This window comes from Zootoca vivipara, chromosome 10, assembly GCF_963506605.1.
Source record: "Zootoca vivipara chromosome 10, rZooViv1.1, whole genome shotgun sequence".
Taxonomy (NCBI): Eukaryota; Metazoa; Chordata; class Lepidosauria; order Squamata; family Lacertidae; genus Zootoca; species Zootoca vivipara.
In genome coordinates, this window is record NC_083285.1 from 24821133 (window position 1) to 24893221 (window position 72089).

The window sequence follows — 72089 nt, forward strand, 5'->3', positions numbered from 1 at the left end:
TTGTTTGTTTTTGCAATTGCCTGGCCCAAATGAGGACATCTCAGAAGTTCGCTGGCAGTGTAACTGACAGGTAAAGTTCAGAGAGGTGTGCATTTCTGATGTAGGGGGAAACATCTAATGCATGCATCTTGGTGGAATCGACTGAATGCCCATAATGGGGGTAAATTCGTTGTTGGAAGTCTTAGGTCCCATCCACACTGTACATTTGAAGCTGCATCATACCACTTGGCTTTCCCCAAAACATCTTGAGAACCGAGAATGCTGAGAGTTGTTATGAAACACCTATTCCCCTCATGGAGCTACAGTTTTGACAGGGTTTAACAATCAATCCTCCTTTCCCAGAGAACTCTTGGAATTGTAGCTGACAAATCTCTCCACCTTTAACTAACAACAGTTCATGGGATTCTTTTGTGGAACCCATTACTGTTTAAAGTGGTCTGTTACTGCTTTAAATGTCTGCATCAGCAACATGACATCAGCCAACATGACATTCCTGAGCTAAGTTCAATGTTTTAGTTACAGGTAGATAGCCATGTTGGTCTGATGTAGTCAAAACAAAATAAAAAAATTCCTTCCAGCAGCACCTTAGAGATCAACTAAGTTTGACATTGGTATGAGCTTTCGTGTGTATCTGAAGAAGTGTGCATGCACACGAAAGCTCATACCAATGACAAACTTAGTTGGTCTCTAAGGTGCTGCTGGAGGGAACTTTTTAAGTTCAATGTATTAGTGCTAGTGACCAGCCAGGTCATTGTCATCATGTGGAGAAGCTCTCTTGACTGTCTCACAGGTGTTTGTTTAGCAGTCAGTGGTGTAGCGTGTGTTGCCCTTGTCCGGAGCGTGCAGAGGGATGGATGGGAGAGAGGAAAATGGATGGAGTACGCTTGCACATTCAACTGCCTAGCAGAGATTGCAGCCAGAGAGATAAGAAGAGTCATTCTGTTGTCTGAAGAGGTCACTTCCTGATTTGCAAGGAGAAGCCGTTTTCAATGGAGCCCAATGACGGAAGTGCACAACTGTATTGAGGCAGCACCTGGTGTTGAATTTTTGCACCCCCTAACAATTTTGTGCCTGAGGCAATTGCCCCTGCCCCCCCCCCATGCCACTATTAGCAGCTTCTGCTGGAACTACAGCTTTTAGAACAGTAGCACTAACCTTTGGGATACACTTCCTGTTGAAATTAAACAGGCACTTGCAAATCCTGATCTGTTCCATTGTTTGCTGAATTTTTTTTGTTTTGTTATGTCAGGAGTGTTTAGAGAACGCACTTAACTGAATTCCTTGTTGGATCACTTGATCCTGTCCATTTGCAAAATGAAAGGTGATTGTAGATGTTGCTTTAATTTGAGGAAACACTTCCACAATATTTCATTATAATGAGCTGCTGGTTTAGAAATGCCTTTATAAGTACAGTCATACCTCGGTTTAAGTACACCTCGGTTTGAGTGTTTTCAGTTTAAGTACTCCGTGGACCTATCTGGAACAGATTAATCCACTTTCCATTACTTTCAATGGGAAAGTTCGCTTCAGGTTAAGTACGCTTCAGTTTAAGTACTCTGTGGACCATCTGGAACAGATGAATCCACTTTCCATTACTTTCAATGGGAAAGTTCGCTTCAGGTTGAGTACGCTTCAGGTTAAGTACGGACTTCCAGAACCAATTGTGTTTGTAAACCGAGGTACCACTGTAATGGTGAACAAATACATTCACAGGTAATGCCGTCAAGCAAGCAGTCACCTTTCCTGTATTTGTGCATCCGGTTCTTCCTATCAAATTTCAAGCCATGCTGACACCAATTTGGATTCAGAACCAGTTTAATATAAGCTTCACCAGTTTCCCACTACATAAACCAGCCCCCCGCCCATTCAAAGAGCAACCATGTTGTGACTGGTGCCCACATAGTATTATTATTATTATTATTATTATTATTATTATTATTATTATTATTATTCTGAAAGTCTCAGGGTGGTTCACAGAATAAAATCTAAATATAAAACCACAAAATGCATAATCAAAATAAAAACAACAACCCAACAGCACTTGAAATGTGCTCACAGGTCTCAAAGCTTGAAAAACCTCTGATATGACAGCATGGGCACTGCCAAAACACAGTCTTGTTTTAGTTATTCCATACCAGGACCGGATGTAGGTTTGATGAGGCCCTAAGCTACTGAAGGTAATGGGGCCCTTTATATGTCCAGCCGTCCTTTGTCAGCAATAAATTGCCGCTGTTTTTGTGTTGAATATATGCTTTATGGTAATTTATGGACCTACCATAATAGGTATCGAAAGCCATTTGCACATAAGAAAATATGTATTTTATCAAAGTAATTGTTGAACTGAAATACAATGAAGAAGTATATTAATAGTGAAATGCAATGAAGAAGTATATTAATAGTAAACTAATTATTAAGCTCTAACTTAAAATTATTTTTTATTCAGAACAAACTTAATGCAAACACATTGGCATTACATCATAGGAGCCTACACAGCACAAAATACTGTTGCTGTATGTACGTTTTATTTTGTTTTTTATCTTATATTTTTGAAATCTACATCCTGTTATTTTTTTTTATTTTTTTTTGAGGCTTACAAGAGAGTGGGACCCTAAGCCAGTCTTCCTCAACCTCGGCCCTCCAGAAGTTTGAGACTACAGTTCCCATCATCCCTGACCACTGGTCCTGCTAGCTAGGGATCATGTGAGTTGTAGGCCATAAACATCTGGAGGGCTAGGGTTGAGGAAGCCTGCCCTAAGCTATAGCTTGTCTAGCTTATACGTAAATCCGGCACTGTTCCTTACTACATAAACCAAATTCAAAACTTTACCCATTTCCTTCGTCCTGCTGTATATAATTCCCATAAAATGCTTGGCAGGTTAAACCAAGCTATTATTATCCTAGAATTATCAATGACACTTAGCACATTAAAGCCAGACAATTGCAGAGTTTCCCCCCTTCCTTATCTGTTGGATTCTCACAACCTCCCTGTCCCTCCTATCAAAATATACAAAGCTCTTGTTTATATGTTATCATTAAGATTTCTTGCTGGGACACCAGTCTTCCCCGGTCTCTTTTCCATGCATGTATGTTTCTAAGCAGCGCAGTATTTATGCTCATCAGATGCCCAATATACATTGTAGACCATTTCTAACACAAAAATGTAATTAAGATAATGCTAATGACTTTATCAGATTTTTTTTTTAAAGTAGTTGAATGAAGTCATGGAATTTGGCTCATAGGAAGAGATCTCTCTACACACTTTTTATTTATGACTTGCTTTCCACCTACGCTGACACAGCTGGGAATTTACAACGGCACCAAAAGCATTACAAGTAGTAACCTCAGAAATTCCACATTTTTATCGGGCTGCATTATTATGGAACGTTTGTCATGCAGCCCAAACGCTGTCAGTTCTGTAAGTGATTTACGGCAACATCTGTTTAAAAAAAAAAAATCATGGGGGGAAGGGATAGGAACTCATCCCTGTATTGGACCCTACTGTTTCAGAAAATATTCCTGCCACATCGCATTGAGGAACACACAGAACTAGAAAAAGCAGCATGCTTACAAGTGCATATCAGGAAAATGTGGCTGAAGAGGTCTAAAAGCAAAGCCCATCCTTTTCTAAACTGTAGTCCTATGCTTGCCTATCCAACAAATTCATTGAGACTTACTCCAGAATCACAAGTGTAGGATTGTGGCTTTAGAAATGTCACACACTAGTTGTATAAAACATCTGTTGGGGAAAATAAATTGAATTTAGGTCCTCCCTGAAAAATACACACACAAAATATGCAGCCTAGGGTGAACGTAATTATTTTAACAGGTGGGGCTCAATGAGCACACTGGTTTAATTTTTGATAATATACAGATGCACACAAATCAAAGCAGCAACAAACAACAAAAAATGAAGGCTTTTCTTTCTAAGAAGTGTCCAGTAAAGCTAATGAAATTCTAGGCTGCATCCACAGAAGTATAATATCCAGATCAAGGGAAGTGATAGTTCCACTCTTTGCTGCCATAGTTAGACCCCCACCTGTGTACTGTGTCCTGTTCTGGGTGCCACAATGTAAGAAGGATATTGAGAAGCTGGAATGTATGCAGAGGAGGGTGAAGAAGATAATAAAAGGTCTGGAGACCAAGCCTTATGAGGAATGGCTGAGGGATGTTTAGCTGGCAGAAGACTGAGAGGTGATATTAAAGCAGATGATGGGAGCAACCTTGTTTTCTGTTCTGCTCCAGAGGGTAGAGCCTGAAGCAACGGATTTAAATTGAAAGAAAAGAGCTTCTGATGAAACATTATGTCATTTCAAACTCGTGTCCTATCACCTGTGCTACACCTGTATGAATATCAAGCTACAAACTTTATTCGATATCTGTGTCAGACGGAAAAATAGCACAGCACAGCTCTGCGTTCCATGAGCGCAGAGTGTCAAGGTCAACCATTTAGACTCTTTCTAACTAATAAAACTCAGGTGCTAGAAATTGTGCGTGGAAGCAAACTAAAAATATATTTTTTGTAATGTTTCTACCTTCAAAAATCAATGTGTGGCAACATGTACTCTGGAACTGGTTCCTACATACAGGCACAAATCAGAATGAAGGGTGCCTTGTGAGGAAATAATAGTTCTTCCTTTCAAAATGTGCACAAACAGTGTATTTGTCCAGAGGCAACCTTCACAGCCAACATAAGCAGCAAATGTTTTTTTTTTTAACTCAGGAATTCCATCTGTAAGACATCTTAAGAGGTCCTCAGTGTCCAGCAATTGGGAGTTGACAATTGAAACTGGAGCTCCTCTATTAGCTGAAAGCGTTGCAATATGCTTAACAGCATGATACACTTAAGCATCATTAAGGCCCATTGAGGTTAATAGGAGATTTTAAGTACAGTATATGCCTATTTACTCTACTTAAAATCAATGGAAATCAGAGGTGCCCAACTTTGGGTAGACTGGGCCTTCTGACAAGATGTAAAGCCCTAATATGAAAAGCAGAATTTCACACTTGTTAGGGTCCCACCCTCCTCTATTTTGGTTTGGTGTCAATTCTTTCTATCCTTTTCTGGAATTTCCCAGGATTGGAAAGCCAACTTGTTGAAAGCCCTCTTCTAGGAAGAAGAGGGAAAGAATCCAAAAGTCTGCCTATCCATACACATCTCACTCTGCGGATCTTTAGCTCTTTAGCCTGTCTGTAAAATTAAACTCTCGTTAGTGTAAATCTTTAGTCTGTCTGTAAAATTAAACTCTCATTAGTGTAAATCTAGATAGAAGTATTGAAAATTGTTGAGTATGAGCATCCAATGAATAATAGGCTTACTCTCAGGAAAGTGAGTATAGGATCGCACCACTAGCAAGCAAATCTAATTTAGGGTTTCTTACATTACTGTCTCGGAGCTGTGTGTCTAACCCTGGAAAAATTAATTTCTCTCAAAACACCGTTAATTATCCCCAAATGCTGATATCAGTGTCTGCCACCACATAACCACATCTGGCAACAATGAAGACAAATTAACAATAACAGTCAGAAAACCTGGCAATTTGATAAACAAAAGCATGAAAAATCCATTCTGTACAGTTAAGACCACCGGTGACTGAAGATGGATTAGCTTCCTGTCTCCAATGCTAGGGCTGAAATTAAAGAGGGAAATTACACTGCAATCTGGATGCCAGGTTCCTGGATGGGGAGAAAAAGACAGAGCTTTGACTTCACTGGGAGGGGCAATGGGGAGGGGAAAGGACCTTTTGCTCCAGACTTACTCTCTGAAAGATGCAGCCTACAGAGTTCTGTTCCAACAGCTGCTTTCAATTAAGCTTTAAAAAGTCTGACAACAATATAAATTTGCACCTTCAAAGTGAAGGTTTTTTTTGTGTTTTTTTAAAAGAGACTCATGATATTAGCCTACAGGGAGCCACATGGGTTTAAGCACATTGTTGAGATGAGGATTCACAACTTTCAGGAGCCCTCGAGTTATGAACACAGATGGGGGAGGGTAAATTAGGCTTTCGATACCTTGACATACATTTCTTACCACTCCCTTTTTTGCTTAAAAATGGCGTGGTTGCGGGGTTCCCCCACTTTAAACCTGGTCTAGATGAATTGTACCATTTAACTGAATACTTAAATATGTGTCTTTAAGAGAAAAGGGAATCATGTGATTCCTCCATAAGTTGGCCTCCAATTCCTATCAACTGCAGCTACCATGGTCAATGGTTAGAAATTGTAGTTCAGCAGTATCTGGAGCAGGCATCCCCAAACTTTGGCCCTCCAGATGTTTTGGACTACAATTCCCATCATCCCTGACCACTGGTCCTGTTAGCTAGGGATCATGGGAGTTGTAGGCCAAAACATCTGGAGGGCCAAAGTTTGGGGATGCCTGATTCTGGAGACCACAGGTCAGCCATCCCCGCTTTACTTTAGAGTAATACATGGATAACATCCACTTAATATAGGGCTGCAAATACAATGGCTTCTCTGTAATACATGAACTTTGCACATGCAGGGAGAGTAGAGAACATTTTCAAGTAAGCCCTCTACTGTGTGTATATTTGGAGGTGATGAAAATCATCTCACACAGCTTGAAAAATATTTTGAGTCCCCCTTAACGCACTATACACAGGGACACGGGTGGTGCTGTGGTATAAACCACTGAGCCTAGAGCTTGCTGATCGGAAGGTCGGCGGTTCGAATCCCCGTGACGGGGTGAGCTCCCATTGCTCGGTCCCAGCTCCTGCCAACCTAGCAGTTTGAAAGCACGTCAAAGTGCAAGTAGATAAATAGGTACTGCTCCGGCGGGAAAGTAAACGGCGTTTCCGTGCGCTGCTCTGGTTTTGCCAGAAGTGGCTTAGTCATGCTGGCCACATGACCAGGAAAAACTGCGGACAAATGTCAGCTCCCTCGGCCAGTAAAGCGAGATGAGCACCACAACCCCAGAGTTGTTCGCGACTGAACTTAACTGTCAGGTAGTAGGAAGTAGCTTAGTCTCTTGAGTAGCACCAAAGAATCTCTGGCCTACAGGCCAAATGAAGGCATCGTTTGGTCCATGAGGTTGCTTAAGCCAAGCTATGCCCACCTGTCCTGTATGATCTCAATGTTGGGCAAGTAAAGATGCAGCTCCCTACCAAAAGGGACCAGCTGATCATCATCACCTTCAAAACCCTGTGCTTTTGCCCTTTCGGTTTGTGGAAAGGTAGTTTCCCCACAGGTATTGGGACCTGTGGTTTTTAACTTGTAACCTGGAATGCACTGTGGACATCAAAACTGTTCTGGGTCTTCCCAAACTGGGTGGACAAGGATTGAAATGGCAAATGTGATTCAACATAAGCAAGTGTTAAGGGAAGTACATCAGGGCAAAACAGTCTAACTTCCCATATACAGTGGTACCTTGTGTTGCATAACCTCCAGGTTTGGGTATACTTCCAGGTTTCGCCGCCCACACATGCACAGAAGTGCTCTATCATGCCTGGCGTGTGTGCAGAAGTGGTGCCTTTAGTTATGGATTTTTAATTAATTAAATCCGTAACCAGAGGTACCACTGTACAGCTTTGGAGTCTGAACTGACAGCGACTGACGACGAAAGTGTTTGGATATGTGCAGTGTAGCCCCACCACAAATACTTTGCCCATCAGAGTGTTTTGGCTCAAACAGAGCAGGGTGCCTTTTGTTGTTTTCGAGTGAGGATACATAAGAAGTAATGTTCCCAGTTACTTCTTTACAATTAGAAGACTTCACCAGTTGTAAGCTTTGTTCCGTTCCTAGGCAGGTAACCTTCTGAAAGTGTTATGAAAATACTTTATTGGGGTATGCTTTCATAAAGCAGGCTTAACAGACTGTTGAATGACATGATAAACAGGGTTTTAAATTATTTTTCGATCTTCGGCAAAAAAAGAAAAGAAAAAAGGATATTGGTAGATTTTTAGACATGATTTTGTTTGGGAAACTGAAATGGTAAAATAAGAAGCATAAAATGATTAACTCATATTTGTTTGGGAACGTTTTCCAGTGACTCAAGTGGCACCAAGATTCTTACAAATCAAACATGTTTGCCTTAAGGAATGCATCACATGTGGATGAGCTGTTCCTTTGCATGTGCAAAGCTCTACAGACAACTGGGAATGAGGCCAAGGTATGGTGGGTTTGAATATGCTGTTGCTCATTTTGCTCTGCAGAACTGTGATGCACATTAGCGAAACTGCCTAAATCAAAAGTAGCAGCTCAAGTAAAATAATGAACACTATCTGGAAAAGGAGACTTGCAAGTGCCTTTGTTCAGATGCCAAATATTTTGCTATGGGCGCTTATGCACTGTACAAATTGGTGAAAAGATGGCTGGAGGAGGGAAACGGCTTTTTCATTTCTCTGAACATAAAAAGCTGGTTGTATTTTTCTTTTTATTACAGTGCTTCAAGTGCACAAGGCAGCCCAATGTATTAAAAAGTGATATGGAAATATGACCATTTTACCTGCTTATAACTTTGGAATGACCATTAAATGCACGCATGCGTGCGCGCACACACACCTTGGAAGCAAAACTTGTACATATGTTGGTATTCCTTTAGAACACTTTAGCACCCATTTCAACAAAATGAAATCTGTCTTAGTAACAAATGCATAGTTATTATTCACACCGTTAATTTACAAAAAGGTACCATTCAGTTAAAACAAAGCTATAAAATTATTAGAAATATATTCTATAAGGAATGTATAATCTGCATAAAAATGTATAATGTTTTGGCAATAAAACTGCATCTGTATAAAAAAATGTATTTCTTTCTTCCTTTCTTTGAATCATAGCTCTAATAAAAAACAAGTATGGAGTGTCTTCTTTCCTCTCCTTTTTTAAATAATGTCCACTTTGAGGTAGTATATTCCTTTGGTTCATAAATCAGCTTGCAGGGCAGAGGGGGAGCTATGTATCCAACTCAGAGAACCGAAAAGCAGGAGTCCTAAAATTTTCAGCAGCGTGTCCGTATATACAATTGCCACTGTCCCCTTCATGAAACGTCCGGTCCTTTCTGTTATCATCCTCAGACTCTGAGTCAAAATTCAATGATTCATGAGGATGATTTTGAGAAGCGTTTGGCTGCCAAATTGAAGGCTGCCTACAACTTGAGAAGGAATCAAGCTGATGTCTCCATATAGGTTTTCCAAATGTTCCTGAAAAACACACAGAGAAAATATGTTTGTCAACTGCTCTCCGTTAAGAAGGGACAAGAGGCCACCCCACAGACCAATGAAATGTAATTAAATCAGATTCACCTTTCTACCTCTGCCTTTTGACACAGTTAAATGTTGAAGCAAGTACTGTAACAAGGTGCATTTTTAAAATAGTCAGCTCCCTGAGTTTAGCCAGAGGCTGTACACATGTGGCTGCAGATTTTCATTCAACACTATCGCCAGCTGGTTGGGGAATTCTGTGTGCAAATGGGTGCTGAATGTTGGATTTCCCGACCCAACGTTGAAATGGGGACTGCATGCCCATGGTTCACATTTATTTGCTTTTTAAAAGCTATTTTAACCATTGAAAGCATACCCATGAAAGCGCCGCTTGTAGTAAGGGGAGGCAGCTCTTGGTTTCTGCTAAATTCACACGCATCCAAATTCAGGTGCAAGCTTTTTGTTCCACTGTCTTCACGCTGAGTGTAAGCAGAGGGGAGCAATTTGCTACTTGGAGGGTATATTCCAGAAATGCTGATATACTGGTCAAAAGGATCTTCAGGCGGGTGGGGATAAGGGTAGCATTCCTTTTTCTTCAAGCAGCTTGAGTCATACAGGTCCGCACACACTGTCCTTTCCTCTGGATTGCAGCCTTAAACAAACAGCATAAACCAAAAACAAGGTTTCGTTAGCTTCACGAAGCAAAGAGAGCCTTCAAAAAGAGACAATGAAATGCAGCAAACTATTTTATATATACATATGTAATGAAGATCACCTGTGTGGTATACGTCAAACATATCTGGGCCACATATATTGCTTTTCAAATATATACTTCCTGAAGTTCCCAGATAATGACATAAGAATGGATCCGTTACAGCGTCCAAGTCATTTTCGCTGCAGTTATCTGCATGACAAATTCCTTCAAAACAGAAATGGTGTATAGGTCAGGATCCCTTAACATTCATATATGAATACATAATATAAAAAAGCTATGCAGTGAATAATTTTTTTATTGATTTCAAACCAGTATTTATTTTGAGGCACTCGTTTATTTCTTTATTAAGTATATTTCGAGTCCACGCTTCACCCAAAAGTCCCAGATATCATACAAATTTGAGAACTTTTTGAGATTTTCCAGTGTTAGTGGTTTCCAGTGTTGAGAGCTGTGCACCCAAAACATCCAGATCCACAGTGTCCATTTAGACGGTGTAGCACTGACCACACAGTGGGTCATCTCAGCTTTCTGTAAAAAACATCCCTAAATTCTGTAAGTAGCTTGTCAAAAGGTTTTGGAAAAGCTGCTGCTTGGGCAGGGTGGTGGTGGAGAGGATCTCCTAACAACATTCCTTACAAAGAACTGGCTGTGTAGCCCTCTAGATCACAGTCATTGCCAGGGTCACTGTCGTAATGTTCCTTGTCAAGTTAGGTGCACTTGTCAACAACGAGAGCTAGAGCAAGGGCGGGAAATCTGTGGTCCACAATCTGTTGTCCCATCATCTCCGATCATTAGTTGAGGCTGATGGGAGTTGCAAGACCAGACTAATAAATAATAATAATAATAATAATAATAATAATATACAGTAATACCCCCATGAACGTCCACCTTGTCTAGCGTCCATTCCAGTGAATGTCCGCAGCAAACCCGGATGTACCGGAACGGGTTTTACTTCTGGGTTTGCCACTCGCGCATGTGCAGAAGCACAAACCGCTCCCTGTGGGTGGGCAGATGCAGCACTTTGCCCTGCATTCTTTTCAGCTAGCGGCTGGGGCTCCGGAACAGATCCCGGCCGCAAAACGAGATACGGCTGTATTGTTTATACCCTGCCCGTCTGGCTGGGTTTCCCTGGCCACTCTGGGCAGCTCCCAACAGAATATTAAAAACATGATAAAACATCAAACATTAAAAACTTCCCTAAACAGGGTTGCCTTCAGGTGCCCCTGGGGGGGGGGCACAGTCTCCCCACCTCTGATCTAGAGCGTTAAGTGTGGCACAAAATATGGTTGCCATGGTGTGGCCATAGAGTGTCACACACCATGTCCTTCTGTTGCATCTCACAGAAAGAGCCAGTGGATACAGACTTTGCCTTCTGGATATGGAAGACTAGGGAAAGTACTAACTTGGACAAAAGCGCCTCTGCTGGGGAATGGGGAAAAACAGAACTTATCCTGTCAAGACAGAAAGGTCTCAGCTGACTCTATTGCTGAAGACACTTGGTAGCATTCAGATCACAATTGATGTCCTTGGCCAGTGGTTGAAAAGCTTGGCTCCAGGTGGAAAATAAAAATGAAATAAAATGCACAGGAAAAACCTCCAAGCCATTTCCTGGAAGCACTCCTCAGCAGGATAAAAACATCTGAATTTGCATCTGTATACACCGATGATCTACTACAAAATGCTAAAAGATGGCAAGTGTTTTGATATTCCAATACCCTTTAAGGGATCATAGCCATGAGTTGACCATTTTCTCATCAACAGAGTCTATCTGTCGAAGAAGCTACCCTCCATGAATTAAGGACAATAGTGATTGGATCGCTAGCTTTTGGATGGTACATTTCAACATTCTGAATGCTTACCGCTGCTGTCTCTTTGTTGTAAGAAATATCCTCCCATGGATGAGGATGAAGATACAAAATGATGTTGACTTCCATTCTCCAATGACCCATATCCATCTTGCCTTTCAGCTAGAGTTCCCTGGGATGACAGATAGCTTGGAATATCAGCAGGCAGATTTGTCTCATCTGCGATTTAAGCAAACACACGGAGCTATCAGCATCGAGATTCTTTGCCACAGTTTAAGGCTAATGAGCAACAGAGGGATGTTATTTGAAAAGCTATTCGCTCTTCTGAATCGGAGTCAAGAGACACAAATAAGCCTGGAAGAAAAACCTCGGTAGGTTAACCACAAACATATTTCAGTCTGCTCTTCCGGTGCCAAGTTTCAGTTTACACACCTGTGTTTGTGATGCTGCAATCTTCATTTCTCCTTCTTGTGTGGTATATGATGACCACCCACACGAGGGAAGTGCCCACCACACAGCATACCACAGCTATGATCACAACGCCCACAGTGGCCCATCCATCATCGTCCAAAGACGGGGCAGCGTTCTGAGGAGAGTCACAGGTTGGCGTGGGAATGACGCTGAGGCGGATGTTGCCTCTCTCTGTCCCAAGAGTATTAGACATTTCGCACGTGTACTTCCCAGCGTCTTCAAAGTCTGTGTCCACAATGATCAGCAACTGGTTTCCTGCAGCAAAGAAATGCCTCTCGGTCACCATCAGAGTGCTGTCATCTTTGGTCCAGTTGAGCCGAGGCGGGGGGCTACCACCGGCAATGCACTGCAAGACGGCCGTTTCACCTTTCGTCACCGTCCGGTCCAGCAAAGGCCTCAAAAACGAGGGCGTTTCTGAAGGAAAGTGGGAAGGGGGGGGGAGCAAATATATGAATGTTACCAAGAATGAATCTTTATTTGCGTCAGCCATCAGCAATAAAAACAACAACAATATGATATAGAAGTAAAAAGTCAATTATATAAAATATATTTTAGGGTTTTGAATCAATAGTCAAATAGTGGATCTTATTGTGATTGCCCCATCTAAAAACCTTGCAACCTTTGCTGTCACCTGCTGATCTTTATCTGCCAAGAGAAAGGACACTGTGGCAGTGGCTGGGCAACCTGGAATGGACAATAAAAGAGGGGTGATGATCTCATTCCTCAAGTCTTTATAAAGAGTGCAAGCCAGGAGGGCATGCACCACCAATGTGATACTGCCATATCCACAGGGGCATAAGCGTTTTTCGTGTAGAATCTGTTGGAATCGTCCCTCAAGTACAGCCAAGGGCAATATATTCAATCTTGCAAGAGTAAAAGCGCGTCTATATTTTAGAATTGCTAGGTTATGCAGATAGGGTGCCAGAGAGTCAAAATGGGAAGGTGGAAAATAGTCATACCATGGGCAATATTTCCATATTGTGGCCAAGTTGTTCCGACGCTCGGTATCATTTAGGTAAAGGTAAAGGGACCCCCGACCATTAGGTCCAGTCGTGACCGACTCTGGGGTTGCGGCGCTCATCTCGCGTTATTGGCCGAGGGAGCTTCCAGGTCATGTGGCCAGCATGACAAAGCCGCGAACCAGAGCAGCACATGGAAACGCCGTTTACCTTCCCACTTGGAGCGGTACCTATTGCACTTTGGTGTGCTTTCGAACTGCTAGGTTGGCAGGAGCTGGGACTGAGCAACGGGAGCTCACCCCGACGCGGGGATTCGAACCGCCGACCTTCTGATCAGCAAGCCCTAGGCTACCCGCGTCCCTTCATTTAGGCGCTGATATCGTTTAGGCGCTGACAAATTGTTTGCTTCATTGAAACCCAAAGTGAGTAGCCGTTGCGGTGATAAACCACAAGAGGGAAGTTTCTGATAGACAATTTTAGTCCAGGTGCTCTAGTGACAATCTTGCAGCACTAGGGATATTAGACCGGGGGGATTTGAGTCAAAGTCCAAAAATATCTCTAAAACTTTAATCATGTTATCAGCAAGCAAAGACAAACCGGGGCACCCCCAGTGTTCAGTTGGCAGTCACGTTTTATCTTACCTAACACAGTTAATGTTGCATTAGCAGAGGTGCTCCCAGCAGTGTTCTGAGCTGTGCAGCTGTAGACACCAGTATCTTCGATTTTGACATCCACTATAAAGAAGACATCGTCCTCGGGCATCACATGCATACGCCTCTCACGTGCTGCGGGAAAGTCAGTGCCGCCATCTTTCTGCCAAGCGATCTGGGGCACCGGGTGGCCGACTGCAGCGCATTCCAGTCGTGCCATCGCCCCTGCACGGATGGTAAGGTCCATAGGCATCTTGGTAAATGAAGGAAGCACTACAAAAAACACAGAAGATGCAAAAAAAGATACAAGTGAGTTTTCTTATTGGTTAGCATACAGATCGGTTTTCAGTATGCCCATACAATGTGAGTAGAATCGGTGTCACCATCGATTCAAGGACAATTGTTTCCCCTGCTCTCTACCAGCTCAACTGGGGTCTAGATTTTTCAATGCCCAACTCAGAAGGAAACATCTGCAAGTTGCTTTTGAAATACGGACTGGTTTCAGGGAAGTACATACAGGGCAATCATTTCCTCATCCCGAGCACTAGCAGCATAACATTACGAAGTAGCTGCTTTCTATGCTATTAATTCTGTTGCTGATTCTCTAGTTTATTTAGGGATAGATGAACCTGTCAATATCAGTTTCTCTCAGTGTGCCTTGTTTCTTTATCAGATTTTTTTAAAATAAAAAAGTCTGCATGAAAATCTGTATGCAATTCCTGCCGATATGCACATTTTGCATTCATACTGTGATGTGAGAAAGGCATCACAAAATTTGTAGATGTGCATATTTTGAATGATTGCTGCCTCCTGGTTTACGCATTAATTCTGGGAGTGTGAATTGTGTGAATTTCTCCCCCATGATAATGTATTTCATTTTACTTGAATATTTGACTGAATGTTCTCTTTAACTGGGTGTTATCTTGGATGTCAATTCTTTGAATCTTTGATGAACCAAATGCAGTCTAATTTCTAAAGAATCAAATGAGGTTTAACAGGTTGTGACGTACACAACTCAGGAAAACATATATATGAATTAATCTTATTTTAGACAGACCGTATTCATTCACATTTCACTCCATGGATAATTCTGGGACAACTTTGTTGGATACAACCCACTGAATCCCAGCTATATATGGTTTTGGTGCATTCAAATATAATGTGCTTTCACATTTGTTCCCCACGTGTCCAGAGAAGGCAGCAAACAGCACCTCAACTTCCAGTATCCAAATATTTCGGGTGATGCCTTTTGGATTACATACCATATGATTTTTGTTTAATGTACAGGTAATCACAAGATGCTTACTGTTCACTGTGAGTTTAGCTTTGACAGAGTAGGATGACCCAAAGTGATTGGAAATAACACATTGATATTTCCCCTCGTTGCTGAATTCCACATTGCGCAGCCTAAGAATGGTGGTATATTCCATCACTTCGCCGCCCTGTGCCCTGAGATGTGCGTAATTCTCCATTTCAGCATCATGCAGCAATTCATTGTCCTTCTTCCAAGCAAAAGTCATCGGGGAATCGCTGCTGCTGGCGGCTGAACATATAAAACTTAAATTGGAACCTTTGATTGCTGACTGTGTTTCAGGCTGTACAGTTATCTGTGGCTTCGGAAAATCATCTGTGAATATAAGAGCAAAAGGGGGGGGGAAACGAATTGCAATAAGCTCACATGATTTCTTGTCGGAGACGAAAGTGAGAGACCAGAGCAGACCTTTAATTATAGGTTTGGAAGAATAAAGTACTTAAAAGAGATATGACGCGGATTTCCAATCAGCAGTCTAAATCAGGCATCCCCAAACTGCGGCCCTCCAGATGTTTTGGCCTATAACTCCTATGACCCCTAGCTAACAGGACCAGGGGTCAGGGAAGATGGGAATTGTAGTCCAAAACATCTGGAGGGCTGAAGTTTGGGGATGCCTAGTCTAAATCATGGATGGCGAGCCTTTGACTCCAACTCCCATCATACCTGACCATTTGCTACAGTGGCTGGGGCCTGATGGGAGTTACAATCCAACATCATCTGCAGGGCCACAGGGTCCTCCATCCCTGTTCTAAATTGTACTCTTGAGGGAGGTTCTTTTACCAACAGCTGGGGAAGCGGGTGACGCTAAACCACTGAGCCTCTTGGGCTTGCCAATCGGAAGATTGGCAGTCGAATCCCCACGACAGAGTGAGCTCCCGTTGCTCTGTCCCAGTTTCTGCCAACCTAAGGGTTCGAAAGTACATCAGTGCAAGTAGATAAATAGGTACCGCTGCGGCGGGAAGGTAAATGGCGTTTCGTGCACTCTGGCTTCCGTTACAGTGTTCCATTGCACCAGAAGTGGTTTAGTCATACTGGTCACATGACCCGGAAAGCTGTCTGCGGACAAACGCCGGCCAACAGCATCTGGTGCAACACTAGTTCTCCATCTCAGGTCTACAGAGTAACTTCGTCTATACTTCAGTTCATCTCAGAAACTGTGTCCGTCAAAGGCACCATCCTTTCCCAAATAAGGAAGCAGCACACATACACAAATGGATCCTCTGTTTCTTGTCTACAGAAAGAGGACGTTGCTGGATTGGGTGGGGCTAAGAGAAGAAGATAAACAGGGGCTCTACTGAATCCCGTCGGGAAATTGTTGTACTCTGAACACGATAACGTTTTGACCAATCAACTAATGTTTAGCATTTCACTCAAAAAGCAGAATTACATTCCAACTGCAATCCTCTGACAGCTGAGTCCTACTGAACTCAATAGAGCTTGTTTCTAAGTAGCCTAAGATTGTACTGCCAGTTTCCACCGCTTGTCAGCTATTGGCTTCGCCACTCTGCCAAGGGAGTAGGAGGTGGCATGTTAAAAGTCAGGTGTAAAATTTCATTGTTTATAATCGCAGCAACTTCCAAATTGCCTTTTCACCTTTGGGTTCCGCAGCTTTGGCTCAGGGGATACCAGCTGACAACTTCTATTGCATAATCATATGAGGATCATACACAACAATGATATACAGGTAAAGCCATGGATCAGCAAGATTATGTTATATTTTAAATCTCATTTTCACCACCTTCTTTTTTTTTGAAAAATTGCCTTTAGGTCTTAAATTTATCATCTTTTGATAGCTGGGAGAAGTACAAATTACATCAATTTTGAATTATAAGGACAAAGGAACCGGTAAGCACGCACTTTCATTTTGTTAAAATGCCCTCATTCTGTTTCCTTGGCTTCCTTTCTTCCCAGAACTTTAACCTGGCATGTTGAATTAGCTTCTAAAACCACATACACACAGAGAGAGTTGTTTTCATTACATTTAGAAAGGCATGTGGTATTTTTCTCCTGCTGAGCAATCATTTTAATGAATGCAAGGATGAATATTTAAATTACTGTCATTCAGCTGCAAGATCTGAGAATTAAGGAGCACAATTCTTCTTGACTGAAAATATATCTTTAAGCAACATTTCCCACTGAAACATTAACGTGGTAACTAGGATATGGAGATCAAAAAGTGTTTATATTCAATTCAATTAATTTGTTTAGTCCATTAAAGAAACCAAATATTTGTCCAATTCTTGGTATATGATGCAAAGAAAGTTTAATTCAAATAGTAACTCTCTCAATTAGACATGAGGGATTTATTTTAAAAGTTATTAAGAAGCTGTATTGCAAAGATGCTTTAGCATATATATTTGCAATGTACTGCATTTCGGTCCTTCCCAGTTGAATGCCTGTAACATTGGTTCAGCTGAAAGCATGTCTCTTTCTTGTAGAAGTGATTTTTTTGTGGCTTAATTTCCCATCTCTAATAATTAGGTCAATTATGCTTTCTGACCTACAGTTTCATTAGTTATATTTTACAGCACTTCAGAGCAAGCCATGGTAGGTTTTGCTTTTTACAAAAGCTGCATTTCTGCTGCCCGTTATGCATTCATAAATCATTTTCTTTTAATGCCAGTGTTAACTGTGTACAAAGCTTCAGCCCAAGTTTGCTTAGGGCCACCAACTATGGCCATTAACTGTGGCTATGAAAGAACACTTTGGACAGCGGTTCAATGAGCAGCACATAAATAACAGAAATCCTAGAGCTGAACCTCCCTGCTATTCAGCACTGGTGTGTTTTTCACTGTAAGAAAGATAAACCAGAGTTAACCCCTCAAAAATCCACAATGCATGACAGATTGTTTGCTCCTTCTGGTCAGTTCCTGTTACCACAGGCTCCCTGCTTCCTTAAAATATGCTCACATTTCATTGGCTGTCAGGGTTGGACAACCTCCCTCCCTTCCATTGTGAACCGAGAGATGCAAAGAGCTTCTCACTGTGAGTGAGGTGATGCAGCGGCCTTCCAATAGGGTCTAATGAGGAAAGTGCCCACATCATTAGGGCTGGGCGATATATCATCCATAATAATAATAATTTATTATTTGTACCCCGCCCATCTGGCTGAGTCTCCCCAGCCACTCTGGGCGGCTCCCAATAGAATATTAAAACAATACAGCATTAAATATAAAAAACTTCCCTAAACAGGGCTGCCTTCAGATGTCTTTGAAAAATAGGATAGCTGCTTATTTCCTTGACATATGTTGGAAGGGCGTTCCACAGGGCGGGTGCCACTACTGAGAAGGCTCTCTGTCTGGTTCCCTGTAACCTCACTTCTCGCAATGAGGGAACCGCCAGAAGGCCCTCGGCGCTGGATCTCAGTGTCCGGGCTGAATTATGGGGGTGGAGATGCTCCTTCAGGTATACAGGACAGAGGCCATTTAGGGCTTTAAAGGTCAACACCAACACTTTGAATTGTGATCGGAAATTGTGCTCGGAAAATCAGTTTGAAGTCCATATTATGATATTGGTTTCATTTTTTTTTGACCTGGTGATATATCGCGAATCATGATGTGTGTGCTATGCCAAAAACATAACTTGAGGAAAACCATGAAGACAGCCAATGTCTCCACATAACTCCATCCTTATTTCGGACATTGTGCTATATCAGTATATTGTGAAGTTTAGCTGGGGGTATATCAACAATGCTGAAAACCAGATACCGCCCAGCCCTACACATCGTTTTGTGGTCCAATCTCTTTCCACTCTTTTAGAAATGAAACTATGCCCACACAAAATTGATAGTGGAATTAGAGCTGGAAAAGATATTGGAATTCCCTAATTTTGGGGGTGGTGGGTGGAATAATTGGGCTGAGTTGCAAGCACAGAAAAGTGAGTCTGTGTGAGAAAATAATTCCCTATAGATCATGAGCTCAATAGAGCTTCCTGGGCAGATGCTAACATGCTTTGTCCCACCTCTGACTCTTCAGTTTAGGAGATGGGAGCCAGGAATGCTAGAGCTTTGTTAGAGCTCTCAAATGTTCTTAGATGTAGGAGCGCACAAAGACCATAAAAATGAAATATTGTGCTTAAAGATGACTTTGTGGATTCTGTAGGTGAACAAAGCTCCTGCGGAATGTCTTAACCTCTGCACAATGAAGGTGCTATTTATTCCTTCCAGTAACAACTTAGAGACCAACTAAGTTTGTCATTGGTATGAGCTATCGTGTGCATGCACACTTCTTCTTCAGATACGTGCCTGCACACGAAAGCTCATACCAATGACAAACTTAGTTGGTCTCTAAGGTGCTACTGGAAGGAATTTTTTTTATTTTGTTTCGACTTCGGCAGACCAACACGGCTACCTATCTGTAACTGGTGCTAAATGCATTTTTGCATTTAAGAACACTAAGCATGCATCTGTCTAAACATTTCACAGCATGCCAAAATATTTAGAACAATGCTTACCTAAGTGGCATTCACATTTTAAACCTAGCAGCATATGCATTTCCCACCTCAAACCACTGAGCCTTCCTTTGCACACAATATGCAACTATGCAGTACACAAAACTTAATCCTAAACTGTCCTTTCCCCATCTGAAATAAAACCACAAACTTGAAATATCTGTAGTGCAGAGCTCATGAACAGAGTATTTTAAACAAACAAACAAACAAACAAAACTATTAACCCTCACAGTTCAGATAATAAAGCTAAAGCTGTTTAAATCTGGACTGAAACAATCTAGACTCAATGAAAAAGGATTACAAAAAACAACAACCTTACCACACACAAAATCTTCTAGGCTGACAGCAAGCACATTCCTCCCTTTTAGAATCTGAGGGTGGGCACAAGTGGCATTGACGAAAGCCTGGAAATTGTTGTCCATCAGCCACTCGGGTAGCCATTTCAGCTGGCAGTCGCACAAAAGGCTAGACGTGTTTAGGTACCTATAAAACGAAACAGGAGCGGATTCCATTCGTAGGGAGCAGAACTTCACAGCTTCCAGAGCAGGAAAGCAGTATTAAATCAAACCCGAAGAGAAGTTAAGCACCAAAACTGATCACAAAAATCAACGGCGTTGCACTGATTTATTTATTTCGTTTGCAGCCTGGCCAGTCTCAACACCTCAGGGAAGGTTCATGGAAAGGTGAGTATCATGGGCTATCAGACGTACCGTACATGTGTTGGAGGGAACATATTACAGGCTTCTTGCTCATTCTGGTCTAACACATACATAAGAACCGAGTGTGGCAGTGTGCACAAGCCTCCTGCCTCACTCCTAACCTACCCAGATGTGCTACAAAGCCAGCATAGGAGGATTAACTTTTTATACGAACATAGGAAGCTGCCTTATACAGAATCAGACCATTGGTCCATCTAGTTTATTATTGTCCGCACTGAATGGCAGTAGCTCCCCAGGGTTTCAGACAGATGCCAGGGATTGAACCTGGGACCTTCTGAATGCAAGGCAGATGTTTTATGGCCCTTCCCCTTAGAGGAGAACGAGGGGGACAGAAAGGAAACCTTCCCCTACCTTACCTCACTGCGCTAAATCCTGTGCTGGCTCCCTGGTATCAGAACCAGGATGGTGGAGGAGGAAATGACTTAAGCAGAGTCAAGCGTGATTAAGGGTTTGGCTTTGCTTCCTGTACATGCAGCTGAACAGGCATATAGTTTAGGGCCCCACTATAGCTTAGGGCCCCACTCTCTCCCCCCCCCCAAAAAAAATGAAAGAGGGAAAAAAAACCTGGATGTACATTTCCAAAATATAAGATAAAAAACAAATAAAATAAAACCTACATACAGCAACAGTGTTTTTGTTGTGTAGGCTCCTATGATGTAAGCAATGCCCCACCCCCCCGGCTAGCCTGTTCCCTAAAATATCACTGGTTTGCTCATTTCTATATATAGGGTGCCTACATTCTGCATGTGCAAATGGCTTTAGATACCTATTGGGTCCATAAATTACCATATAGCATATATTCAACACATAAAAAACAGTGACAATTTGTTGTTGACAAAGGACAGCTAGACATATAAAGGGTCCCATTACCTTCAGTAGCTTAGGGCCTCATCAAACCTAAATCTGGCCCTGGGTATAGTTCAGAGGTGCCCTTGCCTTAGGTAGGTGGGGAAATAATTTCTGTCTTATAGGACCAAACCAGAGTATTATTACTTGTTGAGCATGAACTTCTAGAATTATCCTTGCCTTAGCTGTATCCCTCAAAATACATACAGTGGTACATTGGAAGCCGGACGGAAGCCGTTCCAGAAGTCCGCTCGACTTCTAAAACATTCAGAAACCAAGGCACGGCTTCTGATTGGCTGCAGGAGCTTCCTGCAGCCAATCGGAAGGCACACCAGACGTTTGGGTTCCAAAAGAACGTTCGCAAACAGGAACACTCACTTCCGGGTTTGCGGTGTTCGCAAGCCAAAACTCTCGAGTCGCAAGGCATTCCAGAACCAAGGTACGACTGTATTTCCTTTTTCAGATCCACAACACTTTTTTTCTTAACTATGCCCTATGTTGTTCGACAACGACGTGAGAAAGTTGCTAAAGGTACTGCTTTTCAAAATAAGTGCATTGTCATTACTACCAATGTCGATTGCTATGATTATCTGATATATTCAAACATAACACACGTCTCATTGGGGCAAAGTAGAGACACTTACAACTCTTTAAGTTTCTTCATTTGTGAAAACGTGTTTCCTTGAATTGACATGATGGCATTGTTACTTAGATCTCTGGGGGTGGAAACAAAAGGAAAAGACAAAATGTAGGATCACAAGGCTAACAAAGTAAAAGCAAATTCTCACATTCTGCTACGGGGCTGGGGTAAAATAAAATGTGAAAAAGAAGCAGCTTGTACCCTATTTAGTACCACTACATAGAGGCTCATTTAAAAGATAATAAATCATAGAATTGTAGAGTTCCAAGGGACCATGGGGGTCATCTCATTCAAGCCCTGCAGAACAGGAATCTTTGACCCAATGTGGGGTTCAAACCCATGACCCTAAGATTAAGAGTCTCATGCTGTACCAGCTGAGCTACCCCAGTTGTATGATTTGACCATATTTCCTAGATACAAAGCCATTTGGCAGGGGAATGCCATCTATAGACCCTATGCTGCAACACAGAAAGTCGTCTCATACTCAAACCATCTCTAGCTCAGTCTACACTGATAGGCAGCAGCTCCCCAGGGTTTCAGAGAGGGCCTTCTTCTCAGCCCTTATTGGAGATTGAAACTGGGATTGAAACTGGGAACTTGGGCGTGCAAAGCAGGAGGTCTACCACTGAGCTATATTCCCCCTTTGAAGGTTATCATTGAGTTGGCATCATTGTACATTTTAAAAATTGTCTGGTTCAATGTGATTTTCAACTACTTACAGGTGTTCAAGAGCATCCAGACCAGAAAACGCTTTCTTAGTAATTGACCTAATCCGGTTTCCTTGGAGTAGCCTGGAAATATAAAACACTTAACATGTAACACTTAACGTGTAACAGATGAAAATGAAAATGAAATAGGTGCATGGTTACTGGAGAGATGACGGCATGTTCAAAGTCTTTTAATGTATATCATTTTGTGAAGTTTTTTTTTTTTATTTGCAAGGACTGTCAGCTAATTTATTTCTACGTCTGTGCATTGTGAATAAAATCTTTGCATTCTAACAGAGCCATTGCCTCTGAATGCTGGATTGCCCTGCCAAACATCTGCCCTTGTCTGCCTTATGTAGCTTTCCACTAACATGACTACCTCTAATTTCTACTCTGAAGAATCCTGGTCTTATGTGAAAGGTATAAGGACTGATTGCATGACACCATGCATGCAGTTAAGATAATCCAAAGTCTTTTTAACCGAAGAGTATTTGGAAACTATTTTTTATACTTAATGAAAAGAGAGATGTACTGAAGAGAAGCACATCAAGGAAGGCCAGGTTAAATTAAGGGGACTCCAAAGAGCAAATTAAGAAAACATCCTGGGGTTTCTGGACTTTTGCTCCAAGGTTTCATAGGATGTGTTATTTCCCACTCTGCCAGCCTCCACTTTAGCTAATTTCGTCTTTCCTGATGACCCTTCTCCCTCCAACTATAAACTAAATCAAGCATCCCCAAACTGTGGCCCTCCAGATGTTTTGGCCTACAACTCCCATAATCCCTAGCTAACAGGACAAGTGGTCAGGGATGATGGGAATTGTAGTCCAAAACATCTGGAGGGCTGAAGTTTGGGGATGCCTTAGCTAAATAAAGCAGATTAATAAAGCTTGAGAATCAAGCTTCTGGTAGCTTTGCACTGTTGCAGCTCAGACCTCAGCAGAGAGAGCTGTGTCAGGGAAGTTCAGTGGTACCCCAGAAGTTGAACAGAATCCATTCCGGAAGTCTGTTCAACTTCCAAAACCTTCGAAAACCAAAGCGCGGTTTCCGATTGGCTGCAGTAAGCTCCTGCAGCCAATCGGAAGCCATGGAAGTCGTGTCGGATGTTCGGGTTCCAAAGAACATTCGCAAACCAGAATACTCACTTCCAGGTTTGCGGAGCTCGGGAGCCAAAACATTCAACTCGCAAGGCGTTCATGATCCAAGGTACGACTGTAAATGTTAACGTACAGTCAAGCACCCTAGTGGCCAAATCCACCTGACAGATGACTTCCAGCTTCCCTCAACCACCAATCCTAGCAATCTTTTCTTTCCCACCCTTCCTGCCTGATCCTTCTTTATTCTTTACTTTTGCCTCCATTGCCTCTCTCTAATGTGCGAAAGAGGAAAGAGATCTGGAAGGACAATAGCAGCTGGGGTGGGGAATACAGAATCTGCATTTGAAGATAAAGCTGTAAGTTGTACTTACAGCCACCTAAGTTTGTCAAGTCCGGAAAAAGCGCCATTCATATCTTCAATTGTCCAGGAGATTTCATTGTTTTTAAGATCCCTGTTGAAAGAAATAGAGAAGTCAGATTCATGATCTTCAAAGTGTACAAGTACGTTTAAATCACAAAAGCAATTGATTCCTAGAAGGAAGCACATTGGGAACCCAGCGGCATGTTCACCCCTAGTCTAAATGTTTTACCCAACTGGAAACCCAGGAAATTGGTGACTCTTTCCACACACAGTGCTTAGAAGCACCCTCTTAAAAGTCATTTTCAAAAGGAGCAGCTGCATGTCATAAAATCAGCAATGTAAAGCAGCCCTATTATGCCATGATTTTACTTTTTGCTCAACTGATCGTATGACGGTTTTATTTTTTGCTTTTGTTTTTTGCGGCCTGTTGTGAGGAATTATTCTAAAACGTGCGGTATATATATATCTGAAATAAAATCCAAACAGCTAAAGTAGCTTCAACAGTTGTTGTCAATGCATATCAATGGCAGCAGAGACGAAGCCTTCCATATATCAAGATGTATTCATCGTTTGGAATTCCTTCACATTCATCTACACTAAGATAGTATTGCTATTGTAGAGCTTAGAGAGAGAGAGAGAGAGAGAGAGAGAGAGAGAGAGAGAGAGAGAGAGAGAGAGAGAGAGAGAGAGAGACCCTACTATGAAACTTACAAAGTCTGCAAACTTGATAGTCCTCGGAAGGCACAATCGGCAATGTAGCTCACTTTGTTGTTCCCAACATTCAGCCTCACAAGTAGGCTTAAACCAACAAAGCTTGAATCCTCTAGTCGGGTTAAATGATTATAAGTTAAATCCCTGCAAGTTTGAGAGGGGGAGAAAAGTTTGCTTTAATCAGCATTAATAAGGAACCAAACCCAATTCACAATTCATCCCGATTAATTTCAGCCTGATTATTTTTGACAAAACCTTGCACACTATTTTCCATTACACAGAAAATAGCATAATGGGTTTCCTTATTTTAAAAATTACAGTAACAAACATAACTTTTATGAAGAGGGGCGGAAAACGCAGTAGGCTTCAGCTTCACACAACAAAATATCATTGCATTAACTAACACACAAACAGCTGTTGCCACCTTTGGAAATCTTGTTACAAAAAATTCACAGCTCACTGGTAAGCTGCTCATGCTTTGGCTTGTACCCTGCTCTTAAAAATGGAAGAGTTTAAACACAAAACTACTACTCACAGCTCACTGAGTTTTTGGCAAAACTCCCAGGCATCAGGGCTGATTCTGCTGATAGCATTTTGGCTAAGATGGAGCTGCTGCAACGTGAGCAAGCCATAAAGCCAGCCTTTGGTAATCTCCGTTAGGTTGTTATGATCCAGCTGCCTGTACACACACAAACACATACGTAGAAACAAAGAAGAAGAAAAAGACCTCAAGTTTCATAGGAAAACTTAAAAATCAATACATAATCAGAAGAAATTAAGGCTCCTCCTACTGGAAACAGAAGCCAGAAAAGTTTTACAGGTTGGTGGGTTGTACATTTATATATTGTTAGCATCACAGTTACTCAAAATAAGCAATGAACTAAGGGATTCAAAAATGGTTATTTTTTGAAGACTATGGAAGCGAATACTTACAGGATTTCCATGCTACTTAATCCCCAGAAAGCTCCATCCATGAGCCTAGCGAGCCCATTTCTTTGTATTCTTAAAGATTTCAAAGAAGGAAGTCCTTGAAACGTAAGCCCATCTATTTTTTTAATTTTGTTACGGTTCATTTCTCTGAGGGAAGAAAGAAAGAGAGTTCCAAGTTAACTAAAACAAGCTCAGACTTCTAAGCATATATATATATATTCTGGGCAGCTCCTCTCTTGGTACAAATCAGAACATGTGGCCCCACAAATTGTTGATTACGTACGTTGTTAGTAGTGAGATGGAAGAGCAACAAATAAAAGCCAGATCTTCCTGATGTACCAGGATAACATTGTGAGCTGCAACAGTATGTTAGCATTCTTACTCAGAGCAAAGCAAGCAGATCATTATCAACATGAAACCTTAGGACAGGGATGGTGGAAATTGTGATCTTCATTGTCTTGTTGGACTACAGGTCTCATCATCCCTGACAACTGGCCACACTGATTGCAGCTGATGGGAGCTGGTGTCTAGCAACATCTGGAGCACAACCAATTCCTCATCCTTGGTTTAAAACATGAATGCATCAAGAGAACTATGCCTCTGTTCTATCTAAAGCTTCCCTGCCTTTATGTGGTTACTACTGAGGTTGATGCTCAACCGCTGCCAGAAGCCTGCAAGACTAATTTAAAACAGTTAGGCTGTACTTACAGATGCTGGAGATGAGGGAGTTTAAACATCTTCTGTGGGATGGCTGAAATTCGGTTCCTGTTCAGCTTTAATACTTGAAGTGTGCTAGACAGGTTGTCAAAAGCGCCTGGTTCCATGGAGATTATTCGATTATTATTAATGTGGCTGTGGAAACAGTGACAGTTAGCAACTATGGAAATTGGAGCAGATTTCGTACCAAGACCTCATTACCGACTACGTGGTAACTGCTAATCCTAACTTAAGAACTTAATAATCGCTTTAAAATATCCCCCACCTCTGTCAACTTCCAATCAGTGGTTAAGTGGAACTTTGAATGGAAGCATACGTTTTGCCTTCAGTCAACGTCTATAGCTCCTAGCAGACAGGAAATAACCAGAACTGATCCAATGGCAAATAGAATTTAAATTCTCAAATAATATTTCAATGACTGAAAAATATTCTGCCCTTCCACTCGTAGAAGGGACCATTCGATTCAACCCAATGTCTTTATAGGACAACTTTTTTTTTTTTTAAAAAAAAACACACATACTGAAAAGGCTGTTTTTACTTTAGTCTACTACTTTATCTATGCTTATCAGACAGTCAATTATTTTATGATTTTAGAACTCAAGATGTAATGAAAGCCTTGTCTTAAATAAAGTTAAACTTACATGTACTTGAGCATCAGAGAAGGAAACGAATCCACCTTAAGCACAGAAATATTGTTGTTGCTCAAGTCCAAAGTTTCTAGAGACTGGAATGGTTTCAGGTCTTCAGGCAAGATGTCTGTAATCTTGTTACTTGTCCTAAATTAAAATTTACATGTCAAATTTAAGGCAGTTTCCAGACAAGTAATGAAATGATTGCACTTCCCAAGAACTTAAGAAAAAATAAAAAAGTTTTGCCAGAATGAAGTAGCAATCCTATATTCATGCACCCGGCCGTTTGTTTGTGTGTACGATAGGGTGCCACCAGCAAAAGAGATACTGTGTGCCATGCTTAGGATAACAGAAGGTGCTTTAAAATTTTCATAGTGATCGCAACATTTCATCCTTCCACATGATTTCAGGGTGTTTTTCTACATTCAGCATCCGACAATGACCCTCTGAAAACTCCTGCCCAAATTGGCGAAGGTCACATAGCAGCAGCTATTCTATCAGGCTACAGATGGGGGGAAATGAAAACACAGCTATTCCATTGCCTCTGGCCTACGCTCAACAGCCAGTTCCATCTTACTTCCATTCCACCTGGTCGTCATAAGAACTTTGTCTTCAAAAACTGGTACCCGAGTTTGCTACCAACCCATACATACATACATACATTCCTTTAGATGTCAAGCCTGAAAGCAGCAGGGATTACCTGACTATTGCTCTTGGAAGCTACTCTGGGACCCTTTTCAGCTAAAGAATGAGGGTAAAAAGGCTTGAGATCAACAAATAATTGGCAATCCTTGTTGAGATGCCTGCCAGCAGAGCCACCTCCAGGTTTGAGGGAGTACTAGGCAAAGAGCTTTCTGCTGGGCCTCCTCCTACATCAGGGTCGAGGAGTCCCCTTTGGGTATTGTTGGGATTCCCAACTCCCATCAGCCTCGGTCAGCATCACCCATGTCCAGGCATGATGCGAGATGGAGTCCAACAAACATCTGGAAGGTCGCAGAGGTTCCTCGCTCCTATCCTTCATAGATAGATTGTTGGGCTTCTGAGGCAAGATGCCATGAGCTGCCTCTTTTAAATTGCCTTCAGTACTCCGCAGCAATGCAGGAGCCTTCTGGTAAATTAAAAATGGTGGTTCAGAGACCTAGCTGCCTATAGCAAGAAACCCAAAGCAGGCATTGTTGCTGGCGACCCAATTGCTGGGCACTGGGTTACTGGAAGTTGCTGGGAGCTGCCAAGTACTGATGCCAGGGCCCGTCAGGCTAATTTATGGGGCAGATTAGAAAATATGAAAGGGCAGAAACGTAATGTGGTTTATCATGTTCTAAATCTAAGCAGAGAGAGAAGCTGGCTTGCCCACCTCGATTCTGCTAAAATTATACCATTTGAGGGTAACTCTGAGCACATCAATGGGACTGTTCCTTCAAAATAAGTTGTTTCTATTTAAAACAGGATGTCTGGCAACTGAGGTACCCATATAAGCACTTAAGGGAAGTTAGAGGCTGAGATTAATCACCACTCATTAAAACCAAGAAATTGGCTAAAGAAGAAGAAGCCAGAAGTTGTGGATTAACTAGCCCTCACACCAGATGTGTTAAAAAGAAGTGATATTTTGTTACACCTCAGACATTGTTCTCACTCAGCATCAAGTTTCAGCCCTTGGCCTGTCGAGTCTAGGCTCTTTAAATTTAACTCTTAGCTGCAAGGTCTTATTTAAATCTTTTTTTAAAAAAAACCCAATGGATGAGCCGTGCGGCAGATTTATGAGTGAGCAAGACAAAGTTAGATAACAAGTTTAAGAGGCTTTAGTTTAGACGTTAGTGTTCATAAGGTAATTACTAATAAGGTACTAAAAACTGCCAATTACTTGAGTGACAAATAAAATTTTCCTTGCAGTAAAACTGTGCTTCAGCCTAAGCCAGCAATTTCCTGAACTGCACGCCTCCTAAATTGCAGTGTGAAAGTATTCAGTTAGGGAGAGTGTACACACTGCAGCCTTTGTGTCACCATTGCTTCATAAAAGAGAAATTTCTTACAACTGGCTGGATAATAGCCCCCGTAATCATGAATTTCAGCTGTTCCTAATGGATCTGAATAATCTCACCTTCAGATTAGATTTTAACTGACTGGCAAATTACTCCAAGGCAGCCTCCTTTACAGATAAGGCTTGCTGGAGCTTTATTGTGGGAATATGGGAAGAGAAAGAACATTCGTTTGTTAACTAACAGCGGGCAAGACATTAGTAGTTTAATTACATCTCAATATAGTTCAAAGGCAGAGTAAGTAATTAAACCACACTGCAGTTTGGGTGATGGTTATCTGAAAGATGCACTTGAAAAAGAAAGCTCTCTCATCTCTGCACTGAGTGTTACACTGTCTTAAAGGGCAGTCAGAGGTCCTCAAATCTTTCTAGGCCCACTGGCGCACACAGAGTTTTGAGAGCATGTCACTGGCCAAAAAAAAAAAACATTTTCTCCCTTCTGTTCTTCCTCCCCACAACAGGCAAACTCTCTTTTCCCCATGGGGCCGGAACAAAAGTCAAATCCAGCAAAATGAAATTAGATTTTAGTAAATTCACATAATTCTATATCCTCCTCTCCAAAAAAAAAGCCATAAAAATTAAAACTTATACTGGTAGAGTGCACCGTTAAAAAAACATCACAAATCCAAAGCTTGTCAGAACCACAAAAACACTGATTCCAATGCACAGATCCATATGGGTCCTCATGATTTATTTATTTATTTGGCAAAGGATTACAAGAAAACCTCCAATGAATTACAGAACACACCTGCGGATCACAGAGGTAACCTATAATTTGAGGGGATCCCCTGTTTTGAGGGGATCCCCTGAAAAAAATGAGGAAAATAAATTCAAGCTCTCACATAAACTAACCGGAGTTAAATTAGATTTGAATGTCTCTTATTAGCAGGAACACCAACAAAACTTTGACGTTTCCTCAGACCTCAAATATTTCCTTACATATAACAAGTATGTAAGAGCGCTGTCATGCTGCAGTTTGCATAAGTGTCAACAGGTGGTGCTACAAACTACAGGGGGCAACAAACTGGGCTGTCAGAGGTGTTGAGCCATCACTCCAGAATCAGAGAATGAGGAAGAAGCTTGAGGTAGCTGGCTGGTCCAGGTGAGTCACAGAGGAAGAGTCAGGAGAAGACTATCGGGGCAGGGCAGCTTCCCAGCAACCACTGTGCTCCGCCGCCGCCTGTCTCACACCGATGACGCCTGTTAGTGGGCATGTTGTGAAGGGACAGGGTGGTTTGGTTGAGCTGTAAGTGGGGGGTTGGATATTGTGAATGGAACAAGCACAGATACAGCTGTTGGGGCTCCCAGTATCGACACCAGTCTTTCTCTGCCTTGGGTCCTCCAATGCTGTTGGACTACAACTCCCATCACCCCCTAGCTAGTAGGACTAGTGGTCAGGGATGGTGCAATCTGTAGTCCAACAACACTGAGGACCGAAGCCTGATCTATACCAAGTGCTGACCTTGCTGGGGAACAGAGGGCGTTAACTGAAGTCAACTGGTGAGTGCAAAGGAGGAGGAACCTGAAGGATGGACACAAATCCCCAGATACTCTTATTTAATTGTGTACTTTTTGTTTCAAAATTAGCATTATATCTTAAGCACAAGAATGTGCCAATCATGGCTATAAATCACATCAAAGCTCAGAAAGATTATCAACAGTTGTGACCATTTACAGGATGTCTATCATTACCTTGAGCTTGTGGAGAGGAAAATAATGATTTGTTGCGTAAGATACTAATTAAAAAACAAATTAAAACATCTTTTAAATCTGGGTTGGGCAACTTGCAGTCCAAGGTCATATGTGGCCCTCTGTATTGTTTCATGCAGCAGAAAGGACAGACAAAAACTTCATGAAAGATGGGTGGCAACCCCCCCCCCAAATATACCTACAATAAAAATAAAACCACACAGCTATTATGAATGTGCTGGTGGTGACTGTATCCTTAATGAGAGCTGATAATTTATCAGTAGCAGTATTCAGATATTACTGTACCGTATTTCTTTTCCTTCCCAGTGGTACCTCTAGATACGTACTTGATCCATTCCGGGTGCCATTCTCACCCCGAAAAGTACGTATCCAGAGCGGCGCATTTGAGCATGCGCAAAGCACCGATAGAGCGCTTCTGTGCATGCGTGTGCGGCGAAACCCAGAAGTAAACACTTCTGGATCCGCAGCGTAATTAACCTGAAAATATGCAAGCTGAAGCAGACGCAACCAGCGATATGACTGTATTTTTTTAATCATCTTATTATTTCTCTTCATTAAATTTGCAAATAATATATATAAAAAATTAAACTAAACTTTAACAGAGTAGGGACAGAACAGGGTGTTCACTCATTTCAAGCTGTACTAGTAAAATCTGCCATTTTTGTAGTTGGGCCTAATACAGGTTACTCACACTTTTTGATAAAGATCAACTCCCTTCTTACTGCATTACGTTTTGCTTGGCAAGCATTCCGATTTGATGTCAGACCATTTGTGGCTCTACCTATGTATCTTATTTAGAGAGGCAGTGTTGTATATTTTTAACTACTGATTTTATTTATACTTGGATTTTTGTTTAGGCCAACTTGTTTTCAACTTCTGAGTTTTACTGATAATTTCAATGTATCTTTTTTTGTTTCCAATGTATCTTTTTGTTCTACTTTTTGTTTAATGTACAGTATATTATTTTTGTTCTAAAACTTAAAGATTTCAATATTTAAACAGTGTATATATTTTTTGTTTGTTTGTTTGTTTTTTTAAAAAACCCTTAAAAGTACAGTCGCATTTTGGAAGTCGAACGGAATCTGTTCCGGAAGGCGGTTTGACTTCCAAAACATTCAGAAACCAAATCACGGCTTCTGATTGGCTGCAGGAAGCTCCTGCAGCCAATCGGAAGCCCTGTCAGATGTTAGGCTGCCAAAAGCCGGAACAGTCACTTCCGGGTTTGCGGCGTCCGGAAGCCAAAACATTCGAGAACTAAGCTGTTCGAAAACCAAGGTAGGACTGAACAGTGATTAAAGAAATAGAAATTCCAAGGTCCAATAATCTATTTGGTTTAGGACACTGAACATCTTCTATTGGGTTGTTTCTCTTGCTAGAGGACTCTCACTATTGTGCAAACAACTAATTTCATATCTTTCACCTCCACTTCTCTTAAATGCCAAAAGGCCCATGCCCTTTGAAAAGGAGGACTCCAAACATGACTGGCTCTCTTTGTGCCTGGAGAAGGGAAGCAGCAGCAGAAGCGAGAGAAAATGTCAGGAGAGATTCTGCTGTCTCCTTTCTCATCCAAATCATAAGAGAATCATAGAATGAATTGTAGAGTTGGAAGGTATCCCAAGGGTCATCTAGTCCAACCACCTGCAATGCAGGAATATTCAGCTATCCCCATAGGGGGATCGAACCTGCAACCTTGGTGTTATCAGCACCACTCTCCCGAGCCATCTCTCTGACTCTCTTCCAGGGCTTCCATGTTTCATCTGCCTGCGTCCAGAAAACTGCAGGTACTACTACAATAATAATAATAATAATAATAATAATAATAATAATAATAATAATACCCCGCCCATCTGGCTGGGTTCCCCCAGCCACTCTGGGCGGCTTCCAACAAAATATTAAAATACAGAAATCCATCAAACATTAAAAGCTTCCCTAAACAAAGTGGACCCCAGCTGTATTTTTTGCCTCCTGCAACTTCAGCACAAATGAGAGATGCTCAAATGGGAATACTGTAAGAGGAATCCTGGTGGACCAGATCAAAGGCCTGTCTGGCCCAGTATTCTTTCTTCCATGGTGGCCAACAAGCAGGACAGGAAGCCACGAGTTGTTGCTCAGTAACTAGTCCCCAGGTGGCGCTGTGGTTAAACCACTGAGCCTTGGGCTTGCTGATCAGAAGGTCGGCGGTTCGAATCCCTGTGACGGGGTGAGCTCCCGTTGCTTGGTCCCAGCTCCTGCCCACCTAGCAGTTTGAAAGCACGTCAAAATGCAAGTAGATAAATAGGAACCGCTACAGCGGGAAGGTAAACGGCGTTTCCATGTGCTGCTCTGGTTTGCCAGAAGTGGCTTTGTCATGCTGGCCACATGACCTGGAAGCTATACGCTGGCTCCCTCGGCCAATAATGAGAGATGAGCGCGCAACCCCAGAGTCGGTCACGACTGGACCTAATGGTCAGGGGTCCCTTTACCTTTTACCTTTAACTAGTCCCCATGGCCATACTGCCCCTGAAACCAGGAGGCAGTGTATAGTCGTCATTCCTTACTGATGAATCTTCACTTCCTTTACACTTCCGTGACCTCATCTATTTGGCAGGCGTCATACACGCTGGTACTCCCAGATCAGCCTTTGCTTTCTGTTACCCTTCCAACTTGCTCTACCACAGACCAAACATTTAACACACAGGCGTATTCTTCAGCTTTACCATGAACCACATTTAAGAGCCTGCAGAACCTGCTCCTTCCTCCCTCTGTTTGGAGTCCTTTGTCTGGTGACTCCCCCCCCCCCCCGCAAGTAACATTTTACCACAATTTTCATTCCTGGGCCTGATTCCAAGTGGATTCCAAGAATGAAACCTTGCCTGTAATTCAATAGGTCATGCCTCCACCTTCGTCTCAAGTTCACAATTTCTTTTTCAAGGCTCACGTACCCTTAAGCTCATCACAACAAGTTGCTAGTACATGACAATTTAAACATCTGATTAAAAAAACAGTTTTGCTCGTTTCAGATATAAAAGCTTGTACTTTTAGACTTGTGGTCTGAGATCCCACCTATTTCCCCCACCCCAGTTAGGCCAGAAGACCAAAGCACTGGTCATGTTCACATCACTTGTACAGCTGCGAGAAATGTGACCATATGTGTCACAGTGGACATACAACTTTATACCTTCTCAAAGCACACTGGTTAACAAGGAGTGCAGGTTATATCTTATGGCTCAAAACAACAACAACAACAACAACAAACTCCAAAGGGATGAGAAACCAAGTTTATATATAACCACAAGAAACAAGGGATAAGCTTGTATGTGCACATCCATCACACAAAAACCATGCCATCAAGGAACGACTAACATGTGAGCAGCAACCATCAACAGATCAAGCAACACAGAACTTTTGTGCTAACATCATTTCACTGGAGGTAGTTCATATATTCATCTCCAACCCATCAGGTGGTGAATAATAAAATGCTGCATATGCCAAAATAAATCAGAGTTTAGTGTGCTATGTTTTTATTTAAAAAATGGGGGGGGGGAGGGATAGCAGCTAGGAGCAACCTGGAAATCACTGAGATTTGCCCAGATAGCCAATTATTGTACATAGTGATCAATATCCACACAACACAACTAGTCATCTGGTCCCCTCCCAAAACAATTTATAAGCAAACACCAGAAGTAACCAAGGTGCCACATCAGATAAGCTCACATGATTAAATAAATTATTTGAGAAATAATTTAAACAGCCTAGAATGGTTAAAGTGACTGTGCCAAACTTTGTGTTATAAGGGAAAGTTAAATATTAATTATTGGGGGGGGGGCATTCTTTTCAGCCTCAGATGTGAATGTTATTTAAATATAAAGTAGCATGCATTCACACCAATGCTCTTCAAGAGCTGATTTCCTTGGCCATCATAACACAACTGCAGGTCAAGGAGTCACTGATCTTAAGTTGTGACTAGCTGCAGCGCACAAAAGGGAATCAGAGTAACAGTTACACGCTTCCAGCAGTAGGGGAGCTACGTTCTCTGAGATGGGGTGAGGTTGGGAAAACTCTGGTTTCACAGTGGTGGAACCACAGTCCCTCCACCCACACGCTCATGTACTGCTGTTGGTTGTGACATTCTCCAATATCCCACTGGGGATAATAGGAAAACAAAGTTATGAGGATGAGGAAATGGTTGCTGAACTCTTCAGGTTCCAACTGAAATAGAAAGTCAAAGAATGCCAATCATTGATCAACTGGGCCAGTCAGCTCAACAGCCAAACTCTTGGGCACTATCTTATTTCCAATGGAAGGGGTTCTTCCAGTTTTTTCTAGGACAAAATTTGTCAGGCAAGAATAATCTAACATCTTATTTCCCTACCTGTTGCCCTCCAGCTGTTTTGGACCACTTCCATCAGCCCCAGTTGTAGTCCACAACAGCTGGTAGACACCATGTTCCCATTGTTCAGCCTGGACACTTAGGTCCAGCTCTGAGGGCCTTCTGGCGGTTCCCTTACTGCGAGAAGCAAAGTTACAGGGAACCAGGCAGAGGGCCTTCTTGGTTGTGGCGCCCACCCTGTGGAACGCCCAACCCATCAGATGTCAAGGAAATAAACAACTATCTGACTTTCAGAAGACATCTGAAGACAACCCTGTTTAGGGAAGTTTTTAATGTCTGGTGTTTTATTGTGTTTTTAATAAACACAGAGTGGATGGGTGGGGTATAAATAATAAATTATGATGGTGATGATTTACTCTATACAGAAAGGTGTCCCAAGGCAGCTACCTCCCATCATGCACATTTGTATCAAGAGCAAAGTTAGGATGGAATCGCACAGCTATTTACAGCACAAAGTCCCCTTGAAAACTTAACACGTGGTGACTCTAATTGTGCAACAATCTGATCACTTCTAAACTTCAGTAATGTTCAGAGGCGACATTCTCATTTCGGATGAGGCACGTGGAAGTGCGGGAGACATGCCAATATCCCAGCCCTCAAGGCGTGAGGATACAATGGACTAACTCTACGCAGTTATCACTACCATGCAGAGTTTCGGCAACCATCAAATTATAGACATTATATGGTCTGCTTGTCTTAACTCTACCACCACAAGATAACTACCAACCGTATTACATGCCTTTCTCAGACATTCATTACCAAGGCATACATTTCATCCCATTTATGACAGTTAGCAAACAGTAAACCTCACAGAAGCTGTAACTGCCCTCCTTGGGAGAGTATCACAAATGTACCCAGGAGAAAGAAGACAGCCAGGTATGCATGAAGTGTTTTATGAAATACAGTGGCACCTCAAGTTACAAATGCTTCAGGTTACAAACTCCGCTAACCTGGAAAAGTCACCTCAAGTTGAGAACTTTGCCCCAGGATGAGAACAGAAATTGTGTGCCGGTGGCACAGTGGCAGCAAGAGGCCCCAGGAGTGAAAGCACGCCTCTAGTTAAGAACAGTTTCAGGTTAAGAACAGGCCTCTGGAATGAATTAAGTTCATAACACTGTACTTAAAACCACACAACAGATGGCCTCACAGGTGTTTTGTTTCACTCATCACCGTTCTTATTGCAAAACTCCCTTTGTTCATAGGCTTTGTTTGCCCACCATTAGGTGTCTAGTACACACTGTAAGACTCTGACAAACAATAATATCCTATTACCTCACAGGTAGGTAGCCGTGTTGGTCTGACGTAGTGCATGCACACAAAAGCTCATACCAATGACAAACTTCGTTGGTCTCTAAGGTGCTGCTGGAAGGAATTTTTTTATTTTGTTTCTATTACCTCACAGTCCTCCCTCAGGCTTGTATAATAAGTAGACTGGACACAAAAGCCAAGTGGGCTGAAATGCTGAGCCACTGCTATGTCATTTTCACAGCGTAACCTTGTGCATGTATATTCAGGAGCAAGTCCTGCTATGTTCAATGGGGCTTACTGCCTAGGAAGTGAAGGACAGCAACCTTAGGTCCAATGGGTCCTCTCATACAACACATATATTCACATCACATTCCCAGCTCTAGCAAGAAGTCAGGATGCAGAAGTTAAGTGCATTAGACAACCGAAACAACCTGTGACAAACAGGTCTAATTTATGCAAGCACTTGAGAAGGAATTCCATCTAAAGCAACCCCACTGATGATGATAATAATATTTATACGCCGCCCATCTGACTGGGTTGCCCCAGCCAGTTTGGGTGGCTTCCAACCAATTAAAACGTCAAATGCAGAACAGCATCAAACATTAAAAACTTCAAATGTCTTCTAAAAGTCATATAGTTGCCTATCTGTTTGATATCTCATGGGAGGGTGTTCCACACGGCAGGCACGGCTACCGAGAAGGCCCCTCTGCCTGGTTCTCTGTAACCCTATTTCTTGCAAAGAGGGAACCTCCAGAAGGCCCTTGGAGTTGGACCTCAGCATTTGGGCTGAACAATGGAGGGTGGAGACGCCCCTTCAGATATACAAAAGATAAGGTAAGATTTCAGGGTATGGCAATTTGTAAGTCATTCATTCACAAGGGAGCTTTTTTAAATTCAAAAATGGTTTTGTGCATGAAAATGGAATGGCAAAGACACTACATGAGGACCTTAACAGAGTCAAAAATAAATGAGTGGATTGACCTTTAAATTCGTGATTAACTTGCACAACAGATTGTTCTATGCTGCCTACAGAACCACTCATTGACTCCAGCTTATCTACAGCAATCAGAAGGTCAATACAAATGTTAAATGTAAGGCCCTGGAGCCTTATTAGAACCTGTGGGATCCCACCCCTGTGCTGCCTGTAACACACAATTCAAGCATGCTTGAGGTGCCCTTGCAACATATTGCTTTCCTTGTACTATGAACTAAGTCAACCAGACATCACAAATCAGATTTGATAGTGGAGTCATTTCCAAAGCCTTGTTCCTTCCCTACCCTAGCAGGAGTATCTCTTCTCGAGATATGCAGTACTCCAGGAAGAGAAACACTTTCCCATAGTTAACAGCAAAAAGAGAATTTTGGGGACATGCTTTCACCAAAAGCACAATTGACTTTTTTCCCATAGCAAAAAAATACAGTGCCAATGAACATCTGTCAGGTACAGAATTCTGTTCTTATGAGCATCTGTGTTTTACACCCTACGGCCTACTCCATGGTGTAAATCCTTTCAATGGAAAAAAAAGGTCCTAGAGTCATCAAAACACAGTGGCTTTGATTGTGAGAATATATTATCTATCTTGAGTTGTTAACTTACTCCTGGTTAATTGTTCTGAAGAAACACCATGCATTCAGATAGGCAGGCTACTCCTCTGGCAGGAAAAAATACAGTGCACACTAATTTGGATGAAGATCTTCTATACCAATAGCAAACACATACTCCATGTGTGGGTCATTATCAGCCTCCATCACAGGCAGAGTGGGTTCTAGCTGCTCAGCCCCACTCCCTTGCCTCAGAGGACCTCAGTGGGAACTGTTGCCTGCTACCCACAGAACAAGTCTTGTCTCCATCACCAGCTGAGTGAGTGCCAGTTACTTAGCCTGACTCTCTTGTCTCAGATGCCACCAATGAGCTCTGCTGCCTAGTAGGGAAGACCAAGGAGGACGACAGGGAATGCCACCTGCAACACTCTGTTGGGAATCTCACTTGCCCTATTGATTTCAGTAGCACTAACCTCCCAGTTTAGAAGGCCTGAGCTGCAAACTCTATGCAAAAGTTCCCAGGGAGTAAGTTGCATTGAACCAAGTTCGACTTGGGCATTTTTCTGCACAGCTCAACTCTAAAATCTGTTTTTATCTGTTTGACATTCTTTGTTGGCTACTCCAGTAAGAGCCATACTGAAGGGCATGGTATATATATTTAAAAATAAACAAAATAAACAAGTACTCTCACTTCAAGGTAATCTCCCATGTGAGGAAGATGACAGCACAGTACTTACTTCAGACTTAATGAACGCTGGTAAGGTAAAAGGTAAAGGGACCCCTGACCATTAAGTCTAGTCGTGACCGACTCTGGGGTTGCGCGCTCATCTCACATTATTGGCCGAGGGAGCCGGCGTATAGCTTCCAGGTCATGTGGCCAGCATGACAAAGCTGCTTCTGGCAAACCAGAGCAGCACATGGAAACGTTGTTTACCTTCCCGCTATAGCGGTTCCTATTTATCTACTTGCATTTTGACATGCTTTCGAACTGCTAGGTTGGCAGGAGCTGGGACCAAGCAACGGGAGCTCACCCCGTCACAGGGATTCGAACCGCCGACCTTCTGATCAGCAAGCCTTAGGCTCAGTGGTTTAGCCCACAGCGCCACCTGGGTCCCTTAATGAACGCTGGTAGCTTGTATCAAATCCATTTGTGTCAGTATTTAACCCCAAATCTCCGGGTCATAGTGTTAAGATACACAATTATTATTATTATTATTATTATTATTATTATTATTATTATTATTATTATTATTATTACTGTAAACCTAAATTGCTCTATTTCACTGAGTCATAAAGTGGAAGATGAGTTTTTCCCCCATCTTGCACCAGATTACAGTAGCCTTTTTATTTTATATATAGTTATTCCAGTCATTTGCAGCCTAAAACCAAAAAGAGCCCATTTCATTCTGAAATTCAGCAACCTTTGTCACCTCAGAATTGGTGACCCCGGCTGCAAGTTACATCCAAATCTGGCAGAGAATTTTTTTTTTTAAAGCCACACAGACACTACTTTTAAAGCTGTGGTGCATGAAAGCCCCTAGATGTATCTGCCTACAATCTGGCAAGCTCCGTCCACTCTGGAGGGGAGGCTACGTTTGCAAATTTTATCCGCTCCTATGAAAAGTTTTCCAAACAGTTATAACCACTTTTAGATGCCCTGTTGTAGTAAAAAAAATTGTGTTTGGGGGGACGACAACTTTGTTTTCAACATATCTAATTCTGTTCTGCATGAGTCAAAATGGAAAGACACAGAGCAGCCCCAAAACAGATTGGGCTGCTTCCCAAAGCTGCCGAAGATATAGATACAAGTCAAATCTTGTTGCTGGTGCACACCCCTAGAGAATATTGTCAAAAGATAACAAAGTTTCATCCTTATGATTCATGTGCAGTCAACAATAAAGAGATATAATTTAAAGTAGCCTAAGCCACTGAGAAGCATATTACCAGGAAACAAGTGTGTGGGGGGATTTGCTCCTGCCTCCAACATTTCTATCAAACAGCATTTTGCAAAAACCTCCTTGGAGGGACAGGGCCACACATGGGGCTCCTCTAGCAGCAGCAACTTCTGTGAAATTACTTTAGCGGAAGAGAACGCTCCATGCCTTGTGGGGCAACTCACAGAGAGTTGACATCCTCTTGCAGTGAATTGGAAAGCACACTCTGAAAACTCCTCTGGGTGTGAACATCACAATGCACAGCAGGTTCCATGCCAAGTGTCCAGAAGCAGGGGAAAACTGGCCTCGCCATTAATATAACCGGTATGCGCATGGAAGAATAGAGCGTTTATTTTACCATTTACTCAACAATGTCAACCACACATACTGTTGCAAGACAGAAGGCAACCACTCCCTCTTACGTAGTGAAATATAGCACAGATCTGAATGAAAGCCAATGCAATCAAGAAGTCAAATGCTCTCTGAAAAGTGACAGCCTACTGGATGTATTGCAAAGCTTTCCATCATTCTTCATATATTGGTTGGCTATGTCAAAGCTGAAGGGTGAAACTTATTCGCTGGTGCCCTCCAACTAAAGTTTGAGAAATAGCAGCCAAACTGCACGGAGAAGGCAGAAGGCTGATCTTGCCAGTGGCGCAACAGGCTCTTGGCAAAGCACACTCCATCACTTTCTCTGTAGGACTGTATGAGATACAGCACTACTGAAAAAGTGCAAATTTCCATATAGATATATGAAACCCCCTGTTACGCAGGGGTTACCTTCCGAGGCACTGTGCGCATCAGTGAAAGCGTGCATATTTGAAACACCACTGAAAAAGCCTGCAAACACGCTGCTCCACACTTGTCCTGCCTCCATGCCACTCTAGAATATTAGTAGTAGTAGTAATAATAATAATAATAATTTATTATTTATACCCCGCCCATCTGGCTGGGTTTCCCCAGCCACTCTGGGCAGCTTCCAACAAAATATTAAAATACAATGGTCTGTTCAACATTAAAAGCTTCCCTAAACAGGGCTGCCTTCAAATGTCTTCTAAAAGTCTGGTAGATGTTTTTTCTCTTTGACATCTGGTGGGAGGGCATTCCACAGGCCGGGTGCCACTACCGAGAAGGACCTCTGTCTGGTTCCCTGTAACTTGGCTTCTCGCAGCGAGGGAACCGCCAAAAGGCCCTTGGTGCTGGACCTCAGTTTCCGAGCAGAACAATGGGGGGTGGAGACGCTCCTTCAGGTTTACTGGACCGAGGCCGTTTAGGGCTTTAAAAGTCAGCACTAACAGTATTATAAGAGAAGGCAGCAAACATCTCCCAATCCACTTTCTCCCCACCACACATGATCTTATAACACCTCTACCAAAAAACTCACACCATATGTAATCATAATTTCTTCAGTCATAATGCCGAGGAGTTGATTAATGGGTTGGGAGTTACCAGAGTTCTTATCATGACATCCCATTCTCATAGAGGCTGTCTATGTTATGAACCCTCCATGCATCTCTAATGGTGGATGGCTTTGAAAGCAGGTGGGGTAATGGCAATAGAACCCCTCTCCTTCCGCCACGCTCAAAAATTTATTGTGTCCAGACAGGAAAACCTTTCCTGAAACTTTTTAAACAAACAAACAAACACATCAGAGCATAACTTAAGACTGAAACCACATTTACAAAAGGAGATTGTCATGGGCATGCACCTTCACTTTTAATGAAACAAAGGAAGTATAACAGAAACCAGGTGAGCATCACTGCTACTTCATCTCACATCCACTTCTCAACTACAGGGCCAAGGGAAGCCTACAGAGCAGGAGTCAAGCTTGTCCACATTCACAAAAAAGTGCCTTTTTCCAATTCAGAGACTTCCATTCAAGCACAAATGTACAGAATGGAGAGAGTGAGAGTCTGCTTCTGTGCAGAGAAGAGAGTGCAATGTGCAGAATCTGTGATCACACTTCACAAGTGCAGAATTAAGTACCAGACACAGAATTCTGCATGCTAGAAATTTGAGGATATGTTTGTTTACAGCGAGATAGAATGGAATGCAGGTGGTGAGGGCAGGGTGGGGTTTTACTGCCCAACATAGACCTGAGAGCGGCAGAAACAGAATTATGCAACAGATGCATGTGCAAATTAGCTTCATTTCCCTAACTGATGCAGGCCACAGGCTCCAGCTTTTCTCAGCGCATTGTTTGGGGTATCCTGCTTCAGAATCTGGATTTTTCTTATTAGAAACATATGCCACGCTGGTAATAGCAGTCTTTCCCCAGAGTCAAGCTGCAAGGGTGCCAGCTGCACTCCTATCCTGCTCCAACTCATCGAGGGATTAGTAGTAGAGAAAGGAAGAAAGAGAGGCTGCCAGATATGGAGACAAAAAAGAAGTCCGTCTGCTTTCCAAAATAAGCCAAACGTGCTCTGGGAACGGGAAAATCTGACACAACGGTGGCAGGCAGCCCAATGCTACGCCCATTTTGAGGAGCAGTTATAAAAGCTCACTCAGTTCAATTCCCAGCTCGCATTTACCGTCCTCCCAATTCAAAAGGCCACTGGTCAGACTGGGTTGATACAAGCCATGCAGTTTTGAGCAGAGCGGTCAGTCTGCTTCCATGCCAATTGACAGGGCAGCGCACGCAAGAAAGGTCACACACAGGCATTGATGGGAGCAGCATTTATCTGGTTCAGTCAGAATTTGTGGAAAGATGCTAATGGGCACAGGCCAGGCTGAGATTAGGAGCAGTTGCTGCAGTCTGGCCAGAACACTAGTAAAAAGGTAAAGGGACCCCTGACCATTAGGTCCAGTCATGACCGACTCTGGGGTTGCGCGCTCATCTCGCATTATTGGCCGTGGGAGCCGGCGTACAGCTTCCAGGTCATGTGGCCAGCATGACAATGCCGCTTCTGGCAAACCAGAGCAGCACATGGAAACGCCATTTACCTTCCCGCTGTAGCGGTTCCTCTATTTATCTACTTGCATTTTGACGTGCTTTCGAACTGCTAGGTTGGCAGGAGCTGGGACCAAGCAATGCGAGCTCACCCCGTCACAGGGACTCGAACCGCCGACCTTCTGATCAGCAAGCCCTAGGCTCAGTGGTTTAACCACAGTGCCACTAGTACAGGCTGATAATCTGCACTGCTTAAAATGAGAAAGTGGTTACACAATACTGCCTGTTGCGCAGTGCTCGGCAAACTGAGACTCCTAATGCAGCAAGTTCTGCTCCTGAGCATACTTGCTATGGGGCTAATATTCTGCTCCTGGCAACACTGCCACTGGTTTTTGAACGTTTTGGAAGTCGAACTGACTTCCGGAACGGATTCCGTTCAACTTCCAAGATACAACTGTATATATACATTTAAAATAAATACATAAATCTCAAGAATGTTGACTATAATAGCAAGTTCTGGATGGAAGACCCAATTCTCTTTCACTGTGGGTTTTTTTTGGGGGGGGGGGACAGGTGATCAGACACCTGTGAAAGATGCTGTCAATCCAGGTCATTCATCCCAATCTCTCATCACTCAAGTCTCCAAGACTGCAATATTGTGTTGTATGCTAGCAACACAAGCTTTAAGAGAACCCTGTGTTCACTCCACGTGGTCCTTCAAATATTTAAGGAATGCAAATAAGCAAATATTTTAAATATATCTGTTTAGGGATAAAGAATATGGCTACTGATAGTCGGCACAAACATTTATAGCAGTTTAAATCCAGAATCCCCAATATTGGAGGGGGGGGGATTGCATTCATTCTGTGCTAATTTCTTCCAAAACAGTTTTTAATAAGGATGATAAAAAAATAAGTATTTAAATGCTCGTGTGTCAATGGGAGTGCATAAAAATTAAAGGGACTGTGCTGAACCAAAATCTTTTATGGCTAAATTTTAAGTAAAGCAAGGCAACACATTAGTATTGCGTTTAATATTCCCCCAGGAGGTCTAAGAGAGGACATATCCACAAGTACCAGTCAAATAGAAGATGTGGGTTCTCTGCTTTGAAAGTAATCCTCACTTTTCAGCGTTCCCCCTCTAAAACTCCCTAAAAGAGGGTACCCACACTGCCAAATAACTGCACTGATTATCTACACCAGGGGTCGGCAACCTAAGGCCCATAGGCCAGCAGTGGCCCACAGGGCTCGTCTATCTGGCCCATGATGACCACTGCCGCCACCCCCCACTCTTACCGGCGCGGTGCGGGGACCGACTTCTGGGTTGATGGCGCCTGTGCGCATGCGCACATCCTCCGACCCAGATGTGTGCCGGAAATAGCACGTCAGGGATAGAGAAGCACCTGTGTGCCTGCACACTCGCTATTTCCGGCGGACATCTGGGTCAGAGGAGTGCCGGAAAGAGCATGTGCGCGCGCACACACTGGAGCTCCTCCAACCCGGAAGAGTGTGCATGTGCACATGCTCCAGCTCCGGCCCATCCTCCGGTAAGCTTGCCAACCCCTGATCTACACAAATGGCCAGCTCTGGGAACCAGATGCTAGGGATATTTTTGCCTAGCAAAGGTCCCTTATGAATTGGTGGTTGGGCAATCCAAAAGACAACTCACAGAAGAATTCAGTGTGGCCTCTCCTCAACTAGGTGGGGTATGGGGTTTGCCATCTGATAAGCAGAAAAGCAATTTGCCACTTTATTTTTTTATTTGAAAAATCACCTGCACCTATTTTTGCAGAATTGTGGACTTGGAGGAGATCGTTTAGTCAAGCCCCCTTCCTCAATCTGCAATGCAACATGTTTCTAGAGCATCTCTGTCAGATGGTCACCCACCCTCTTCTTAAATATCCATAGCAAAGGAGATCCCAGAACCTCCTGAGGCACCCTGAGGAAGCCTCACCTATTATTTAGCCAAAATCTGTTCAATTGCCGCTGGTTGGTTCCAATTTTGTTCCCTGGGGCAAGAAAGAACAAGTCTGTTCCATCTTCTACTCTTCAAACACCCCTGTCATATCTCTCTTAATCTTCCCTTCTCCAGACTAAATATACCCAGCTTTTTCAACAATTCTTCATAGGATTTAGTTTACATACCCCCATGCCACCCTAGTCCTCTGGACACACTCCTGTTTATGTAGTAGCCAAACAGAGCACAGATTGACCAATGCAGAATAGAAAGAAACTACAATCTCGATGATAATGGTACCTCGGTTTACGAACTTAATCCGTTCTGGAAGTCCGTTCTTAAACCAAAACCGTTCTTAAACCGAGGCGCGCTTTCCCTAACAAGGCCTCCCGCCGCCGGTGCCCTTCCACCGTTCAGATTCCGTTCTTAGACCAAGGTAAAGTTGGCAAACCGGAAAACCACTTCCGGTTTTGCGTAGTTCGTAAACCGAATCGTTCACAAACAGGACTGTTCTTAAACCGAGGTACCACTGTAGATCTTCCTTCAACCGAAGTCAGCCTTTGAAAGGGGGGGGGGCGGACATTGCCATAACAGACCCACACTGATTCATAAGATGTCTCTTCCAAAGTGTACGGCCTCAAAATCACTTCCAACTTGCTAGATACCAACTTGGCACGACGTATGGAAAATTTAAGATCTGCGGTGGCAGGAATTTCACAGTACAATCCCATACATGTCTACTCAATAGTAAGCACCGTCGATGGCAAGAGTCCTTACTCCCAGGTAGGCAGATACAGGATCTACAGCCTCAGCCATTCTTGGCACATTCCAAGCTGTGAGCTCTGGGAGAATCAGCGTCATCCTGGCAGGCCACAGTTTCGATTCTGCTTTGCAGGGGTTTTTGTGTGTGTGTGTGTTGTGTGTGGCAGGGAACAGTTAGCTTGAAGAATGTAGCGCGGACATCCCTGATTACACACTCAACCGCCACCTGATCCCTGTTCCTTTGCCTTTATTTTATTTTGTGCTCATCCCAAAGTTGGGCCCATGCTGTGCTGACCTAAAGGTGGCTTTCATGTCAAAGCAGCCATAATAAATTGCTACTATTTCTAATTCCAGTCATTCTCTGCAGAGGTCAGGGAGGTACACGGTACAGACACTTGTAACCTCAGCCGAGTTCTGCTGAGCATAATCAGAAGCCTTTGGAGGCCATTCAGAGGCACTGTGTGAGTTTCAAAGGACAATGGTAACAAGACACCTCTTCTCAAGCAGCCCAACTGTGCCGCATAACAATTCCACATCTTTTCAGGAAGCCCCTTAAAAGAAATGTGTACATTTTATTTTATTTGTAAGGGAAAAACACACACACCATACACACAACCAAAATCAAATAAAGATCTTTATATTTGGCCGGCACAGGCTAAACTAACATAAACTCACAAGTTCCAAGATTGTAAGACTTGACTTTTAAAGTCTTTTCACAGCTGCAGAGGAATAATTTTAGGTTTTCCTGAGTAGAAAGGAATGTAGAAAGTAGAGGACACAACAGAGAGCTGTGGCGGCTGGTGCTGATTGAGACAGGGGTAGGGTGGAAAACAGGGAAACCAACAGTGGATGGAGCCAGAACCAAGCAATTCAAGTTTTGTCCCTCATCTTCCTCCTCGTGGTGTTCTGTTGCAAGGGCAACTCTGAGAAGGAAGCCAATAGGCATTGCCATTCACTGGATTGGTCATAAATAAGGAGGCAAATATTTGAGGCCTTGCTAAGGGCAGATTGAGGTTGGTGGGGCAATGTCCCATTTGCACTAATGCAGCTTCCATTAGCAGATGATGATAATAATGATGATGGTGATGATGGTGATGATAATTTGTTTGCCGCCCATCTGACTGTGTTGCCCCAGCCACTCTGGATAGCTTTCAATAAATCAAAACATCAAACATTAAAAACTTCCCTAGACAGGGCTGCCTTCAGATGTCTTCAAAAGTTGTGTAGTTATTTATCTCCTTGACATCTGATGGGAGGGTGTTCCACAGGGCAGGTGTAGCTACCAAGAAGCCCCTTTGCCTGATTCCCTGTAACCTCACTTCTCACAATGAGGGAACTGCCAGAAAGCCCTTGGACCTCAGCGTCCAGGCTGAACAATGGAGCTGGGAGACGCTCTTCCAGGAACACAGAAGATCTAGCCTTGTTGTTCTTCAGAGCCCATGCGATAAGATTTCATGGTATGGCAATGTGTAAGTCATTCATTCACAAGGGAGCTTTTTCATATTAAAAAAAATGATTCCGTGCATGAAAATGGTAAGGTAAAGACACTACATGAGGACCTTAACATAGTCAAAAATAAGCGAGTGAACTGATCTTAAAAATCTTGATTAACTTGTCCAACAGTTTGGGCTGAACGATGGGGGGTGGAGACCTTAGAAACCGAACTTTTATGCCTAGTTGAGATTTCACCCATGGAATTCTATAGTATTAGGCTGCTGTTAATTTTATGGACCAGCTCTCTGCTTCTGCTTCTTCTCCCCCCCTCCCCCAATAAACCACCTCCCTTTTCTTTTCAGTTCTCTCCTCCACCCAGGCTAATCTATATGAAAGCCACACCAATATCAAATGTCATTCAGCTCTTTCTCAAATAGGAGCAGAGCAGACACAGCGGCTGCAACCAGCTGACTTAGCTGACCTAGGCTCAGAGCAAAAAACAGCAGGATAATAAGTCACCAGATGTAAGCAATTGAATACTGATCACTTTCATTAACTGAACAGCTTCCCCAAATTTACCATATTATTTTAACCCTTTAGCAACCCTCTACCAACAGACACCGTGCAACTTGTACTTAAGTGCAGATTTTCACTGCTAGAAAAAACGAGACAACCATGAAGCAATCAAATTGCACTTCCAAATCACACAAAGAACACCATTTTTCACTTACTAAGGATGGGAAAACCGAGACTGAGAAGTTCTTACAAACATTCCATTTCACAGGAGCAAGAGGTTATGAGCTGGAAAGTTGCCAAATTCTTGAGAAAAGGGAAATTATTGTTATCAATATTCAGAATTGGATGCTCAATTCTGCTTTTCTTAATTTCTAGCTAAATATACAGACCTAGAATTTTAAAAGCAAAAATATGGATAATTAGAAAAAGGTAAAGAGTCTTGACAAAGAGGTGCTCTATTCAAACACTCAATTCAACTGGTGGGTCTTCGGCCTTTTTTCTTTCTTTTTTTAAAAAGAAGTTCTTCATGTATGCAGCTCCACATGTTCTGTTGGACTGAAGTCTGCATGTTTCCCATAATATCTATGACATATTTTTGGAAGAAGCCGCTCTACGAAAGCCAGCAACCAACTCCAGGCAAGCAGCAGCATAGGAAGCTACCTTACACAAAGTCAGAATGTTGACTCCCAGTCACAGACTATACAACTGTAGGCCTGGTTTGCACGCAATGCTAAACCATAGTTTAGCTCTACATGCACAAGTTAGAATGAGCCTAAGCACACCCAACCCTCATCTCTCCTCCCACGCAACTAGAAGGACTTCTGCAGTATTTAGTCTCACTTTTTATGAATCCAAGAAAGTGAAAAGCTGTCCAGAAAGGAGAGGGAAGTATGCATACTTAAGGTTTCATTCACTCGGGCTCATTCTACCCTGTCTGCATAGTGTTAAATCATGGTTAAAACATTATGTGTCAATATGGCCACTGTTTTCAAATATGAATAAAAATATTTTTAAAATCGACTTACAGAGACAGGAGAGTGATGTTTGCCGAAACAGGTCCCAAATTTGGTATGGCTTCAAATTCATTACTGTTTAGTTTTCTGCCAACATTAAAAAAAAAAAACAACCAGTCAACTGACACAGAAACAAGAGCCAATTGGTATTTTCTGATTTTCCCTTGACCATTTTAACCCATCGCACTAACTTAAAGTAGCCTCCCCCCCCCCAAGAAAAGGGGAAGTGGGGACAACCTATAGCAACACTGACTTACATAGATACCCTCTGGATGTGCCCCCTGCAAGTTATAGCCTCATTTCACATTGTATAATTTTGTGCCCATGCATCGCTATGAATACCACCACCCCAAATCATTTAAAGGAATGTATCTTACAATATGCATATTACAGCCAAACAGAAGACCATGCAGCCACTTACATTTCTCGTAGTTTACCAAGGTGACTCAAGGAACTAGGTTTGATTGAAGACAATTTATTGTGGCTCAGATCTCTACAAGGATACAAGAAGAAGAAAAGACCCTGTGTCAACTTTCACCAATATCAGGTACATTTCAAAGAGAAGAAGCGAGTAGCTTGCACAGAAGGAAATTGGATCATATATTGAAATCTAACACATAAAATGCACACTGGTTCTGTTGTGCCTCTCTCCTCCATCTACAGATAACCTTGTTATTGTTCTTCTAACACAGGTGCGAGGAACTTGGGGCTCTCCGTATGCTGTTGGACTGCAACTCCCATCATCCCTTACTAGTGCCTTTTCATTCTCCACCATCTGATCCAGGGATGAGGAACTTGTGACTTGCCCAACGTTTCAGGGCTACAAGTCCCATCATCCACAATCGCTGGCCATGCTGGCTGGCTGGCTGGCTGGGGAGTGTTGAAGGCCCACAGGAAGATACTTTTGCACCCGCTTAAGTTGGTTCAATTAATTGCCAATAAAACGCTGTCACAGTTCTACATCTCCTATTCAGTATATGAGCCAAACTCTCCCCCGCCCCACCACCACCATAGAAGTCTAGGGGGCCAAAGATTGTTGTTATAGTCTAGCGACATCTGGCAAATCCAACATAAAGCTGTTGCTCAATTTATGGCTTTCACCTGGTAAGTCTAAATTTGCAAAGTCTAGGTATATTGACGGCTGGGTGGTACGGAAACCTCTCCTCTCCTGTGTTCACGTGTCTTTGCACCATTAATTCTCACACATAAAAATGTTAATGCAAGCCATATGTGAGTAGTGGAAAACAGGCCTGGATAAACACTCCAGCCTCAAGGCATCGACATTTCGAATGCAAAGCTGGATGAAACAGCCCCATCTGCCACAGATGTCTCTCTCCTGCAGCAACGTAAGCCCGCTTCCTCGTGTGCATGAGCCATAATGGATGGAGGCATAAGTCTTTCCAGGGCACCCTTGACGGAACTGAAGAGATGTAAGGCCAACTAATTCAACAAGACTGAAACGGTGATCTGAATTAAGCTCACTTTAACACAGAGAGAGAGGCCTTTCTCCTGCCTTGCGCCTCTCAACTGGAATATTTGGCCTTGGCTCACAGGGATTAGAAGAACTATGCAAGCCCACAGCCAAAATGCTATGAAGTCATGGCTGTTAACAGTCTAATACATTGCTGTTCGTCCTGCATTAGACAAGAATCAGCAATTATTCCAACAAAGAGCTTTCAAAATCCTACTGCAAAAAGTGCTCTTTCCAACAACCTGCCTTTCTTCAGCTCACCTAAAAAAGTAAGAAAGCAGGGGGGAGGGGGAGGACACCCTATGAAAATTTATTTAAAACATGCTTGTTTGCCTTAGGACCTACCAGACAGTATCAGACATGAGTGGATTTGTTCTGCTGTAGTTATAACATTGGGGCGAGGGGGGGGTTAGAAATCTGGCAAAGCCTTTAAACTATAAAAAAAAAATCCTGCAATTACAACCACTGCTGTGCATGATCACCAAACTGGAGCCAGACACTTTCACTCAGAGCTCTAGCTCACCATCCATCTGGAGTCCATCAAGGCAACCATAAGCATAACAACTTGCATTATGTTTCAGACTAAATTTGTGTTTTCTGACACTGCCGATATCCACAGATTTTCCATGCACTGTGCCGCTTTAAAGGGGGGGCGGGGGGGAAGGAGATGCAAATATCCCTCAAAAGCCCCTAAGGTTTTCTTAAGCCTGATTCGGAAAATTATGACTCCCATCCCAAAAAAAGTTATAATGTGCCTTTATTGCTCAGCAGCCCAAATCAAACAATTACCAGCACTTTAATAATTCTGCTATTTTTAGCAAATTTTTACACTATCTAGAATCATCAAGGAGAAAGATGACTCTTTTGAAGAGATGAGCATTCTTGCAAAACTGCTAGAAACAGAATGGGAGCTAAAATAATAATATAATCCTTTCTGAAATCAGCTTCTCTCCTGATGTAATAGGTTTTTAAGTGTGCACATTTGTCTTTTTAAAAGGGCAGAATCAGCAAATACAATTCTTTAAACCCGTAGAAAAATAACGTGAACAAACCTCCTTATAATTTAAGAGCAAGGAGCTGGAATCACAAAAGTGGTGGAAACACATTTTCCACTCCCAATTGCCTCCTCCCTCTTCTTTGCCCTTCCCTTAAACCACAGTACATGGAAAGAAAAATCTCTACAGTGGTTTAAGCTTACTAGTAAGCAGCACTTTGAAACTTATAAGGCGTCTGGATTCAGGCATTTTCAGTGCAAGCTTCACTTTTGAAAGTAGAGCACATTTTAAAATGCCATGCTGTTGGTACAAACTCAAAAGTCCAGCTTCCACACGCTTCTCACCTTAGAAGACACATACTGTAGTGGACTGCTGGCTTGCAAGCTTTTTTCCTGCAAATGGAAAGCTCAGGAAGACCTTCTTGAGGGGGAAGCTTCTGCACATGAAACTTCTGGTGCAGTTTTGCTTTCAAAACAGAATTCCCCAGTGCACTCTCTGTGATGAATTATGAGAACCAAGTGTGTATAACATAAACTTGAAGGACATTTTAACAACCCTCTGCTAAAAGACAGCAATACTTGCTGCTGTATAAATTTTGCATTTAGTTGTATAAATGCAAAATTTAAACTCATCAGTTAAATATTTATTTCTGTTCATTTGTGAACTAGAAAAAATGTTATCTAGATTCTAGACACTTGAGTCTGATTGAGGGAGGGATTGACATTTGGGGGGGAGATACATCAGATAAACAGAAGGATGTTTGTATGTTTTCCATCTCCCTTCTCTACTGCATTAGGAAGGAGGAGAGCATTTGTTTCCAGTTTCAACTAACTATGGTTTGTTGGTATGTGGGGATCTGGTTAGTTTTCAAGCTATGGTTTACTGTAGCAAATCAAGATCAGAAGAACCAAAGTCTGAACTCTGCTTATTTCCCAAAAATGTGGTTAAGGCAAACCACAGTTAACCTGGTTTCAGAAATATCAATAAACTTCAGCCAGTTAGCAAAGGCACTTTTAAGAGATAGCTTATAGGAGGATGGAAAGTCAGAAAACAGGACAATCAACAAATGCATAAGACACCAAAGTATTCCACAATTTCAACTTTTAGCAATCCTTGGTTTGCGGAATGGTGCTAAGCTGTACTAAATAAGGTCTTCCAAGCCTGTGTTTGTCCAAGGAATTGCTCACCACGAAGGATGGTGTTATCAGCAACAAGATTCACAAATAATCTCAGCAAAGTGAAGTGGTGAAGAAACAGCTCTTTGGACATTTTATAAATGTGTATGTTAGGGATCAGCTCCATGTGTGCCATTTAGGTGCAATCAAAACGGTCTTTCTTGGAAATGCCTGAAACTTAATTCAAAATTTTAAAATGCAAATCCAGCAGCAGCTTCTTAATCAATTCCCGTTGGGGCCTTTATAGCTGCTAATTCAGCAAAAAGAAGGAAAGCTAAAAAACAAAGAGGCAGGCTGTAGCTGTTTTAAGACACAGATCCAAAGTGACTCATAAATCAGCATGCTATGTTCAGATTTTAGTCTGGAAAATGCTGGAGAACAGCTGTGAAAACTATCCAAACTTTTTTTTCCTCTGGCAATTCTGGTAAGAACTGGAAGGTTTAGAAAATGTAAATACCAAGATGCAATACAAACATTAGCAGAAACCATCCTTTAGATTTCCCCCTGTCTCAGTGACAGCTTCAACATTCCTAGACAAACCCTGGTAAAATAATCTAGAATTCCAAAGAGAACTGAAAAAAACAGCAAAGATGTATGGCAACTGCTCAGAGTCTCTCTTCCTCTTCCATCCTGGCTGCTAAACTTTAAACCTAACAAAAGCGAAGTTCTTAAACTGTAGAGTGTTCCTCTTCCTGACTAGCCTCCTGCCCTGCAAGCAAACTGTAAAGAAAATTTGTTGACAAACTATTACAAACACTCACCAGCTCTGAACAGTCTTGGTTTTATTTAAGTCTGTGAATACCTCTTTAGTGAAAGCCTGTAGTAAAAAAACTGTGTTAAAATTGGCCACTTTCCCTCACTCGGAGACTTTAGCTATGTCAACTGCAATTACAAGAGTAACCACAACTCAGACAACACGTACTAGATAATACAATTTTGGTCCTCCATCAGCCAGTTCAAAAAAACAGGCCCGGGATTTGCAGTTGCATCATTTGTTCCAACCCACCACCCAAAATCACATCCAGAAAAAACTTTTGAGTGTAAAAGGGGCGGGAGGTTTTTACTCAGATGGCTACCAGTGTTTAAGAATGCAAGAAGAGCCTGCTGGATAGCCCATCTAGTCCAACATCCTGTTCTCACAGTGGCCAAGCAGATGCCTGCAAGAAGCATTTGTGCACAAGGGCACTCTCTCCGCAGAAATGGGGTGGTTGCCTTGAGCGAGAAGAACTAAAGGGGCACATGTGATAGGGGAAAGCTCTGGTCAAGTGAGAGTTAATCAGCATCTATCTACAGCACGATTAAGCACTTCTAGCCCTCCAGATGTTGTTGGACTCCTATCAGCACCAGCCAGCATAGCCAATGGTCAAGGACAACGAGAGGTTAACTCACAGAATCAGAGAAGTGTAGTGTTGAAAGTGACCCTGAGGATCATCTAGTCCAACCCTCTGCAATGCAGGAACATGCAGCTGTCCCATACAGGGATCGAACCTGCAACCTCAGAATTATCAGCTCCACGCTCTCACCAATTGAGCTATACTCAAGCAACATCTGGAGGATCCTCACCTCTGCTCTACAGAAGGACCTAAAAATTCTGAACTCATTCACTTCAAAAATTTGCACTGCTTAGGGCAGGCATCACCAAACTCGGCCCTCCAGCTGTTTTGTGACTACAATTCCCACCATCCCTGACCACTGGTACTGTTAGATAGGGATGGTGGGAGTTGTAGTCCCAAAACAGTTGGAGGGCCAGGTTTGGGGGGTGCATGTCTTAGGGTAACAAAGTCTATGAAAAATTTTACTGGAGTTAGCCTGCAATCCCCCCACCCTTGAAGTAAATTCTAGTAGACTAGCCTACACCAGGCATCCCCAAACTGCGGCCCTCCAGATGTTTTGGCCTACAACTCCCATGATCCCTAGCTAACAGGACTAGTGGTCGGGGAAGATGGGAATTGTAGTCCAAAACATCTGGAGGGCCGAAGTTTGGGGATGCCTGGCCTACACTAAGCTTACTTCTGAGTAGACATGTATGGGATCGCACTCTTAGCATGCTATTTCGATCAATTTTACATACAGCCTAATCCTAAACATGTTCGCTCAAAAGTAAGCCTGCATTCTGAGAAAGCAAGCATAGGATTGCTCTCTTGAAGTCCACACCCCAAGACTGCATTCCTTACACATTTGGGAGTAAACACTACTGAACTCAGTGTGGTTTGCTCCCAAGTGTGAAAAGGAATGCAGTCTTGGGCTGAAATGCTAAGCGCTCTCAAGAACACATTCCTCTGCACAGTTTACTCAGAAGCAACCCCACTGTGTCCACTAGAACTTACCTCCCAGTAGATGTGCTTAGAATTACAGACTTTCTGGAAAGTAAGATCCTCTGAAATCAGTAGGAACTCTTCCCTGGTAAATATATTGGTGAGGTGCCAGAGATTTAAGATTTTTGAAGCAAGTAGTTTTGGTTATATATAATCAACATGAACTCCCATCAAGAATATTTCGGCAAACATGTTTGCAGCCTGATATTATTCACAGACAAAACTATCTGGGACAACAGTGCTCTATGTGCTAATAACAAACTACAGTACAGTATTTTGTTTCGTTATTGCCTCTTAACCGCCTAGAGTTCTTTAACAGTCTCATTTCTGCTGCATAAGAACAACAGGAGGCAAGAGAAGAAGGCCACATGTCTGTCTGCACGCTTTTTAAGGGGGGGTGGAAAAGCAAGTAATGAACAGGAACTTCTAAAGGCATTTAACTCAAACAAAAGAAACATTTGCACAAAACCTAGCAGACCACATGGTCTGGTGACACCTACAAAGATGGTAACCCTGTGAGTTTAAGAACAAGCGACACAGCTGCCCAATGAGTGATCACAGCAGGGTTCCTTACAAAAGGCCAAGTGCTTATTTATACAAGTGGAGCCCATTTTTCACACTTCTTTTAAAGGAATGCGAATGTACATATGGACAATTTACGTCTCCAGGGGAAATCCAATTAGAAAGCTTCCACTGTGCTAACTGAAACAACAAAAGATCTGTTTGTTTTAGTGGCCACTAAATTAACTGTCACAGAGATATCTCGCTATTATTTCTGTTGACCCAATATCCGTCTTAGAAAACAACCCTTTAAAATCAGTTTTAATTCCTAATTAGCATTTTTCTATAAATTACTTGCTAGGATTTCCCGTGGTTCAACTCATTTGTTAGATTCGTACTATTGCACCTTTAACTGAGTGTCCAGGAAAACTACCATCATATTTGACAAACTTTTGTTGTAAAGTTTACGGGATGTTTTTTTTTTTGTTTAAAATCAAATCTACAAATAAAAATTGTGACAAACATTTCTTGTCAAATTATAGCTTGGCCTTTACATTCCTCAACTATTTGTGGTTCCAATCATATGCACAACTTACCTGGGAGTAAATGCCATTGAACTCAATGGAACTTACTTTTGAGTAGGGACTGTTCTGTAAATGTTCCCCAGGTGTTATGAATACAACAGTCATTTTTTTCTCAGTAAGGAAGACCTCCAGAGGAGGCAATTGAACAGAATTAGCCAGAACTAATTCAAAGACTTCCTGTTTACTTTAAAGTTCTTATCTGCACTTGCTTCTGAAGTGCAACAGAAAATTAATAAACCAATTGAGATGTGATTGAAATGACAAGAGGTTAAGCTCAACCACACTATTTTTCACCTACTTTCTGACTTCAGAAAATTTCAAAGTCTTTGTGGAGGAATCAGTGTGGATACTAGATAATAAAATACCAGCTCAATCATGTCCATCTCTCATGCTTGTGTTGATGACTTAATTTAACAGCCAGTGCAATCAGTAACTTAGCATAAGAGACTGAAACCCACAGCACAATGAATGAATGCTTGTCAAGTTACAACTACTTTGCTGTGTCAATAAATCATCACCTGAACAAAAGCACAAGAGACCACAACTTTTCTAAAACTGCTCTCAGCTTGGAGGAATGTTGCTCAGGGACCATACTGGGTCCCATGTTTGCTTAAACAAGTATCAGCCAGCGCAGTTCTCAAAAGTTTTTTTTTAGCCAACATTTGAAGAAAAAGCAAATGGAGTTGTAATGTAGGATACCAGAAACCCTCGTTTTAAAGCAACATATTGAATATACATTTAATTAGCAGAAAGTCAGAGGCCCTATGCATCCCCTTGCCTATTAACACAATAGCATTTCGGTACATCTTTGTATTGCTTTTAATTCTCTATGGAATCATGTATTGTTTCCAAGCCACATTTCTGCATCATTCTCCCAATAACAGAGACTCCCAGGGCAAGGGTGTCAACCACTAAGGATGTTACCAACTGTAGATCAGCATCCTCCTTGTGTAAAAAGAAACTACGATTGGATGCTTCCCAGTGCACATGTGCACACAGCAATTTTCATTATGCGTTTGGCTCATCATACATTAAGTTATATGTACATGATATAATAATGCAAATTTCCACATGAAAGTGCCACCCGTTTCTTTGACTTTTTAATGCATCAGGTACTTCTTATAGGATACAGTGGTGCCTCGCTAGACAAATTTAATTGGTTCCACGGGTCTTTTCTTATAACGAAAATTTCATCTAGCGAATCCCATAGGAATGCATTGATTATTATTTTTTAATTTTTTTTGCCCATAGGAACGCATTAATTGAATTTCAATGCATTCCTATGGGAAACCGTGATTCGCTAGACGAATTTTTCATAAAACGAATTCGTCTAGCGAGGCAACCTCCGCTAGAAAAAACCTTTCATTAAGCGGAAATTTCGTTAAGCTGGGCATTTGTTAAGCGAGGCACCACTGTAATGGCATTGAGGAAATGGAAGGGGGAACAAAATGGCATCATTTTTTCCAGGGAAAGGTACAGATCAGTGTTAGAAACTGAGATACGAAAGCTAGGAGCTAAATAGCACCTCTAACCTACCGTAGGTTATGGGCACAACAACGGAATGGTTTTTTTTATAACAAGAATACAAAGTTGAAAATGAATGAAGTGCAGCTAAAATATTATGTTCATTTTTCACATCCTTCCCCTGCCAAACCCCCCTAATATTCTTAAGAGGGCCTCTTCTCCAGTCTTCAGAGAGTAGCTGGAAGCGGGGAGGCAGAGAAAGGTCCTCCCTTTTGTTCCACTCTGCAGTTTTAATCTGAAATCTTCGGCGCAATACTGTTGCAAAATGCGCCTAGAACAGGAACCCCCAAACTTCGGCCCTCCAGATGTTTTGGACTACAATTCCCATCATTCCTGATCACTGGTCCTCTTAGCTAGGGATCATGGGAGTTGTAGGCCAAAACATCTGGAGGGCTGCAGTTTGGAGATGCCTGGCCTAGAACAATGGGAGTTTCGGACACTGGTACAAATACAGTGTCCGCAATAGGCCTGGAATGCCATTCCTGCCCAATACACTCCTATATGCCATCCGTTCTATATGGAAGAAATCCACTTTGCCCTACAGACAAACAACTAACCACATTTACACATCTCTCTGCCTCAGACCCCCCCCCCCACTGCACCACTCCAAAGTTTCAAGCTGATTACTTGCGCCAGTCAAGACTGACATCTGGAGCTGGTACCCTTGGGCAAGGCCCCAGCATCTCAAGGCCGCAGCACCTGCCAACATGAGAGGTTTGGACCCCCCTCAAGAAGATAAGCTTCCACCCTCTTTGAGGCAACTTTTCCTCTTCTTCACCACCACCTCCTCCTCCTCACGGGAGGCAGAAACCAAAGCAAGTGGGAGATGCAAGGGGCAGCCATTTCCCCCCTCTCCCCCCCACCCCCCACACCTTTCCCTGTGCACAGCAGTGTGAACAGAACTCAGCCCTGCTTCCAGACGGACCACCTAGGTGGGGGGGAGGGGCTGCTCAATGCCACCCTGGCTGCTCCTTCACCCATCCAAGCCCTCTCCTCAGGACCACAACCTTCAAAGGAGCATTAGGCAAACTTTGTGAATGCAACCAGCAAATTACCAGGTACTAGTTACAGAAACCGTGTGCTACCTCCAGGAATAGAGGCAGCAACAACAACAACAACAACAACAACAACAACAACAACAACAACAACAGAAGAGAGCTATTGCTTTCCTGCCATGCTTAAGGGTCTCCCAGAGCAATTTGATTGACCACCGCAGGGAACGGGATGCTGGAATACATAAGCCTTGGCTCTGATGCAGCGAAGTTCTTACAGTGGGTTGGAGTTGTCCCCACCAGGGCCCAAGAGAGACCATTCCTCTCATCAGTCGCCCTGCCTCCCTATCTACAGCTGCCCAGAGCCAGTCAAGCATAGGCAGTGGTGTCTGTTTTGCTCCCTCTAGGAAGGCACAGCAGCTTCCACCCATACCTCCCTGCTGCGTGACAGGGAGAGGGTAGGGCCTCTTGCCTTCTCTCTCACCTGCTCACTTTCTAGCTGGCCTCTGGGCAATGCAACAGGTTGAGATTGAGCGCAACAGTCCCAGTTCCACATCCCTGATGCCCAGAGAGAAACCAAGAGAGGGGATTGTGTTGAGGGGGTGGGGTTCCTCAAAAGGAGAGGTGGCTCTCCATATGTTGTTGGGACTCCCAGCTCCCATTGGCTCCAGCCAGCGCAGTCTATGGCCGGGGTTGAAGCACTGGTTTACCACCTCTGCTTTAAAACCATCCTTGTCACCTGACAGCTCACCCACTTTGCAGCCAGGAACTTCGCCTGGACGCCCTGCCATTTGGGTGGGTTCCTCTCCCCCCCCTCCCCTAGTGGCAAAGCACAGACAGTGTGTGGAAGCCACTAACCTCTAGGAATCAGCCTGCTAAGAGGATGGGGAACACAAGGAGGGCCGCCCAAAACATGCCACTGCCCCTATGTGCAGCTCAGTGGCGCAGCATCTTCCTTGCCCACCACATAAGGTCCTGGGTTCAAACAACCAAGCTTTATTGGCAGACAGAGCAGACAGGAATATATGAATCGAAACGTACAACTGGCATCTGTTCACAGGAGGAGATGCTTCGAGATAAAACTATACAGGCCTATTAAGGTTAAAAAGCACCACTCAAGTCTAAGTCCTGGGTTCTCCAGGAGGCCCAAAATCTTGGCGAGCCGCTTGTCAGCCAGCGCAGACAACACCAAACTAGATGGGACTCTGCTTCCTAGGTTCGTCCCTTCCCCACTCCAGCCTATTTTAAACTTATTAAGCGGTGCAGAAATCAAATGAGAACAGTAATAAGAGCACGCGAAAGAATAAATCAAAGCCATTTGCTCCTCGGACGCGGGGAGCCCGGAGCGCCCCCTAGCGCCCCCAAGCCCGACAGAAGCGAAGCCCGCTCGCCCGCTCTCGCTACTCACAGCTGCACGACCCAGTCCGGGAGAGACTCGGGGACTCGGCTCAGCTTCAGGCGGCTGCAGTCCAGCAGTTCCCCCCGGCAGCGGCACGGCAGCGCCGGGCACCCTTCGGCCAGCGCCGAGGAGGTGGAGAAGAAGGCGACCAGGCAGCAGCATAGGAGCAGCGGCGGCAGCAGCGCGGCGCCCATGGCCGGAGCTCCCTTGGTGCGCGTTGGCGCGCCGCACTTTCCGACGGGACGACTGGGCGCACTCGGGCGGCGCGGAGCGTGTCCAGTTTCTGGGGCGCTGGGCCGGAGGCTCCCTTTCATGGCCGCCTGCCCCCGCTAGACCCGCGGGCGAGGCTCCGCCGCTGCACAGCAAACTCCAGACGCCTCGCCAAACTTGCCGCCGCCGCCGCCGCTGCCTCCTCGTCGCAGCAGCGCCTGCCTGGGCCCGCCCCCTGCCATGTGATGACAACAAGGCGGAGGGCGGGCGCTCGGGAAGAGATCCTCGACGGCAGAGGGAAAGCAGCCTGCCTCGCCGACCAGCAGCAGCCCCAAGACCTCCAGGAAGCGCTCCTGGCTTCCCTCTCTTTTCTACCCGCCTTCGAGGGTTTCTCCCAAGACCCGTCTGCAGAAAAGCAACGCGCGCAATTTCAAGCAGAGCGGCAGAGACAGGGCCTGCGTATTTTAAAGAAGTCTCCCAGTCCTCAAACACCCCTCTCTCTCAGCCCTGGAGCCAACTAGCAATGCCCAAGCCGATGCTATTTTGCTAGGAACTCACCACGAACGCCTCCCTTGTTCTCTTATCGTGGCATTGGCACCCATCCGGCTGGAAAAAAGAAAAGCCCTACAACGGGTGCCATCAGTGCCGGATTTACACGTAAGCTAAACAAGCTATAGCTTAGGGCCCCACTCTCTTGGGGGCCCCAAGAAAATTCAAAGGAAAAAAACCTGGATGTACATTTCCAAAATATAAGATAAAAAGCAAATAGACTAAAACCTACATACAGCAACAGTATTTTGTGCTGTGTGGGCTCCTATCATGTAAGTAATGGGCCCCGTCTGCTAGCCTGCTCTTTTCTATATACAGTATAGGGTGCCTACATTCTGCATGGATAAAATGCATATTTTGTTATGTGCAAATAACAACAACAACAACAACCAATAATTTTGGGCGGCTTACAACAGAAAAATAAAACACAGTGATCTATTAAACATTAAAAGCCTCCCTAAAGAAAAATGGCTTTGGATATCTATTAGGTCCATAAATTACCACATAGCATATATTCAACACAAAAAACAGTGAAAATTTGTTGTTGATAAAGGACAGTTGGACATACATAAAGGGACCCATTACCTTCAGTAGCTTAGGGCCTCATCAAACTTAAATCCGGCCCTGGGTGCCATCAATACCTGGGAAGACAGAAATTCTTAACCTGTGTTTTGTTCGCACGCACGTTAAAAATGGGTGTATGTGGAGAGTACTATATATAGGTATATTGAACAGGAGCTCCCATTCGCCGTCGTTTTAATTTGTCCAAATTGCAATGTTCCAGCTCATAGATCTGTGAAATGCTGTGTTTACTAGGTGTAAGCCCTACTGAACTCAATTTGGTTTACTTCTGAGTAAAATATATATTAGGATTGTACTGTTAGGGGGGCATATACACCCATTTTTGTCATGTACAGTATATGAATAGTAAACAGTCTAGAATGCTTTCCCCAGCAAGGCCTGCCTGGCACCTACATTAACATCTTGGTACCAGGTTAGACTTTCTTTATTCCCAGGTATTGATGGCACCTGTTGGGTTTTATAAGATGTTTTTCTATTGGGTATTAGCTGGCTCTTCTGCTGAGAGATAGGTATTTGTAGTGTGGGATATTGTTCTGTTCCTATTGCTCTGCTTGAAATTGTGTGTGTTACTTTTCTGTACGTTGTCTCGAGTCAGTCTTGATATAAAGCATCTAAGCAATGTAATAAATGATACTATGCAGCAATGAAATGAAATCATGAAATGCAATAATTATTTGTTTACATTATAAAGTGATGCAAACGCATGCAATATATGTTCTCTTTATATCTTAATTGAATGAAAATAACATACATCAATGAAAAAAGGCTAGCCTACTGACTGCATAATACTCCAATTCCTGGAGCATAGCTGCCAAGTTATCCCTTTTTAAAAGGGATTTTCCCTTATGCTGAATAGGCTTCCTCGCGAGTAAAGGGAAAACTTAGCAGCTATGTCCTGGAGTTCATAGGAAAGTGCTTTTAAAAAAAAAAACACACCATTTTTTTCCTTCTTATCTAGAGTGTTGGCAAGGGCAGTGACTCATATGCAAGTGTTAATAGAGGCATTAAGCTTTCAGCTTTCCCTTTCAAGAAAAAGAACAGAAACAAAGCTTGTCTGAACTTGTCAAGCCGATTGAAACAATTTGCATAAGTGTAAACTATAAATGGGTGGGAAGGTTTCAGAAATAAAGAATAAGCATAAACAAACTCTGATCTTTAAGGATCATTTTACAATAACAGGAGCTTAATAAAGCAATAGATACATTACAGATATACTATCTATCAAGGCATAGAACTCTTTTAACATGCTTAAGAAGGGGTGGAGGCAGCATTGGTAGTTATTATACACCCAAATTAGTGGCTTCAATAAAGTACAATGAAACCCTAATTCAGTGCATGCCCCCCCCTTGCTGGAATAACAGTACTGTACCATAATCTACAAAAAGATGCAGGGTGGGGCTCCTGTTTAACAGCCATGAACCATCTCCATCACCAGATAATACAATAATTGTTCCCTGCAAAAACTGCGTGGCCCAGAACTGGGCAAATACTGGATGTGTTTGGAACTTGTAACTATTTGTGTTATGACAAAATATGGTATATTCTCATGTTATTCGTATTGAAAGCTGTGTTTTGGTGTATGGGGGCAACATCATTATTAGGCCTACCAAAATGTCCACAGAGTAAAGTGTAGGTTTTCAAGTGCACCAGAATTCTTCATCAGGCTAGACATAATAAATGTAGTTGGGTAAGGGAGGAGAGAGAAAGGCCAGCTGCTTCTGCAACTGGAGTGAGTCTTTAAGATTGAGCGTGGGAGGAGGTAGCAGGCATTCAAAGGATGCTTTGCACCCAGGTCTCCCAGGAAGGGTAAAAGATAATGGCAGGTCCTCTCTGTAAATACATGGGACGCAGGTAGCGCTGTGAGTTAAATCACTGAGCCTAGGGCTTGCCGATCAGAAGGTTGGTGGTTTGAATCCCCGCAACGGGGTGAGCCCCAGTTGCTCGGTCCCAGCTCCTGCCAACCTAGCAGTTCGAAACCACGTCAAAGTGCAAGTAGATAAAATAGGTACCACTACAGCGGGAAGGTAAACAGCGTTTCTGTGTGCTGCTGTGGTTCGCCAGAAGCGGCTTTGTCATGCTGGCCACATGACCTGGAAGCTGTATGCCGGCTCCCTCAGCCAATAATACGAAATGAGCGCCACAACCCCAAAGTCGGTCACGACTGGACCTAATGGTCAGGGGTCCCTTTACCTTTACTCTGTAAATACAGCAGCCATAAGTTAGTTCTGTATCCAATTAGGCAAAACAGAAACATGCTTGGGTGCCTGCAGGCTCCGCTCTGCCCCAGACGGTCCACCCGGCGCCTCCCCCCCTCAGCTGTAGGGCGGCTGAGTGGGAGGAGGCAGGCAGACTCCTCCCTCCTGCCCTGCCTCACCCTGCCTTGCAGGCGGCTGGCCCCACCCCTGGGCGCAGGGCATGCACACCGCCCCAGACACCTGATCTGCTTGCTCCGCCGCTGGGTGGGAGATAAGTGGGACATGATTTAGAGAAGCAAATTGCCTGTTCAGGGGATCACAATTTCACAAACACAAATCCATGAAATCAATATAAGCAAAGGCAATTTCCTAATCGTTTCTTTCCTAGTTGTTTCACAAGAAACAAATCGAATTTAAGCTGCTTAGGTCACCCAGTGTGCCATGAATGTTAACTTATGCTCTGGAAAAGCTGAGTTCAAATCAGTGGAAGATCATGGACTAGTTGATCTCTCTCAGGGGCAGGGCACCTCAGATCTAGCTGCCAAATGTGGCCCTCCAGGCCTCTCTACCTGGCCCTCAGAACCTTCCCCGGAGCACCTAAATATCCTCCTTACATGATTTTGCTTGGGTGCAATGGCCCTTGATAATGACTCTTACTTGCCTGGATGCAAGTTAAGAGGGGCCTGTGTAGAAACTAGCCTAGTGTACAGAGGCAATGCCCCTCCCAGCATGCGGCCCCTGAAATGTTGCCTAGAGGAGACGCGGCCCTCAGGCTGAAAAAATGAGCCCCTCTCTGGACTAGCCTATCTCACAGGATTTTGGTAATGATAAAAATTAGAACAACCTCCATGCATATCCAGAATGTCCTTGAACTAACATGAGTGAAAACACAGAGCAAATTATGTACCAATTTGTTTGGAGTGGATTTACTTCCTTTACTCTTGAGAAAATAAGTCATTTCTATTTGAGTTCAACAGGCAGCTTGAATGCTATGAGAGACGTGAAATATAGCACATTCATAGAGCAATCTACAGAGATGAAAGCTAACTACAAGCTAAGGATGAAACAGCCTGTCCTAATCATCTTCAGAAGAGACTTGTATATGCAATAGATGGGCTGACTTTAATCTTATATGATAGACTTCTTTTAAACTAGAGCCCCTGTCCTAGCTCCCACCGAAAACATGACAACAGAGGCTCTTACTTGCGAGTAAGAAAGATAACTTTATTCAGACAAGTAATGGTCCAGGCTCAGCAGCAGGCTTAGGAGTCAAGAGTTCAGGAGATGGGCAAAAAGTTCAGAACTGAATGAAAGCAATGGAGATGTCCCAACAAGTTTCCGTGCTTCTCCCACCAAACTTTTAAAAATGCATGTTAAACCTGCTTGTGGGACTCTCTTGTCTTAGGGGAATGGCGAGGATGTAGATCAGGCATCCCCAAACTTCGGCTCTCCAGATGTTTTGGACTACAATTCCCATCTTCCCCAACCACTGGTCCTGTTAGCTAGGGATCATGGGAGTTGTAGGCCAAAACATCTGGAGAGCCGCAGTTTGGGGATGCCTGATGTAGATACACATTGGATCTGAGCAGGTGACCCATGTCCCACCTATGGAGGCAGTGCCTGGTGTTGTGACGTGGGGTTTGTGATTTCAGCTCTCTTGACAAAACATGCTGGAGACAGTTCTCTAGTAACAGCTCTTTATTAAAGTGAACAAGACTGAAGACTGAGGAGAGGAAAGCTACATTTATAGGGACAGGGGACTAGCTAGGAAGGGATACATTTTGGAGGGAACAATATCAAGCAATCACAGTGCTGCCTTTTGGAGGAAACCAATAAGACAGAGGATCCAAATACAGCAGCTTAAATGAACCAATAGTAGCTGTACCCTCTGGAACCAAAAGGCAGTTACTTTATCCTAATGCAAATACAGACAATAATAATACAGATATAAAATCCTTTGACTCAATACACAACACCCCTCCCCCCCTAGTGAGCACAGCAGACGTAATCCCTCAGGTACTGTGGGGTCCTACAACTTCTACCTGATCTCCTGACAACAGGTGTTGCAGGTTCTGGATTGGGTGTTACCTGTGGTGGAGGGGCTGCTATAGGGGTTTCATCAGGAACAGATGGAGTCCCAGACATCTCAGGGTCCCCGACCTGTACCTCGTCATCATGAGGACTAGCAGACCCTGGTTCATTTGCTGAAGCCCCTGGTGACTGTACCTCTGGACCATTTTCACTCTGGTCTTGCAGCTGTGCGTCATTAGCCAGGGATGAATTATCTGACTCCTCCCTGCTGAGCGCCCGGCGCCTCAGCTGATCTATATGTCTCTTCCAAACTTGCCCATTTTCCAAGGTCACATAATAGGACACAGGTCCACTAGCCCGGGTGATCACACCGGCCACCCACCGCGGACCTCGTGAATAGTTCCTCACCCAGACCAGATCTTCAGGGGCGAGATACCTTGTTGTGTCAGTCTCAGCCTGGGGGGTTGCTCTTGAATTACGGTTTGGCATTTTATCTGGGTGGACATAATCCAGCACCGTTACCAGTCTTCTACCTAAGAGCAGCTCGGCTGGCGACTTGCCCGTCGCAGTACACGGCGTCGCATGCTGCAAAAATAACATTCGCGCAATGCGAGCCGACCAGTTACCCTCCATTAAGCGCGCAATGGATTCTTTGGCTGTTCTTACCATGCGCTCAGCCTGCCCATTGGAGGATGGGTGAAAGGGCGCGGATGTGACCCCTCTTATAAAGTTATCAGCCAAGAATGCCCTGAATTCTTGGGATACAAAAGCTGCCCCATTATCTGATACAATGGTCTCAGGTAACCCGTGGGTAGCAAACAGCTGCCTCAACACCTTGATTACGGCAGCTGATGCCATGCTAGGGACCATCGCCACTTCTAACCATTTGGAATATGCATCAACGATAACCAAAAAGACCTTCCCTTGGAATGGCCCAGCAAAATCTATGTGCAGCCGGCTCCAGGGAGTCCTGGACTGCTCCCACCAGTGGACTGGTGCTCTGGCCACTTCTGGCCGCACCTCTTGGCATGCCTTGCATGTTCGTACCCATTGTTCTATGTTCTGGTCCATTCCAGGCCACCACACATAACATCGGGCTAGCGACTTCATCCTGACCATTCCCGGGTGTCCCATGTGAAGCGTCTCAAGAACCCTGTTTCTCAGTGGTGCTGGGATTATCACCCTATCTCCCCATAGGAGACAACCCTTATGCATGGACAATTCGTGCTGCCTTGTCGCATAAGGCCTGAATTTTTCTTCATGCGGACCACCTGGCCACCCCCTCCCCACCCAAGTGAGCACACGGGAGAGAACAGCATCTTTCCTAGTTTTCTCAGCTATATCCGTAGCTGTTACAGGAGCCCCCGGAAGTGTTTCTAGCATCATAATGTGCTCCGCCGGAGCAGGATCCTCATTGCTCCCGCCAGGAAGGGGCAATCGACTCAGCGCATCAGCATGGCACAACTGTTTCCCCGGCACATGGGTCAAGGTGTACTGGAACCCATTCAGGAATATTGACCAACGCAACATTCTGGGGGAGAGAATTTGTGGCGTTTGTTTGTTTGGGTTGAACAACCCTAACAGTGGTTTGTGGTCCGTTTCAATGGAGAAATGGCGACCGTACAAATAATCATAGAACCTTTTGATTCCGGACACAATAGCCAGTGCCTCTTTATCAATTTGAGCATAGTTGCGCTCTGTGGGCGACAACGTACGGGAATAGAAAGAGATGGGCTTTTCCGACCCATCCGGTTCCCTATGACTCAGCACAGCCCCCAGACCGTATTGAGAGGCATCACATGCCAGGACCAGCGGCTTTGACTCATCATAATGAGCAAGGACGCTACTGCTACTCAGCATTCCTCGCAAGGAGTCAAAAGCCTTCTGCTGCTCCCGCCCCCATCGCCACACATTCTTTTTCTGCAATAGTCTATGTAATGGTTCAGCTACCGAAGCTTTCTGGGGTAAGAACGAATGATAAAAGTTAATAAGTCCCAGGAATGACTGCAACTCCGTCTTGTTCTGTGGTCGTGGTGCCTCGATGATGGCCTTAATCTTAGCATCTGTGGGGTGGATGCCTGATGCATCAATTTTAAACCCCAAGAAATCCACAGTTGGCACCCCAAAACTGCATTTTTCTTTTTTCAGTTGCAACCCCACCTCCTTGAACTTGAGCAACACTTCACGGACACGCGCAACCAGTTCCTGTGGGTCTTTTCCAGCAATCAAAACATCATCAAAAAATGGCAAGACCCCCGGCAGACCTCTTAACAGGCGTTCCATGAGCCCTTGAAAAATCCCTGGGGCCACACAAACTCCGAACTGTAATCTGTTAACTCTGAACGCCCCTTTATGTGTGACAATAGTCTGTGCTTCCGCTGATTGTGGGGTTACTGGCAGCTGTTGGTAAGCTTGTGCCAGGTCAATTTTGGCGAACACCTTGCCCCCAGCCAGTTTAGCCAACAGATGTGATACGACTGGAATGGGGTATGAGTTTCCCCTGAGTGCCTTATTGATAGTACATTTGTAATCTGCACATATCCTGACTTCCCCATTTGCTTTAAGGGGTGTGACGATTGGAGTCTCCCACTTAGCAGAGTCCACGGGTGAGAGAACTCCCTGCTTGACCAATTTATCCAGCTCTGCCTCAATCTTGGGTTGCAGTGCAAATGGCACTCGCCTTGGTTTGAGTCGGATTGGAGCCACCCCGGGGTCCAACTCGAAGTCAACTGGGGGCCCTTTATAACAACCCAGTTTTCCATTAAAGAGACCAGCAAATTCCTTGCATAATACCTCACTCATCTCAGGGCAGGTTTGGATTGAATTAAGCCCTGAGATACTCAGTCCCAGGGCAGGGAACCAGTCAGTGCCCAGGAGACTGGGGCGACTGCCCTTCGCAATCACCAGTTTGAGTACAGCCTGTTTGTCCCGGAACTGTACTCTCACGGCACACATTCCCATAACATGGATGCGGCCTGCTGAGTACGACTGCAAGGTTGCCGGAAAGGGCTCCAGAGGGGGCAACTTACCCCTGGGGAAGAATGTCTTCGCGGTCTGGTCCGACACGATGGTGAATGCGGATCCGGAGTCCACCTCCATGTCGCACTGCTGACCCTCAATCTTCACCTTGACGTGTGCCTTGCCTTGCGCTGGAAACTGCACGGCCCTCCCGTTGATCTCCGTTACGTAGTGGCAGTCCTTTAGAAAACGAGTTGCTGTGGGCGGTCTGCGATGCTCCAGTCTAGGTGCTCCTGTCGCTCCCGACGCCGCCGATCTACAGACCCTGGCGATGTGATCCGTCTTTCCGCACGTCCGGCAGATAGCATCCCTGAAACGACAACTCTTCCTTTCATGGTTTCCGCCACAACCTGGGCAACTGCCTCGGCGATCTCTGTGCACTGTGCAGGCCTGACGCACCGACTCGACCCCACGGGCTGGGCTCTGGCTCGGAGTAGCCTCTAGCTCGTCCATGGCATGCGCAACTTCTATCTGTGGCTTAGTGGCCTTGCAACTGGCATCAAGCTCCTCTCTTTCATAATTCTCCGTGGCGGTGGCCTCTTTCAAGGCTGAAGCAAGGGTAACCTCTTCTTTAGCCACGATGCGTCTTCTGGCTTTCTTGCTGCTCAGACCACCAATAAACCGATCCAGGAGAGTCTCTTCCAGATTTTGGAAGCCGCAGTGCTGAGCGAGCTTCCGGAGTTCAGCCAGAAATGTGGATACAGACTCCCCAGCATGCTGCTGCCTCTTATGGAACTCCATCCGCCGGGCCATCTTGGTCTCAGTAGGCGCCAAGTGGCTTGTTAGGCAGGCAAGAATATCTTTGAGAGATGTCTCACTCAGCTTCGCTGGAGCAAGTAATGCCTTGGCCAGCTTGAAGGTCTCGGGCCCACAGTAGCTCAGGAATGTGGCCCTTCTTTTGCTGGCATCGGTGATCCCTTGAGCCACTGCAAAGAACTCGAAGCGTTCGACGTAGTCTTCCCAGGTGTGGGGCTCTGATGGCTGGAAGGGCTCCAATACCCTTGGACTCTCCATTGTCCTAGCGGGCAGGGTCGTCTTCTCAGCTGGCCAGTGAGTCTTGTTCTCAGCTGCAATCCGGACTCTGAGGCAGGGTTGTGTTTAACCGCTCCTCAGCATTCCGGATCCCATCCTCGTCGCCAATTGTTGTGACGTGGGGTTTGTGATTTCAGCTCTCTTGACAAAACATGCTGGAGACAGTTCTCTAGTAACAGCTCTTTATTAAAGTGAACAAGACTGAAGACTGAGGAGAGGAAAGCTACATTTATAGGGACAGGGGACTAGCTAGGAAGGGATACATTTTGGAGGGAACAATATCAAGCAATCACAGTGCTGCCTTTTGGAGGAAACCAATAAGACAGAGGATCCAAATACAGCAGCTTAAATGAACCAATAGTAGCTGTACCCTCTGGAACCAAAAGGCAGTTACTTTATCCTAATGCAAATACAGACAATAATAATACAGATATAAAATCCTTTGACTCAATACACAACACCTGGATCCTGGCAACAAGGCTGAACCTTTGCCTTCTGCTGCTGTCTGCTGCACAGTGGTTGGTTGAGGCCCTCCCCAGGCCCCCATAATGTTCTGCACTCTGAAGGAGTGGTGGAGGGGAGGGCCAGGATTCCTGCTCTCCCTTCCATGGTAGCTGGAGTAAAAAGGAAAGAGTCTCCATTTTCCAATCCCAGTTTCCACAATTCACCTCCTTTCTCCCTCACTCATCTGCATCTGAGACTGCCAACTCATGCCCAGTCCCAAAGAGGCCACAGGGATCATGACAGTCCCCTTGGTCCATTAATGTGCTTGAAATTTTAAAAGAAACATTAACAACCTAACAACTGTTTTATTTAAAGCCTTAGGCATCTATTGCTTTTTCTAGGAAAACAATATTCTCTGTTACTTTCTATTTCCTTATCTATTACTTTCTCCAAGAAGGACCCACAGCTGTTCCCATGGTGGTTCTCTATTTAAGTTCTGTACTATCCAGAACCAGATCCCGTTAGCATCAGAAGTTCAACTATATCATGTCCTTTCAGAATATTCCCAGGGCCGCATTTAAATTAATAAGTGACCCTGAGTATATACTCCTATGTAAGAACATCCCAAGTTCCAGATCCCACAATGGTGTCACTTAACTTGCCAGGATGTAGATGAGGCATGGCAGGGGGGCAATGAGATCAGAGCTGTGTGGAAACTGGTGGAGTCAATCCACCATTCCCACAGGTGCACCAACATAGACCTGTCACCCTTTGCCACAACCCTGACCCAAGCCAGCCTCATAAGCTGTAGCAATAGCAATGCTGGGAGGATTGCTCCATGTCTCCATCACCCTCCCCACACACATAGGATACTACTGGCCGGTACTAACTGGTCCACAATAAACTGGATAGCAACTCACAGGTCAACTGTTGTCTGCCACCAATAGATACTCTCTATGCAATCTCCCTCCACTTCCCAGAAAACCCGCCATTGTCTTCACAAAGCTTGAGGTGCTCAGACACAGAAAGTTGTAAGTGGACCATAAACTCTACGGGACCTTGCTATCTCAGTTAGATGAAGAGTGGCACCACAATCTGGGGAAGTTTCTTTCACAATTTTTTTACCCTTGCATCTACAGTCTCCTGAAAGAGATAGCGATAGAGATAGACACTTGAAACAAAATAAGACTGGCGCACTGAGCCAACTTCAACAGCAGTTTTCCCCCCCCTACAACATACGTGGTATATAATAATTTGTCAGAACCATTGCTATTGTTCATCCCCCCCCCAATCTATAGTTAAAGAAATCTTGCCTTAGAAACTGGAATATGAATACTATCCTTTTACAGTCATACCTCGGTTTAAGTACGCCTCGGTTTGAGTATTTTCAGTTTAAGTACTCCGCGGACCTGTCTGGAACGGATTAATCCACTTTCCATTACTTTCAATGGGAAAGTTCGCTTCAGGCTAAGTACGCTTTAGTTTAAGTACTCCATGGACCGTCTGGAATGGATTAATCCACTTTCCATTACTTTCAATGGGAAAGTTCGCTTCAGGCTAAGTACACTTCAGTTTAAGTACTCCACGGACCGTCTGGAATGGATTAATCCACTTTCCATTACTTTCAATGAGAAAGTTCGCTTCAGGCTAAGTACGCTTTAGTTTAAGTACTCCACGGACCGTCTGGAATGGATTAATCCACTTTCCATTACTTTCAATGGGAAAGTTCGCTTCAGGCTAAGTACACTTCAGTTTAAGTACTCCACGGACCGTCTGGAATGGATTAATCCACTTTCCATTACTTTCAATGAGAAAGTTCGCTTCAGGCTAAGTACGCTTTAGTTTAAGTACTCCACGGACCGTCTGGAATGGATTAATCCACTTTCCATTACTTTCAATGGGAAAGTTCGCTTCAGGCTAAGTACGCTTCAGTTTAAGTACTCCACGGACCGTCTGGAACGGATTAATCCACTTTCCATTACTTTCAATGGGAAAGTTCACTTCAGGATAAGTACGCTTCAGGTTAAGTACGGACTTCCAGAACTAATTGTGTTTGTAAACCGAGGTACCACTGTACTCATATGTACTCATGTATTCTCTCGCCAGAGCAAGGGATACTTTGCTCCTCCTGTTATTCCTGTCCCCTCTTTCCTTACCCTTCCCAACATCTTTTTTTATATAATCAAAAATAATGCCTTTGCCCCTGGCAGGCATAAAAATATCAATTGATAATCCTTTTTATTTTATAATAACACTAAAACCTGATGACCGTTACCACAGTTCCTGTGATTACTCATTGCAATTTCACATGCCTTTGAGGAAAAACAATAAAACGTATTTAAATAATTTCCCAGTAATTGCAGTTCCTTTTTGGAGTGTGTCATAGGTCCACAGTGAATGCCCTAAAATGCATGTAGAATTCTCCTTTGTGGTAGTAATTATACTTGACTTTATGTGATCCAAGACCCAACCGTGAAAACCAAATTATGCATAATTTGAGCTGGGCTGATTACAACTAGCAAAACCATATGAACTCTCTCTGAAAGCTTTGCCTAGGGCACCAAATATTCAGCCATTTGTAGCGTTCGCCCAAATGTGGAGTGTTTGTCTCCATTACAAATAAACTCAAGTATCCTTCTGGCAATTCACATTTCATAATGATTGCTAATGTCTTCAAGATATGTCCTGCATATGGTAAATGGAAAGTTAAATGTAAGCTCGTGAGGGTGCTGCAGAGGGAGGGGCAGTCAATTAAATATTCATCATTTAAGATTATGTAACCATATATATTTTTAA

The 72089-nt window shown here is 43.6% G+C and overlaps 1 protein-coding gene across 1 annotated transcript; it reads right to left on the reverse strand.

Annotated features, from left to right (window-relative positions):
* Positions 1-2462: 2462 nt before the first annotated feature.
* Positions 2463-59710, reverse strand: LRIG3 (leucine rich repeats and immunoglobulin like domains 3). Its single transcript, XM_035127224.2, has 19 exons — positions 59242-59710; positions 48698-48769; positions 48289-48363; positions 26880-27014; positions 26230-26373; positions 25525-25668; positions 25127-25270; positions 24592-24735; positions 23891-23971; positions 22438-22509; positions 21723-21794; positions 19833-19996; positions 15059-15379; positions 13744-14025; positions 12105-12557; positions 11727-11891; positions 9928-10071; positions 9529-9804; positions 2463-9152 (listed from the first exon to the last, which is right to left on the reverse strand). The coding sequence occupies exons 1-19, from the start codon at positions 59544-59546 to the stop codon at positions 8905-8907; spliced, it is 3441 nt and encodes a 1146-aa protein (XP_034983115.2). The 5' UTR covers positions 59547-59710; the 3' UTR covers positions 2463-8904.
* Positions 59711-72089: the final 12379 nt, after the last annotated feature.

Bases quoted from the DNA above. Each gene is read 5' to 3' on its own strand.
- LRIG3 (XM_035127224.2), bottom strand. From the start codon at position 59,546: ATGAAAGGGAGCCTCCGGCCCAGCGCCCCAGAAACTGGACACGCTCCG. The intron at 48,364-48,697 runs GTAAGTGGCTGC...TAATGTTGGCAG, and splicing joins CTTGGTAAACTACGAGAAAT to AAAACTAAACAGTAATGAAT. The intron at 27,015-48,288 runs GTAAGTCGATTT...ATTTTAATTTAG, and splicing joins AACATCACTCTCCTGTCTCT to GACAAGTAACAAGATTACAG.